The 71,219-nt window shown below is 37.4% G+C and overlaps 5 protein-coding genes across 17 annotated transcripts; 2 read left to right on the top strand and 3 right to left on the bottom strand.

Moving 5' to 3' along the window:
- Positions 1-37,118: 37,118 nt before the first annotated feature.
- Positions 37,119-37,700, top strand: LOC122027107 (glycine-rich protein 5-like). The gene has a single exon (XM_042585991.1). It carries the CDS (start codon positions 37,119-37,121, stop codon positions 37,698-37,700), a length of 582 nt encoding a protein of 193 aa, XP_042441925.1.
- Positions 37,701-38,739: 1,039 nt separating this feature from the next.
- LOC122050590 (glucosidase 2 subunit beta-like) lies at positions 38,740-49,380 on the bottom strand. The gene is made up of 17 exons (XM_042611487.1): positions 49,144-49,380; positions 48,914-49,027; positions 48,617-48,712; positions 47,829-48,068; positions 47,226-47,398; positions 44,650-44,742; positions 44,504-44,575; positions 44,314-44,409; positions 42,735-43,080; positions 42,530-42,631; positions 42,345-42,446; positions 41,940-41,997; positions 41,779-41,847; positions 39,463-39,550; positions 39,320-39,381; positions 39,147-39,198; positions 38,740-39,055 (listed from the first exon to the last, which is right to left on the bottom strand). The coding sequence occupies exons 1-17, from the start codon at positions 49,253-49,255 to the stop codon at positions 38,993-38,995; spliced, it is 1,938 nt and encodes a 645-aa protein (XP_042467421.1). The 5' UTR covers positions 49,256-49,380; the 3' UTR covers positions 38,740-38,992.
- Positions 49,381-51,804: 2,424 nt separating this feature from the next.
- LOC122050575 (myb-related protein 1-like) lies at positions 51,805-53,827 on the top strand. Of its 2 annotated transcripts, none has more exons than XM_042611474.1 (7): positions 51,805-52,159; positions 52,247-52,457; positions 52,532-52,608; positions 52,687-52,744; positions 52,824-52,875; positions 52,938-53,007; positions 53,127-53,827. In XM_042611474.1, exons 2-7 carry the CDS (start codon positions 52,247-52,249, stop codon positions 53,706-53,708), a joined length of 1,050 nt encoding a protein of 349 aa, XP_042467408.1. In that variant the 5' UTR covers positions 51,805-52,159; the 3' UTR covers positions 53,709-53,827. The 2 variants fall into 2 exon arrangements, with proteins under 2 accessions (XP_042467408.1, XP_042467414.1); XM_042611480.1 differs by having other exon boundaries at positions 51,807-52,159; positions 52,297-52,457.
- A 2,229-nt stretch (positions 53,828-56,056) lies between these two features.
- Positions 56,057-61,557, bottom strand: LOC122050510. Of its 12 annotated transcripts, none has more exons than XM_042611459.1 (5): positions 61,465-61,514; positions 61,284-61,393; positions 60,042-60,447; positions 57,364-57,404; positions 56,057-57,240 (listed from the first exon to the last, which is right to left on the bottom strand). In XM_042611459.1, the coding sequence occupies exons 3-5, from the start codon at positions 60,343-60,345 to the stop codon at positions 56,326-56,328; spliced, it is 1,260 nt and encodes a 419-aa protein (XP_042467393.1). In that variant the 5' UTR covers positions 60,346-60,447; positions 61,284-61,393; positions 61,465-61,514; the 3' UTR covers positions 56,057-56,325. The 12 variants fall into 12 exon arrangements, with proteins under 12 accessions (XP_042467393.1, XP_042467370.1, XP_042467381.1 ...); XM_042611436.1 differs by having other exon boundaries at positions 60,042-60,569; positions 61,465-61,513; XM_042611447.1 differs by having other exon boundaries at positions 60,042-60,569; positions 61,295-61,393; positions 61,465-61,499.
- Positions 61,558-62,501: 944 nt separating this feature from the next.
- Positions 62,502-69,282, bottom strand: LOC122050501 (rhamnogalacturonan I rhamnosyltransferase 4-like). The gene is made up of 9 exons (XM_042611399.1): positions 69,095-69,282; positions 68,605-68,977; positions 64,865-64,932; positions 64,637-64,725; positions 64,380-64,542; positions 64,007-64,296; positions 63,691-63,895; positions 63,461-63,618; positions 62,502-63,307 (listed from the first exon to the last, which is right to left on the bottom strand). Exons 2-9 carry the CDS (start codon positions 68,930-68,932, stop codon positions 63,046-63,048), a joined length of 1,563 nt encoding a protein of 520 aa, XP_042467333.1. The 5' UTR covers positions 68,933-68,977; positions 69,095-69,282; the 3' UTR covers positions 62,502-63,045.
- Positions 69,283-71,219: the final 1,937 nt, after the last annotated feature.

Here is a 71,219-nt window from a genome sequence, read left to right as displayed (position 1 = left end):
TTGCAAAAAAAAAATAAATTTTTAAAAAGTGAGTGTTCAAAAATTTTTAATATTAAAAATTAGTATTTTGATAAATAATTCAATGAAAATTAAATATTGGTCGAAAAATTTCAAAAATAGTTTGTTGGACAGAGAATATTATAAGTTTTTATCAAAAAATAAATTTTATAAAAATAACTCTGTGAAATATTTTTAAATTAAAAAAATATAATATTTGTTAAAAAAATCATAAAAATAATACAATAGTAAAAAAATTTTGAAAATTTTTCTACAGATAGGAAATGAAATCCCCTTTTTTGAAACAAATAATACCTAATTAATTTTGAATAGAAATTATATGAAGAAATTTATTTTATCACATTAGGCAATTAAAAGGTAAATATTGAATTAAATTAAAATTTGAAATATGCACAATTTATACTCAGTATGATTTTGGAATCCAATATAGGTTTCTTACTATTGAATTGATCAAGTATTTTCTAGGAATGTATATTTTTATTACTTTTTTTATTTGACTCTTATGAAATCTATAATACCAATTTAGTCCTTGATAATATCTAAAATTTAAGAATGTAGAATTTTTTATTTGTTCTTTTAAATTAGTATTTTTCATTTTTCAATTTTTCAGGATCCTCTATTAAGCAAGATTTTACCAAGATTCTTTTAATTTCTAAATTCTCCTTTTTAAAATTTTTATTTATAGTTTTTAATTTACACATTGATTTAAAACTATAATACAGTTGATCTGGAGGTAAGAGGCAATTCTTACTTACTATGTCAGATCTGAAGTTTGATTCTCCCCCTTCTTCGCAGCATGCATTTGATGTTCCTCCCCCTTCATCGATGCTAGCTTCTGAGGTGCTTTATTCTTTGTGACTAGCCATTAGAAGTAGTCTGGCGTATGTTTCTATTTCTGACTCGGATGATGAGTTTTCGTCCCAAGTGGCCTTGAGATCCTTGTGTTTGTTTTGCTTGGGTCCTTTATCTTTTTTCTTTTTGAGGTATGGACAGTCCTCCTTTATGTGTCCTTCTTTTTAGCACTGGTAGCATCAAACTTTTTTTCTATTTTTTGGATTTTTTTCTATTCTACATTTCTTTAAATTTATTATATATTTTTTTTAAAAAAAAACTTCCTTGTCATATAAGCTTCTTGATCTACTTCGAGATCTGAGTCTGACTCGGGTTCGTTCTTCTTGGTGACTTTTAATACCAAGTTCTGGCTCGACTCTTTTGTTGTACTTGCACATCTAGTTGTTAGGATGTATACTAAAAGCCTAGCTTTTGGTATAAACATTTATCTAGAAATAAGAATCACATTGGTCAAATGTCTACATTTATGATAAATGTAATTATTCAATTAATTTATATTGTAAATAACATGGTGTGTGGTGTCACACACAGAAGATCATGTTATCGGTTCCTTATAAATTATAAACAGTAGCTCACGACCAAGATGGAAAGGAATAAACCATTGGAAGGTCGTAGTGTAATTAGGTATTAGTTTATCTTAACTATATAATTACACTAGTACACTTAGAGTGTATTGAGTAGGACCATTTGAGGTCGTTTCTTTTATACTGACTTTATAAAGGAACAAAGACCTCAGTTATTATGGAAGTGTGTGCTCTTAATCCTAATATAATAACAAGCACATATATTTGATATTTATTTCTTTAATTTATCCATGGGTGAGATTTAGTTCGATAAATCAATAAGCCCGATAAGTTGGGAAATGATATCAATTATACTGTGTGTTGTTGATTATAGAAGGAAACTTTGTCCTAGTGATCTAGGTTGAGAATGTCCCCAAGAGGAGCTCATAAGGATTGTCATGTTAAACCCTGCAGGTGGACTTAGTCCGACATGACGATGAAGATGAGTGGTACTACTCTTGAAGCTAGATATTAATTAAGTGAGTTGTCAGTAACTTAATTAGTGGACATTCGACATCTTAAACACGGGGAGACTAACACACTCATAATAAGAAGGAGCCCAAAATGTAATTTGAGATTGGTGCGGTAGTTCAATAATAGTTCTCTAGTGGAATGAATTATTATTGATAAAATTAAGTTGTGTGTTTGTGGTATTTTATCGAGAGACCAAAACCAATTTCTCCTCTCGGTCCCTATCGTAGCCTCTTAATTATAGAGTACTATACCCACCTATACCCACCTTCTTACCCATCTCATAGGGGTCGGCCAAGCTAGCTTGGAGACCAAGCTAGGGCCGGCCAAAGTTTGGTTCATGGGTGCTTCAAGATGGCCGGCCCTAGCTTGGGTTCAAGCTTGGTGTGGCCGGCCCAAATTTAAATAAAAGGATTTTTATTTTTTAAATTTTTCTTATGTGGGTAACATGATTTAAAAGAGAGTTTAAAAATTTAAATCTTTCCTTTTATAAGATTCTACAAAAGATTAAGAGAAGAGCTAAATCTCTTTCCTTATTTGTAGATTAAAAGGTTGATTTTAATTTTGGTAAAAACTTTTCTTTTTAATAATGTTCATGATTTAAAAGAAAGTTTAAAAATTAAAAATTCTCTTTTATTAGTTTCTACAAAAGATTAAGAAAAGATTTGATATCTTTCCTTACTTGTAGATCGAAAAGAGATTTTAATTTTTAGAGATAACTTTCTTTTTTGGAAAATTATCCACATGTTTAAAAGAAAGATCTTAATTTATAAAATTTCCTTTTTATTAACCAATCATGAAGGGATAAAAATTATTGAAAAATTTTATAAATTTCCGGAAGCAAATAAGGAAGTTTTAATTTGTGTTTAAAATTTTATTTGCTTGGAGATTTGTATATGGCCGGCCATTGTAAATTGAGAAGAGAAAAATTATTTTTAATTAAATAAATATTTCCTTTTCATGACAAAAGAATTAAGGAAGTTTTTATTTAAATTTCCTTATTTTCCAAGACCAAGGATTATAAAAGAGGGGGTAGAGGTGCCTTCATGGGTGAACGACTCTATTATTTTTCTCCCTCTTTTCTTCCTTGGTGTGGCCGGCCCTTCCCCTTCTCTTCTCTCCATCCTTGTGGCCGAACCTCTCTTCCTCCTTGGAGATCAAGTGGTGGCCGGATTTTATCTTGGAGAAGAAGGAGAGAAAGCTTACATCCTTGGAGCTTGGTTGGTGGAAAAAGATCTTCATCTTTTGGAAGCATTGTGCTTGGCCGAAACTTGAAGAAAGGAGAAGAAGGTGCTTTGGTGGTTTCTCATCTCGGAAGATCGTTACCCACACAACGTCCGAGGTTAGAAGAGGAATACGGTAGAAGATCAAGAGGTCTTTCTAAAATGTATAACTAGTATTTTTCCTTTCCACATCATGCTAGTTATTTTAGGAAATAATACCAAATACAAGAGGCATACGATTCTAGTATTTCGAATTTGTTTTTGATGTTGTGTTCTTTTTATTTTTTTTCTTTTCCTTGTGATTTGATTGTTCTTTTCGGTTGACCTAAAGTTATTTAAGGAAATTAAATATTAACTTTCCTTAAAAGGCTTTGTCTAGTCGGTGGTGGTTGTTCCCATATCCAAGAAGGTCATGTGCCTCGCCACGTCAGTACTAGGAGCCAATTTTGGAAACTAATATTTAATGAAATTAATAATCTAGGTGATTTGGATCAAACGTGTTAAGTTCCGCAGGAGATCCAAGTCAAAACCTAAAAGAACAAATAAATTAAACTTTGGATCAAACGTGTTAAGTTTAATTTAAAAGAACACATGGTAGCTAGGAAAAGGTTCAGACCTTTGTACAAAATTTTTGTACAGTGGAACCATTAGGTTTTCCGAGTAGCAACCAACAATTGGTATCAGAGCTAGGGTTTTGCCTCTGTGTATTTGGTATTAGTTTAATTATGCACATGTCATACATAATTTAGGCAGGATAATAGTAGGATGTGCTAACTTTGTGGATGCAGGATCCAACTATTATGGCTTATAGATATTGTGTGTGTGATTGGACCCTTGGACATGTCAAGGGCATTTTATTCTGTGTGCATGATTGTATTATAAAATACAGCAGAAGCTGTATTTAGTTTTATTAGGATTTTATTTTTTGATCTAGTTACATGTACATTCCTTTTATGGAATATAGGATCGATGGATGTAAATTATATTTTATGTTCGATCTAGTTTACATGTACATTCCTTCGAGGAATATAGGATCGAAAAATGTAAAATTCTATTTATGTCACGGATCGAATCTTGCAAAGCGTGGAACCTTTTGAGGACCAGAGGCGCAGCGGAACAAGGAGCAAGATGGATGCGACAATTAGACCCGGTGGCGGTGGCCAAAGATGGCAGCAGCTAGGGTTGGCGACACACGAAGATAAAAAGCCATAATAGTTGAAAATTAGTTTTTCTATTTATTGCTTTTTATGTTGTGTTGTGTGTGCTTGTTAGTATGCATGCTAAGTAGGCTAGCATAGTCAAAATTCCTCACTTTAAATAACTAAGTGGGAGAGGGATTTATTTTTAAATAAATTCCACGGTCTCCATTACTGGTTTATAAGTGATGCAACAAGCTTGGCTCTGAGTGCCTTCCTCCATATCAGATGAGCTTGTTTGCGGATCACTAGCTTAAACTTCCATTTTGGATGACTATAGGAAGTTAATTAAGAGCGTGTGATCTTCCCCATCGGAAGGGGCACAATCTTATTAATGGACTTAGTGTCAAGTAATGGTAAACATTTAGGCACGTCTAATAGTATCCTCCCCATCGGAGTCACTGCTATTATTTGTGTGACCAAAGAAAACCAACTATTAATTTGTCAAATAAATAGGTTGACAAGAGAATAAAATTAAAAACCCCTCTTACAAATGTTTGATTTTGTATACGTCCACACTATCGTGGCATACAAAATTCACGGTGTTTGAGGTAATTTTATTTGTCATAAAGATTTATTGACAAGATAATTAATGGGTAAACCCCTCCTCTTACAAATGTTTAAATTTTGTATACGTCCACACTATCGTGGCATGCAAAATTCACGGTGTTTGAGGTGTTGGTGAATTTAAATAATATTATTTGAGGAATCAATGTTATTTTAAATTCAAAAATTTTGACCAAATATTTGATCAAAGAAAGATCAACTATTAATTTTATTCGTCATAAAGTAAAGTTGACGAGATAATAAAATTAATGGATAAAATCTCTTCTTTGATTTTGTATACGTCCACACTATCGTGGCATACAAAATTCATGGGGATTTTAAGGAATTGATCTTGACCAAATATTTTTGTGATTCTTAGGATTTAAAATATTTGTCAATTCCCTAGTAGTTATACTATAGAAAAGACTTAGTAGTCCCGATTGTAATAATTGGAAATAGGACTTGGACATTAAGGTAGTCTGTCTTTTTAGAACTAAAGAACAATATAAGTGTATTTAATTCATTAGTTGAAACATGTTTAGTGGTGTTATCTACCAGAACCTGGAGTGTAGATACAGATGCCATTAATCATGTCCACAATTCATTGCAAGGTTCCAGGAAACCTAACAACTAAATGAAAATAAAAACACCGTCCATATGGGCACTGCTGTAAAAGTGGCAGCTGTTGCAGTGGGAGATGTTTATCCTTTAATAGGAATAAAATATGGATTATTAGAAGTTGTCTTTACATACTAAGTTTAGAAAGAACCTGATTTCAGTTTCTAAACTATTATAGAATAGATATTGTGTCTATTTTGATAACAAAGCTGTTATCAAGAAAAATAGAGAAGTTATCTATTCTGGTATGTTGGTTGACAATTTATAATCCAATAACTCCCACGATGCAATAAATGGAAATTATAACACATCTTCTAACTTTAAGAGAAAGCAACCTTCGGAAATGAACCAATTATATCTTTGGCATCTAAGGCTAGGTTATATTAACTTGAGTAGGATTCATTGGTAGCTGATGAACTTTTGGGTTCATTAGTAGTGGAAATCTTTCCAACCTGCGAGTCTTCCTTGGAAGGAAAAATAACCAAGAAGCTTTTAGGTCTAAGGGGTATAGAGCCAAAGATATGTTGGAATTGGTTCGTTCTAATTTGTGTGATCCTATGACTATCCAGACAAGAGGTAGTATCGAATATTTTGTCTATTTTATAGACAACTATTCAAGATACAAATACATTTACTTGATGTGCCGCAAGACTAAGTGTTTTTGATTAGTTCAAAAAGTACAAGGCTGTTGCGAAGAAAAGTCAAAGTAAAAGTATCAAGACACTACGGTGAGATCGTAGTGGCAAGTACCTCTTTGGGAGAATTTAGGAGTCACTTATCAGAAGTAGGGATTCAATCCCAACTAACTACACCTGGTACACCCCAACAGAATGGTGTAGAAAAAGGAAGGTATATGACTCTTATAGAAATAAGTAAATTGATGATGAGTTATTTGGAAAATTACCAAATTTATTTTAAGGATATACTCTGGAAACGGAAGTGAACATAGTACCTTCCAAAGTCAGAACTCTCTACTCATATAGAATTGTTGAATAAGCGTAAGCCTATTTTGAAGCATATTCGGATTCGGGTAGTTCAGCACATATGCTGAAGAGAGATAATGATAAGTTGGACAGGAATTCACTTGTTTATGGGTTATCCTAGAGAAATGAAAGTAGGATTATAGTCTTAAAAATCAGAAGGTCATTGTTAGCATCAATGACCGATTTTTAGAAAAGGACTATGTAATAAATCACGTGCCCATAAGTAAATTTGTTCTTAAGGAAATAATAAAGGACATGTCTAACCTAGTACCAACTGTACAAGATGAAATATCACAAGAAACTGCAACATGTATCACAAATGATACACAATTGCAGAAAGTGTCTCGTCGTAGTGGGAGTGTTGTTAGGCAACCTAAAAAGATTCATGTTTTGGGAGAGTTTTTGGACTCGATCCCTGGAGGGCATGAACCTGATCTCCGGACATATGACGAAGCACTCCAAGATAAAGATGCGGCATCTTGGCAAAGAGTAATGAATAACAGAATTAGAATATATGTATTCTAATAAAATCTGGAAGCTTGTAGAACCACCAAATGGTGTAAAAGCCTTTGGGTATAAAAAGGTCTATAATAGGAAAAGAGGGAGGTAGAAACTTTCAAAGCAAGGCTTGATGAAAAAGGAAACTTTTTCATTGGTAGCCATGCTTAAATCTATCTGGATTCTTTTATCTATTTGGCAAGTGGATGTCAAGACAGCATTCCTTAATGGAAGTCTTGAAGAAAGCATCCATATAAAGCAACCAGAAGGGTTCATTGCAAAGGGCTAAGAGCATCTTGTGTGCAAGCTCAATCAGTCTATGGACTGAGACAAAGCTTCAAAGGTCTTGGAACATCCGGTTTATCAAAGTTATCCAGACCTATGGATTTATTTAGTAACCGGATAAGTCTTGTGTATACAAAAGGTGTGATGGAAACGTGGTGGTATTTCTTGTACTATACGTAGATTACATTTTTGATAGTTGGAAACAATATCAAGGTGTTATTGGAAGTAAGGGTATGGTTGTCCAAGCAATTCGTTATAAAGGACTTAGGAAAATAAGCACATATTCTTGGGAACAAGGTTCGCAAGAAAAGAATGTTGTGCTTATCTCAAGCTTTATATAACAAGCTCGTTTTAGCATGCAAAACTCCAAGAAAGGTTTTCTACCTTTTAAGCATGGAGTGTCTTTATCTAAAGAGATGTCTCCGATGACATCAAAGGAGATTGAGAACATGTAGGCAGTTCTTTATGCTTCAAAAGTTAGACAGCCTAATGTATGCTATACACGAGATCAGAAATCTGTTTTGCCAAGGGCATAGTTAACAGATATCAAAGTAACCCTAGACAAGGACATTGGACTGCAGTAAAGCATATATTAAAGTACCTTAGAGGCACTGGAGATTATATGCTAGCTTACAAGACAGTTAATTTGGTCCTTGTGGGTTGCACGAATTTTAACTTCCAATCAGATAGGGACAATAATAAGTCAACCTCGGGGTTTTGTGTTTACTTTAGGAGGAAAAGTCATAACTATGGAAGAGTGATAAGCATAGGTGTTTTTCTGGACTCCACCATAGAAGCTGAGTATATGTCAAGCCTTTGAGGTAGACATAAAAGCTAAATGACTCAATAACCTCAAGATGGACTTAGATATGATTTCTGGTTTGTCCAAAGATTATTACAATTCATTGTAATAATAGTGGTGCAGTAGCAAACTCGAAGAAACCATAAGTCTATAAGGCAAGTAAACACAATAGAGCGCAAGTACCACCCAATACGAGAAATCGTATAAACGAGGAGAAGTTGTTGCTACCTAGATTACATTAGATGATGACCTATAGATCTTTTCACTAAGGCCTTTAAGGCAAGAGCTTTTGATGAGCATGTTGAAGAGTTGGGAATCAGATGTATGGCAGCAGATATAGCAGCTTAGTCTTTTAGTATAAGTGGGAGATTGTTAGGATGTATACTAAAAGCCTAGCTTTTGGTATAAACATTTATCTAGAAATAAGAATCACATTGGTCAAATGTCTACATTTATGATAAATGTAATTGTTCAATTAATTTATATTGTAGATAACATGGTGTGTGGTGTCACACACAGAAGATCATGTTATCGGTTCCTTATAAATTATAAACAGTAGCTCACGACCAAGATGGAAAGGAATAAACCATTGGAAGGTCGTAGTGTAATTAGGTATTATTTTATCTTAACTATATAATTACACTAGTACACTTAGAGTGTATTAAGTAGGACCATTTGAGGTTGTTTCTTTTATACTGACTTTATAAAGGAACAAAGACCTCAGTTATTATGGAAGTGTGTGCTCTTAATCCTAATATAATAACAAGCACATATATTTGATATTTATTTCTTTAATTTATCCATGGGTGAGATTTAGTTCGATAAATCAATAAGCCCGATAAGTTGGGAAATGATATCACTTATAGTGTGTGTTGTTGATTATAGAAGGAAACTGTGTCCTAGTGATCTAGGTTGAGAATGTCCCCAAGAGGAGCTCATAAGGATTGTCATGTTAAACCCTGCAGGTGGACTTAGTCCGACATGACGATGAAGATGAGTGGTACTACTCTTGGAGCTAGATATTAATTAAGTGAGTTATCAGTAACTTACTTAATTAGTGGACATTCGACATTTTAAACACAGGGAGACTAACACACTCATAATAAGAAGGAGCCCAAAATGTAATTTGAGATTGGTGCGGTAGTTCAATAATAGTTCTCTAGTGGAATGAATTATTATTGATAAAATTAAGTTGTGTGTTCGGGGCGAACACGGGATGCTTAATTTTATCGAGAGACCAAAATCAATTTCTCCTCTCGGTCCCTATCGTAGCCTCTTAATTATAGAGTACTATACCCACCTTCTTACCCATCCCATAGGGGCCGGCCAAGCTAGCTTGGAGACCAAGCTAGGGCCGGCCAAAGTTTGGTTCATGGGTGCTTCAAGGTGGCCGGCCCTAGCTTGGGTTCAAGCTTGGTGTGGTCGGCCCAAATTAAATAAAAGGATTTTTATTTTTTAAATTTTTCTTATGTGGATAACATGATTTAAAAGAGAGTTTAAAAATTTAAATCTTTCCTTTTATAAGATTCTACAAAAGATTAAGAGAAGAGCTAAATCTCTTTCCTTATTTGTAGATTAAAAGGTTGATTTTAATTTTGGTAAAAACTTTTCTTTTTAATCATGTTCATGATTTAAAAGAAAGTTTAAAAATTAAAAATTCTCTTTTATTAGTTTCTACAAAAGATTAAGAAAAGATTTGATATCTTTCCTTATTTGTAGATTGAAAAGAGATTTTAATTTTTAGAGATAATTTTCTTTTTTGGAAAATTATCCACATGTTTAAAAGAAAGATTTTAATTTATAAAATTTCCTTTTTATTAACCAATCATGAAGGGATAAAAATTATTGAAAAATTTTATAAATTTCCGGAAGCAAATAAGGAAGTTTTAATTTGTGTTTAAAATTTTATTTGCTTGGAGATTTGTATATGGCCGGCCATTGTAAATTGAGAAGAGAAAAATTATTTTTAATTAAATAAATATTTCCTTTTCATGGTAAAAGAATTAAGGAAGTTTTTATTTAAATTTCCTTATTTGCCAAGACCAAGGATTATAAAAGAGGGGGTAGAGGTGCCTTCATGGGTGAACGACTCTATTATTTTTCTCCCTCTTTTCTTCCTTGGTGTGGCCGGCCCTTCCCCTTCTCTTCTCTCCATCCTTGTGGCCGAACCTCTCTTCCTCCTTGGAGATCAAGTGGTGGCCGAATTTTATCTTGGAGAAGAAGGAGAGAAAGCTTACATCCTTGGAGCTTGGTTGGTGGAAAAAGATCTTCATCTTTTGGAAGCATTGTGCTTGGCCGAAACTTGAAGAAAGGAGAAGAAGGTGCTTTGGTGGTTTCTCATCTCGGAAGATCGTTGCCCACACAACGTCCGAGGTTAGAAGAGGAATACGGTAGAAGATCAAGAGGTCTTTCTAAAATGTATAACTAGTATTTTTCCTTTCCGCATCATGCTAGTTATTTTAGGAAATAATACCAAATACAAGAGGCATACGATTCTAGTATTTCGAATTTGTTTTCGATGTTGTGTTCTTTTTATTTTTTTTCTTTTCCTTGTGATTTGATTGTTCTTTTCGGTTGACCTAAAGTTATTTAAGGAAATTAAATATTAACTTTCCTTAAAAGGCTTTGTCTAGTCGGTGGTGGTTGTTCCCATATCCAAGAAGGCCATGTGCCTCGCCACGTCAGTACTAGGAGCCAATTTTGGAAACTAATATTTAATGAAATTAATAATCTAGGTGATTTGGATCAAACGTGTTAAGTTCCGCAGGAGATCCAAGTCAAAACCTAAAAGAACAAATAAATTAAACTTTGGATCAAACGTGTTAAGTTCCGCAGACGATCCGAGTTTAATTTAAAAGAACACATGGTAGCTAGGAAAAGGTTCAGACCTTTGTACAAAATTTTTGTACAGTGGAACCATTAGGTTTTCCGAGTAGCAACCAACACTAGTTTCATGTAATTTTAAAGTCAAAAAAAATTCCTCTAGGTTACTTAACTCCAGGTCTTTCGAGATGTAGTAGACGTCTATTATCGAAGTCCATTTTAGAGTTCTAGGAAAAGCGTTGAGTGTGTAGCGTATTGTGTTCTGGTTGGTTACTGTTTCTCCAAGGTTGACCAGTCCGGTGATCAGCTCCTTGATCTTCGCGTGTAATTGGGATACCTTGACACCTTTTTCCAGTCGAATATTCGTTAGCTTGTTTCGAAGGATGTCCCATCGTGCAAGCTTCGCTTTGGATGTGCCTTCATAGAGTTCCAGGAATTTCTCCCAGAGATTATTAGCTGATGTGTAGCTTCCAATGCGATTGACTTCTTGAGGTGGTAATACACTTAGTAAGTGATATTCTGCTCTGCAGCTGGCTACGAAGTCACTTTGCTCCTTCTTCATCCAAAGGTACTCTTCTTTCTCCACTCCTTGTTGATCCTTAGGAACTATAAAACTATACTTAATTATTAATAGTATTTCAAAATTAATTTTTAGGAATACCTCCATTCGACGTTTTTAGTGTGCAAACTCCCCCTCGAACTTTGGCGGGATGAGGCTTGGTTCGGCCATCGATTTCTTTGATTCGGTTAGTCCTTTTGAAGCACCATTGCTCTGATACCAATTGTTGGTCCCCTGGCGGCCGGCTAGAGGAAGGTGAATAGTCCTGAAAATAAACGAATAGTCTTTCTCGATCTTCAGACTAAGTTAGGCAAACACTTGTATAATAACAAAAAATAAATTAATAAAATAAAGATAGAGACAAGAAAGATTTACTTGGTTTGCAATCAAAGGATTACTAATCCAAGACAAGTGAAACTCACTATGAAGATCTCCTTTGGGTGGAGTAGCCTCTTACAACGTTGGCAGCTCACACAGTAGTAAAACAAAAAGAGAACTCATTTACAAGTGTTGTGTCTAATTACTGAAATCAGGATTGTATTTATAGACCTGATCCGGGCACCTAGAAGGGTTCCAGACGTCTAGGTGTTGATAAAATTTTATCCAAGATGCAACGGATCGTGGTAGCGCGGTGCAGATAGAGTTTTCTGGTCCGGGTGCCTAGACCAGGTCCGGGCGCCCAGACCGGGCTGAACCCGCCCTCGACTAGGGTGTGAGCCCGAGGCGCCTTGGCTGCCCCGGGGGTCCGGGCGCCTGAACTGGGATGGACAATCAACCGCCTGTTGACTGTCCGTCGCTTGGGTGATTTCTGACATCCAGAATTGGGCTCACCCGAACCCATCTTCCGACCTTCTCCTCGAGCAATCTTCCGGTCCGACTTCTCATCCCTTGGAAATGTCGTGCGCTCCATTCTCATCCGCCAGCGTACTCTTCTACAACACCTCGTCCCTTAGATATACCGAGCCCGTCGACTCTCTCCCATGTCATTCTTCTCGCTAGCTGCTTTCACTTAACCCCTATGTTCCTAAGTTCCTGCACACTTAGACACAATGTATCAAAAGATAACAAGACCTAACTTGGCTTGGTTGATCACATTAAAGCCTCCATGGGGTATTTACATTAGGATCATGGGCAAGCATGCTTATAACTCGGCCGAGCGGCCTAACATGGCTGGTCGACACGAGAGTCTATGACTTAGGCGTATGGGCAAGAACGCTTATAACTCGGCCGAACGACCTAACTTAATCGGGAGATGTGAGAGTCTGGGTCTTAGGCACGTGAACAAGCACACTTATAACTCGGCCGAGTAGCCTAACTTGGTCGGGCGACGTGAGAGTTTGAGAGTTAGGGGTGTGGGCAAGCACGCTTATAATTCGGTCGATCGACCTAACATGGTCGGGCAACGCGAGAGTCTGCGAGTTAGGTGCGTGGGTAAGCATGCTTATAACTTGGCTGAAGAGCCTAATGTGGCTGGGTGGTGTGAGAGTCTAGGGCTTAGGCACATGAGCAAATACGCTTATAACTCGGTCGAGCGATGCGAGAGTCTGGGACTTGTGTGTAAGCACGCTTTTAACTCGGCCAGATGATCTAACTCAGTCGAGTGACGTGAGAGTTTGGGACTTAGGTGCGTGGGCAAGCATGTTTATAACTCGGTCGAGCGGCGTAACTTGGCCGAGCAGCGCAAGAGTAGGCACGTGGGCAAGCACGCTTATAACTTTGCCAAGCAGCCTGAGTTTGGGATTTGAACTTGGAGATTGGAGGCATAGTGGGGGAGGCACGGTGTATGACCCAAATAAGTTGGATAGTGGAGGCAAGGTGTATGACCCAAATGCCTTGGAGGGATAGTGGAGGCACGGTGTATGACCCAATGCCTTGGAGCTTAGAATAACCATGGTGGAGGCATGATGTAGGACCCAAATGCCTTGAATAGTGGAGGCACGGTGTATGACCCGAATGCCTTGGAGCTTGGAAGAACAATGATGGAGGCGCAATGTAGGACCCAAATGTTGATGCAATATTCCCTAGGTCAAGGTTGACCTGGTTAACCAAGCCTGAGTCTTGGTTTGAGTTTCGATGTTTGACAATATATTGGGTTTAGATGATATGGACAATGCAGGTGCAGTTGTTCATTTAGGGAGATTGTTGATACAATTCCCGTTTGGTCAAAGTTGACCAGTTAAGATTGTGAAGGAAAGTCAAGTAGGTCAAAATTGACTGGATACTTGACTGAAAGTCCTGGTGAGTGAAGCCAGGCAGAAGGAAGTCCTGATGAGTGAAGCCAGGCAGAAGGAAGTCCTAGTGAGTGAAGCTAGGCAGGAGGAAAATCTTAATGAGTGAAGCCAGGTGAAAGACCTAGTGAGTGAAGCTAGGAAATTGGGAAAGTCATGGTGAGTGAAGCTAGGCAGGAGAAATCCAGATGGGTCAAGGTTGATCAGACATCTGGTGAGAGTCTAAGTAGGTCAAAGGGATTGACCGGATACTTGGCACGAGGAAGAAAAGTCCAAGTAGGTCAGAGGGATTGACCAGATACTTGGCAAGAAGAGAAAAGTCCAAGAGGGTCAAAGGGATTGACCAGACACTTGGTGAGAAAGTCCTAGCTGGTCAAGGGTCACCGGATGCTAGGTCTTATGTATCAACAAGTCATGGTTGACTAGATGTTGGTTTAGGGGGCTTTGGACTTGGTTTTGGGCAAAAACCAAGATCTGGATTGATCAGCCGATTGATCCAGCAGATTTGGATTGATCAGCCGATTGATCCAGCAGATCTGGATCGATCAGTGGATCGATCCGGTGAGTCCCTGCGAACAGAACCCCTCTGGATCGATCGGTGGATCGATCCAGAGGTCCCAATCGATCAGTGGATCGATTGGGAGCTGCTGTTTATGCACGATAAGCCCTGGATCGATCCACCGATCGATCCAGGCTATTCCAGAGAGCACAGAGGCGCTCTGGATCGATCCGTGGATCGATCCAAAGCCTCCCCGATCGATTGGGAGCAATCCAATCGATCGGGATCCGACCGTTGGCGTCGATTTAAGCCGCATGTGTTCATTTCCTTCGGTAGAACTTCACCGATTCACTCCAGATACTCTCCAGCACCTCCATAGCTCTCTCCAAGCTCCAGATCGCCAGTTCTTGAAGATTCTTGGTGGCTTTTCCAAGTCAAGATGCGGATCAAAAACAAGAAGAAGAAGTTAGGGTTAGGGTTTTTATTGTACATCTTGTAAGCTTTTGCTTATCTTGTATTTCCCTTTCTTCTTCTTGTATTGAGAGTGTTGTAGGGCTTCTCCGCCTTTGGTAGTTACCATAAAGGAGTGTTATTCATAGTGGAGGGTGCGTGAGTAGGTGTGGATCCTTGGACTAGTCACCTCTTGTGAGGTGGATACCAAGTAAATCATCCTTGTTAGCGTTGTATGCTTTTGTTTCTTATATTTCCGCTGCATACCATCAAAGAAACGAGCAACGCCAACGACGAGCACGTGAAGAGCTATTCACCCCCCCCCCTCTAGCTACTTTTCGGTCCCAACAAGTGGTATCAGAGCGAGGCCGCTCTTCACCGGAATCATCGCCGGAAGGGTCAAGCATAACAAGAAGAGCTAGAGGGTGAAGAAGTTGAAGCAAAATTGTCAAAGTCAAAGAAATTCAAAAGCTCAACTTCTACAATGGAATTCCGAGATGGGCTCGGATTCGACACGAGGGTGGCTCCACCATACACTTCCACGAGCTTTGATTCTTGGAAATCAAGAATCGAAAATTTTCTTATGATGGAGATAGAGCAATGGTTTGCTCTTATGGAAGGCTTCAAGACTCCAACAAACTCAAAGGGCAAAGTTCTCAAGAGGAGCAAGTGGAGCCAAGAGCAAGTCCAAAGGTGCGAGGCCAATGACAAAGTGACTAAGCTTTTGGTCAATTTATTGCCAAGCACCATCCTTTCCAAAATTAGAGAATTTGAAGATGCAAAGGAATTATGGAGTAAATTGGCCAAGCTTCATGAAGAGATCCCCTCCACTGTACAAGAGCAAGAAAAATCCAGAGAGGGTGACTCTTTGGAGCAAGACCAAGAGGAGGACTCCAAGGTTGAGAGATGCTCAACCTCCGAAGAAGAAGTCCAAGAAGAAGCTTCATCTTCAAGGGAGTGCAATGAAGAGAACAAGGAGGGAGCATACTCCTTGTTCCATGTACAAGATGATGAAGCCTCCACCTCTAGGATTGAGGGGGAGTGTAGATCAATGAACCCGGAGCAAGAAGAGGCCTCCACATCCGGGTCAAGTGAAGAAGAAGAAGATGGTGCCACCTCCAAAATTCAAGAAATATCAAATGGAGGAGCAAGTGCCATCCCTACACAAGAAGGTATAAATGTTTCAATTAAAAATAAAAATCATATAATATGTTTTGAGTGTAGGGAAAGTGGGCACTACAAGAGCAAGTGTCTCAACTTGGCCAAGAAGAAGGGTCAAGTGACACAAAATGGCAAGGAAAAGCCCAAGGAGACCACCCCCGGGACAAAGAAGAGCAAGGAGCACATTGTGTGCTTCTTGTGTCAACAAAAATGGCATTACCGAAGTCAATGCCCCAAGGGGAAGAAGATGGTCAAGGCTCAAGGAGGCACTAGTCAAGGGGGAGCCTCCAAGGTAAAGAAGAAGGTAACATTTATTGAGCCTACCCCTTTACGTTATGGTGAAAAGCATGATAGTTCTAATTTTTATCATTTTAATGCAATTTACCATAAGAATAGAAAGCATGAGGGCATTAAGGAAAAGCATGTGGCCCTACATGCCAAGACTACCCAACCTAAGGTTAGGAAGGTAGATAGACATTTGGGCAAGAACACTAAGGATAATAGATACAAGCCCAAGAATAAAAATGCTCATAGATCAAATGAAAAATCAAATACTAAGGACTTAGTGAGGGAAAATCAAGTCTTGAGGTCAAGACTTGATAAATTGGAAAAGACCCTAAAAAGATTGGAAAATATCCTATTAGGGCAAAATGAGCATAACCCAGGTTTAGGGGTACAAAAGCCATCAAATGGCCATAGAGGTTTGGGATACAAAACCAAAGCAAAAAATGATGTGCCTAGTTATCATAGGGTTCCATATAGTTATGGAACAAACCCTAAGTCTAGAGGTCAAGTTAAGGATACAAGGGAAGATATCCCTAGAAGTATCTTTGCAACCAAAGTGACTAAGACTTCGAAGAAGTCTAAGAAAGTCACTAACAAGGTCACAAGGGAGGCTATCCCTAGAGTTGACCTAGAAAATGTGACCAAGGCTTCTAAGAAACCCAACAAGGTCACTAGGAAGGTATCTAGGGAAGTTATCCCTAGTGAGTACCTAAAGCATCCAAGGAGCACCAATAGGTGTTGGGTTCCTAGGAGCATCTTCTCTACCCCATAAATGGGTTAGAGAGTGTCAACTCCGATTAGAAGGGTAGTTAACCCAACTTAGAGGAAATTGACACTCAAGGAGCATTTTCAAGGTTTTTGTTAACCTTTGAAAATGAAATGGAATTATTATTTACTCCTTGAAAGAGTAAAATGTGCCTAATGATGGAAAATTTGTTTTTATCTTAAAATGGCATAAATTGGGAAAACCTAGAGAAATACCAAGTTGGGATTTTGGTATTATCTTAGAAATTTAAGGCAATCCGGACCTTGATTTATGTGATTACTCTTGAGGAACAATGGAATATGCCAACATTTGAGGATATGCTTAATTTTTAAGTGTCATAAACAAATCAAGAGAAATAGAAATGTCAATTTAGGTTTTGGCATTTCTTTGAAGCATTTAGGGCAATGTAGGGTTAACGTTTTAAGTTAAAACAAGTGGTATATTTTGAGTTAGCTAAGTGGTTAAGGATACTTAAAAAGGAAATCTAGGTATATTTTATTTATGCTAAACCTTGCCATGATTGTTTGCCCATCATATGCCATGACATCATGTCTATTTTTGCATTCATGTTTTATTATGAAAAATTCAAAAATACCATATCATGACATTCATACATCATGTAGTTATAGGATATTTTCTTTTGAAAATTATTTTCTTTTGATGTATGTCATAACATAATCATGCATTAAGTTTAATTCCTTGTAATTAAGGACAAATGTCATTTAACAACACTTATTAACAAGTGACATCCTAGGTGGATGTCTAATATCTCTAAAATGCCTAGATAGATATGCATGATCCCTAGAATAGGGCAAAACCAAAATCTCACATCTCACAAGGACTATAAGGTGACTTGTATGTGTTTTATTGCACATTAGATATAAGTGAGATGTTAGAAAGATGAATAAAACTCAAGATGCTGATTTAGTGCATTCTTTTGAGTTTTAGGGCCATCAAAACACATAGTTATGTGTTTTCCCATCATTGGGAAAGCTAATGTACAAGTTATGTGCATTAAAGCCCAAGGAATGTGATGGGATATTGGTTTTGAAAATTATTTTAAAAGGTTTTTGGAAAACCTTGGTGAAGGCTATCTTTTGATAGTAATCACCATTGAATAGTTAAACACAAACTTGAAGAAAATGCTAAAGTTTTAGCAAGTTTTCAAACTTGTGTCAATCTTTGAAAATATGATGTATTTTCATAGAAAATTATTTTTCCATGATAAAGTATGCCCTAAATAATGTCTACACGAAATTTCATGATTTTTGGATTTTTGTAGAATTTTCTAGGGGTTTCTGAAGTTGGCTGAATTTGAAATTCAGCAACTATCAGAGCTCCGATCGATCCATGGATCGATTGGAGTGTCTGAATTGATCAGTGGATCGATTCAGAAGGCAATTCTCGCCAGTAGAAGCTCATTGGATCGATCAGCCGATCAATCTACACATCTTGAATCGATCAGTGGATCGATTCAGCTAGGTTCAATCGATTGGAACCCAACTCCAATCGATCCAGGATTCTGATTTTGGCTGAGAAAGCTTGATTTCAGCATTTTGAACCTTGTTTAGTCAATGTAATCATTCCAAACCCCTCAAAATACATTTGTATATATAAAAGGGGTGTTTTCATGTTGAAAACAAGGATGGATTGGTTAAGGAAGACTAATTTGAAGTTTAAGTTGAGGTTTGTTTCAAATTTTGAACATTTGAACCTCAAAACTTCTAAATTTGGGTTTCCTTAAGGTTTAGGGATTCCAAGTCATTGTTGGTGCAATGACAGAAGTTACCACCATGTCTTTAGGGGGAGTGACTCTTTAAAGACATGAAAAATTATTTTTTTTGAACCTTGGAGGGTGGTTAACCTTCTTTAGAGAAAATGCTCATGAATGAGCATTTGAACTTGAAATGGGGAGTGGATATCCTCATTATTTCAAGTGGTAATTCAAGTGGTTATTGCTCATGGATGAGCAAATTGATGATAATGAAGGGTATGGGACCTTCATTATTGTGTTATGAGCAACGAGTGAAGTTGTAAACAACATTGGGTAACTCTTCAGGGGGAGAGTTTGTTCTTGATGTGTGCCCAAAGATGAGGGCATGTTGTTGATGTGTGTCAATAGGGGGAGAATGCATGATTAAGTTAGGCCTTCAGTACCTAAAGGGGGAGTTTACCCTCTAGGAAAGGAGGAGAATGAAGGGAACCATCATTCATATATTGGCATGAAGGGAGTTGAGGCTATGGGAGTAACCTAATTTCCTAACTTAACAAGAGGTATTGTCAAACATCAAAAATGGGAAGATTGTTGGTGCAATATTCCCTAGGTCAAGGTTGACCTGGTTAACCAAGCCTGAGTCTTTGTTTGAGTTTCGATGTTTGACAATATATTGGGTTTAGATGATATGGACAATGCAGGTGCAGTTGTTCATTTGGGGAGATTGTTGATACAATTCTCGTTTGGTCAAAGTTGACCAGTTAAGATTGTGAAGGAAAGTCAAATAGGTCAAGATTGACTGGATACTTGACTGAAAGTCCTGGTGAGTGAAGCCAGGCAGAAGGAATTCCTGATGAGTGAAGCCAGGCAGAAGGAAGTCCTAGTGAGTGAAGCTAGGCAGGAGGAAAATCCTGGTGAGTGAAGCCAGGTGAAAGACCTAGTGAGTGAAGCTAGGCAATTGGGAAAGTCCTGGTGAGTGAAGTCAGGCAGGAGAAATCCAGATGGGTCAAGGTTGATCAGACATCTGGTGAGAGTCCAAGTAGGTCAAAGGGATTGACCGGATACTTGGCACGAGGAAGAAAAGTCCAAGTAGGTCAGAGGGATTGACCGGATACTTGGCAAGAAGAGAAAAGTCTAAGAGGGTTAAAGGGATTGACCAGACACTTGGTGAGAAAGTCCTAGCTGGTCAAGGGTGATCGGATGCTAGGTCTTATGTACCAACAAGTCATGGTTGACTAGATGTTGGTTTAGGGGGCTTTGGACTTGGTTTTGGGCAAAAACCAAGATCTGGATTGATCGCCGATTGATCCAATGATTTGGATTGATCGACGATTGATCCGGCGAGATCTGGATCGATCGGTGGATCGATCGATCGATCGATCGGTCGATCGATCCGGTGAGTCCCCGTGAAGAACCCCTCCGGATCGATCGGTGGATCGATCCAGAGGTCCCAATCGATCGATGGATCGATTGGGAGTCTGCTTTTGCGCGATAAGCCTGGATCGATCCACCGATCGATCCAGGCTATTCCAGAGAGCACAGAGGCACTCTGGATCGATCCGTGGATCGATCCAAAGCCTCCCCGATCGATTGGGAGCAATCCAATCGATCGGGATCCGACCGTTGGCGTCGATTTAAGCCGCAGGTGTTCATTTCCTTCGGTAGAACTTCACCGATTCACTCCAGATACTCTCCAGCACCTCCATAGCTCTCTCCAAGCTCCAGATCGCCAGTTCTTGAAGATTCTTGGTGGCTTTTCCAAGTCAAGAGGCGGATCAAAAACAAGAAGAAGAAGTTAGGGTTAGGGTTTTTATTGTACATCTTGTAAGCTTTTGCTTATCTTGTATTTCCCTTTCTTCTTCTTGTATTGAGAGTGTTGTAGGGCTTCTCTGCATTTGGTAGTTACCATAAAGGAGTGTTATTCATAGTGGAGGGTGCGTGAGTAGGTGTGGATCCTTGGACTAGTCACCTCTTGTGAGGTGGATACCAAGTAAATCATCCTTGTTAGCGTTATATGCTTTTGTTTCTTATATTTCCGCTGCTTACCATCAAAGAAACGAGCAACGCCAACGACGAGCATGCGAAGAGCTATTCACCCCCCCCCCCTCTAGCTACTTTTCGGTCCCAACACCAAAGGCCTTGGATAGTGGAGGCACGGTATATGACCCGAATGCCTTGGAGCTTGGAACAACAATGGTGGAGGCACGATGTATAACTCGAATGCACCGGACAGTGGAGGTATGATGTATAACCTGAATGCCTTTAAGCTTGGAAGAACAATGGTGGAGGCATGATGTAGGACTCAAATGCCCTGGATAGTGGAGGCACGGTGTATGACCTGAATGTCTTGGAGCTTGGAAGAACAATGGAGGAGACATGATGTATGACCTAAATGCCCTGGATAGTGGAGGCACGATGTATGACCGAATGTCGTGGAGCTTGGAAGAACAATGGTGGAGGCACGGTGTAGGACCCGAATGTCCTGAATAGTTGGAGCATGGTGTATGACCCGAATGCCTTAGCTTTTCAAGTCTTTGCTTTGTTAAAATTAAGGATATATTTGAATTTTAAAATATAAAATTCACATTTTAGACTTATCTGTTGAGTGGACCTGAGTGAATAACCTCAACCTGTTAAATAAGGATGAATGGGCTGCTCAGTGTGGCTAAGCTGCTGGTCGAGGCTACCGAGTGGATGATAATTTAAAATTTATCTTGAGTAGAGATAACAAAAGGATTTGCCAAATGAAATTGCCACAATTTAAAAAATAGGAGGAACAGACGGCAAGATAATCGATCACGTAGGCGCTTACATGAAGCCGATAAGAGGAGGAGGAATTGGTTGGAAACCAGTCGACCCTTCCACTTGGGTGTTGGGGATCTTATATGGTCAGCTAGAAGGGGGGTTGAATAGATGGTGCCCCTAAATCGATTGCTCCCTATGTATTCATTAGTGCACAGCAAAAATCTAATACTAATATGAATACAAAAACTAAATACAATAAGAAAAAGAATAAGCAAACCGCTATACGCCGATTTACATGGTTCGGAGATAAAACTCCTACTCCACTGCTGTCCATAAGGTGGGAGATCCCTATCCGTCGGTGAATTACTCCCCGGAATACCTCCGACTAGCTCACGTAGCTCATTGTGGGTGGAGAAACCTCACCACAACTCTCACAAGTACTCTTGAGAAGTTAGGGCACTGGTAGACTACTAATAGAGGTTAACCACTTCTATTTCGTCAACCTTAACTAAGCTTCAAAGCCTTGGTTATATAGGCCATGGGTTAGAAAACCCTGTCTACCAGTCGACTGGTGTAAGTGTCAGTCGACTGCCCTCTGTGGAGATTCGACCGTTACATCCCAACGGTTCAATACCAATCAATTGGTGAAAGTACCAGTCGACTGCTCCACACTGGCTGAGAGAACAGAGACATTCTGTTCACTCCCCAGTCGACTGGCAAAAGTACTAGTTGATTGGTACCCCGAGTATAATCTCACACACTCGGACCCTCATCCTTACGACTCACTTGACTCTTCATTGTAGCCTTGACCTCTTGTCTTCAAGCCTACTTCCTTTGGCTCTCGTCCCTCGGATACACCCAAGCCCACGGCTCATCCCAATGTCATCCTTTGCGTATGCTTCGAAGTCGCTTCCCTCGGCCCTTGTCCTTGCTGCCTTGTCCATGGTTTCTTGGATGCTCTATCCTTCACCGGACCTAAAGCTATCAAGCTGAATCATATGTGTATCCTGCAAACCTGTACAACTCAAATACACATATCAAATATAAGGGTGAACCTAACTTAAACCCTTTGCCCAAATATCAAAACACATGGTCGTACGAACTATTGAGATTACTCCAACAATCTTTCCTTTTTTGATGATTAGCAATACATTTAAGCTAGGGAAAACAAATAGCAATAACACATGCTAAAAACAATGGACTTACATTGCCAAGGTTACACACATGGACTTACACCGCCGAATGAACTTACGTTGCCAAGGCTATACACTTGGACTTACATTGCCGAATGGACTTATGTTGTCAAGGCTACACACTTAGACTTATACCGCGGAATGGACTTACGTTGCCAAGGCTACACACTTGGACTTACACAGCCGAATGGAAAATGCAAACATGTATTGGAACCTATCCCAAGGCTCCCCCTATACCTAAGCTCTCCATTGAGCTAGGAATTTTACCACAGGGCTATTTAAGAACTTATCACAAGGCTCTCCATACATCTAAGCTCCTCATTGAGTTAGGATTTTCACCACCGCAAAAGTATTTCAAGTTTTCTCACTTAAATCTTACTTCTCCCCCTTTGCCTAATATCAAAAAGCTCCAACAATATCCCAATTGTCAAAACTTATCATCCAAAATGACTATAAACTCGTGTATTTATCTCTCTAAGGATCTTATACACCAATGTGAGTTGACCCGGTCACAAACTAATGTTGAAAACAGTTTCAGACTTGTATCAGTCGACTGCCAAAAGTAACAGTCGACTGCCCTTATCGAAACAAATCCACAGAACCATTCTATATCCGATAAACACTGTTACCAGTTGACTAGTAACTGTATCAGTCGACTGACACACTATTTTCAGTCCAAGCAACATTCTGAACCCAACTTCAAAAATGCGCCAAATATTCTACAGACATCCAAAAATCTTCAAATTTTGTGGAAATGTCTGTTTTACCCGTGTCTACCTAAAAAAATATATTCAAAAATATATCTATCACTGATCCCAAGATTGACACAAAATCTAAAACTATCTAGATGGTTCAATTGAACCTTGACCTAAAGTCATTGTTTTGACTTCCTCTTGATGTATTTGCCTATACTAAATCATAATGCATCCCTACGATTGGTTTATATGACATCTATACATCCAAACTAATTGTCATGCCATATGACCCCAATGTCATATTTCCAAGTATGAAACACAACCCAATTGTGCCAAATCTCTAGGTTTGAGACTCAAGTCCATTTCCAAAATCCCTTGGCGCATTCCATAACCCATCTAGAATCCCAAGTAATACCCATTTGAGATTCATTGGCCATGAGCCCCAAATTGACTCTTTGAGCTTCCCCTAGAGCTCTTAACCTTAGCCACCACCCTAGGTGACTCATCTATTGTGGCTAAACGACAATGATGCTCCTTAGAAGATTCCCTATCTTCTTGACCTTAGACATAACATCCTTGTCATAGTTATACAACCCTAGCATATTTCTTTTCCTTGGCCTTGGATGACTCTCCTTTGCCATTATCATTTGTCATCCTAGCATATGATTTCTCCTTGGCCTTGGAGGAACTAGATCGATATCCCAAACTCGATCTATCATTATTCAATTTTTGGCTATCCAACACCATACCTAACCCTCTAGATCCAACATTAAATCTTTCTAGGGGTTTCTCCAACTTATCAAGCTTTGTCTTCAAAGCTTGATTCTCCCTTTCTAGGTTCCTAAACCTAGAGTCAACATGTCCACCTTGGACATTCGTAGACCTACTCTTCCTAGGCATATGTCTCCACTTCTTGGGATTAATGCCTTGGTTCTCTATTACCTTCTTCCCCTTATGTAATGAGAATTTAACATGTCTAGAGTTATCATGAATTGGTCTCCTAGGGTTATGATCTACATTGACCCTATTTCTATTATGATATTTAAATCCAAAATTTTGCATGGATAAATAATAAAAATTATTTCTAGCATGCATGGGAGCATAAGAATTATAATTGCAATTCAGGTTAAGATATACCTCCCTTACCCTTGAAGCTCCCCCTTGACTTAAGCTTTGTTGGTGCAATCGACCTCCAAGGTTTTAATATCTGATAAATATGTTTAAGTAAGTTTAATGGAGCTTAATCATGAGAAGTCCTAGTCGTGGCTAGGTAAGGGTGGGAAGTCAACCGAGTGACTAGTCCTAACTGCGGTTAGGCAAGGGAAGTCCTAGTTGCAGGTTAGGCAAGGGAAATCTCGGTAGATCGTGGAAGCTAGGTGGATTCGATAGGCCTGGAGGACCTGATCCCTGGGTAGTCGAATACTGAGTCTTGGTGAGTGAAGCCAGGTGGAGAAAACCCTAGGGGGTGGTAACCTTAGATTCTGATGAGTGAAGCCAGATGGAGAAAATCCTAGGTGGAGATAACCTTAGATAACGAGAAGTCTTGGAGGAGTGAACTCTAAGCAAGGTTGATCAGATCGCGCGGTCGACCGGACCAGCGGATCTCGGTAAATCTAAGTTTAGGTTTACCATAGTATTCTATGTTACTATTATTGTTGTTGGCTAATGTAGTATTGCAGGAAAAGTCTTAGTGGATAAGATGATCAGACACTGAGCAGACAAAGTCCAAACAGATCTGGAGGACCAATGTTTGGTAGGTAAGTTGAGGTATACAACTAGAGGAGCGGCAGTGACGTCATGTTTTTGAAAGGAACAACCTAAGGTCGCTGATCCAACTGAAGAAATCGGGAAAGTTTCCAAGTTGAGATCAAGACAGTTAAACTGTCTATTATTTTTACTCATGCATTAGATATATTATTACTGTGCTAATATCCATTTTGTAGGATTATTGTCTAACATTGTTTTGCAGGTTCGGCCTGATCAGTCGACTGAACTCCTTGTTTGGTTGACCGAACAAGTCTGACCCAGAGCAAATACAAGTTTAGACCAAAGCAGAGCGATCAAACCTTGATCGGTCGACCGAACGAAAGGATCATTTGACCGAACCAAAAGATCGGTCGATCAAACATTGATGATTTGACACAGATCAGTTCGGTCAGAAACAGAGAAGGAAATTAAGCTGATCGGTCGACCGAACCAGTAGATCGATCGACCGAATGATCACCTCATTAATGCAGCATTAAGTGTGAATCTCGACGAATAGGGAAATTCTCTGTTCGATCGACCGAAGAATGTGATCGGCCGACCGAACACTTTAATGTCATTAAAAATCGAAGATCGAATCAGCATCATATCTCAACGAAGATGGAAGGGAGCTGGTTTGGTCGGCCCAACCTAATGATCGGTCGATCGAACATTGACGACTCTTATAAAAGTGAGCTTGAGATTCGAGGCTGGGAACAAGGAAATTAGATCTATTCAGAGTTCATCTCTACGCATCCATCAAGCAAGCTGATGTACCATCCAAGAAGTACCGATCGAGCTGTATCTTCTATCTAAGTAATCGGTATATTTATTTAACTTGTTTTGTAGTTAGTAAGATAGTAGATTGTTACTATTTTACTCATTTCATTGTACGATCTGATTCTCTCCGAGGTTTTTGGAGAAAAGAGTTTTAGCGGATTGCCCATCGGTGCGATCAAGGATCGCGGGTCTTGGAGTAGAAGTTGGCCTAGGCTTCGAACCAAGTAACTGAATTGTGTTTTCTATTTTCTGCTGCACAACTTTGATTTTAATAAGTCAAAGAAAAGTTTTTAAAAGTGCGATATTCATCCCCCCTCTATCACACTCTTTTGATCCTACAAGCTTTTCTTCTTCTCCCATTTCTTTAGATGCGCAAGCTTCTTCATCTCCCTCTTTTTAGGAAATTTGGTGTGGTAGTGTCCCTTCTCCCCACACGTGAAGCATACTATTTGTATCCTCCTCCTTTGGGTTTCTTGATTCCTACAACCCTTATTAGTATTTAAATTAACTTGAATGAGTTTAGGAATTATCTTTTTCTTACCCAATGGACACCTACTCTTGTAGTGCCTCTTCTCATTGCACCTGAAGCAAGTGATGTGGTCCTTTGACTTCACTTCGATGGAGATGCTCACTAGGTTGACTTCCAAGACTTCTTCTTCGCTTGTCTTGGAATCTTCTTCAACCTTTGAGGATATTGATGATGCTTCCTCATCCACACTTGCGGATGACATTTCTTTATCCTTCTCCTCTTTGGATGTTGAGAATGGCTCAACTCCCGTTTGCTTCTCCTCAACTTGAGCAATTAAATCCATCTCCTTGGGTTCTTCTTCTTCTTGTGTAGGTTTAGGTTCTTTCCCTAGAACCATTTTTACTTTGCTCCATAAATCATGGACGTTCTCATATTCACCTACACCACTTATCACATTAGACGACAATATATCTATTAAGATTGATATTACCTTTGAGTTTGCCTCTGATCGTGAGGTTTTCTCTTCCGTCCAATGTCATTGCCGGAGTTTCTTCCATTTCTTATCTTTTGGGACTTCGAGCGGCTCCTTGATCACCATCATGGTATCCCAATCCATGTCAAAGAAGACCTCCATCTTCATCATCCAAAATGTGATGTCCCCTAGGCTTTCTCCTTCATACTTCAGTAGTTCTATTAAGCCGGTCATCTTCTTAAGCGTTGCTCTTCTCGGCGGTTAGTCCGGTGAAGTGCGACATTGGCTTTGATGCCACTTGTTGAGGATCTTGTATGGCCGGTTAGAAGGGGGGTTGAATAGACGGTGCCCCCAAATCGATTGCTCCCTACGTATTCGTTAGTGCACAGCGGAAATCTAATACTAATATGAATACAAAAGCAAAAGACAATAAGGAAAAGAATAAGCAAACTGCTACACGCCGATTTACGTGGTTCAAAGATAAAGTTCCTACTCCACGGCTGTTCGTAAGTGGACGATCCCTATCTGTCGATGGATTACTCCCTGGAAGACCTCTGACTAGCTCACGTAGCTCCTTGTGGGTGGAGAAACCTCACCACAACTCTTACAAGAACTCTTGAGAAGTTAAGACACTGGTAGACTATTAATAGGGGTTAACCACCTCTATTTCGTCAACCTTAACCAAGCTCCAAAGCCTTGGTTATATAGGCCACAGGTTGGAAAACTTCACCTACCAATTGATTGGTGAAAGTGCCAGTCGACTGCCCTATGTAGAGATTCGACCGTTACATCCCAACGGCCCGATACCAATCGACTGATGAAAGTACCAGTCGAATTCTCCACACTGGCTGAGTAAACAGAGATATTCTGTTCTCTCCCCAGTCGACTGGTGAAAGTACCAATTGACTGGTACCCCATGTACAATCTCACGTACTCAGACCCTCACCCTTACGACTCACTTGATTTTTCGTTGCAGCCTTGACCTCTTGCCTTCAAGCTTACTTACTTTGGCTCTCGTCCCTCGGATGCACCCAAGCCCGCAGCTCATCCCAATGTCATCCTTCGGTATGCCTCGAAGTCGCTTTCCTCGACCCTTGTCCTTGCTGCCTTTTCCACAGCCCTTCGGATGCTCCATCCTTCACCAAACCCGAAGTCATCAAGCTGAGTCATATATGTATCCTGCAAACCCGCACAACTCAAATACATATCAAATACAAGGGTGAAGCTAACTTAAATCCTTTGCCCCAACATCAAAACACATGGTCGCACGAACCATTGGGATTGCTCCAACATTGGGTTCCTTGCTCAGTTGAGGACTCGTTAGTGATGCAACTAGGTCATTCGACAAAGGACACCCGACTGATACTTGTTGTCATTGCCCTAACCTCTACGCTCGGGTGGCTATTAATAACTCCAAGTCTTTGTTGAACCTACGTGGCCAGCAAAAGGGGGGATGAATTGCCTGTAAAAATAAAACTAAACCTTTCTTGATTTTTCAACTCAGATTAGTAACACAATTAAATTAAACCAATTGAATAGCTAATAAAATAAAAGATGCTAAAGAATTACTTGGTTACAATCTAGGTAGTTGTTAATCCAAGGTAAGAGAAATCACTAAAAAAAGTCTCCTTTGTGTAGCAGAGAAGCCTCTTAATAACTCCAAGTCTTTGTTGAACCTACGTGGCCAGCAAAAGGGGGGATGAATTGCCTGTAAAAATAAAACTAAACCTTTCTTGATTTTTCAACTCAGATTAGTAACACAATTAAATTAAACCAATTGAATAGCTAATAAAATAAAAGATGCTAAAGAATTACTTGGTTACAATCTAGGTAGTTGTTAATCCAAGGTAAAAGAAATCACTAAAAAAAGTCTCCTTTGTGTAGTAGAGAAGCCTCTTACACTCGTTGAACAATCAAAAATATGTTAAAAATTGAATACAAGAGTTTTTATTAATTTCCTAGTTCCAGGGATCTTTTTATAGCCCCTGGAAAATGTTATCCGCGACTTGAAGAGGCCTTCAAAAGGGTCCAAGGCACCTTCCATCGGATAAATTTTATCCCCTCAAGGATAAAATATTATTCTCAAGTAATGGCTAGGGAAGGCGCCTTCTATGGCTGGAAGGCACCTTCTATGGTTGGAAGGCACCTTCGCACTATTCATCAAAGGCGCCTTTCAAGCCATGGAAGATTCCTTCCATAAGGTATATCAGCTCCCATAAGTTGGTCACTTCGCATGGATGATGATCTGGCTAACCGGAGTTGAGCTTATCCGAACTCAACTCTGACCTTCATCTCGAGTAGCCTTCCTACCCGACTTCTCGCCCCTCGGACCATCGCACGCGTCCTTCTCGTCCATCGGTGTACTATTATGCAACACCTCGTCCTTCAAATGCATCGAGCATCTCGACTCCTTTCTCATGCCATCCTTCTCTCTAGCTGCGTTTTTTGTTTGACTTCTTGTGTTCTTAAGCTCCTACACACTTAGACACAAGGATTAAATACAACATAACCTAACTTAGTTGACCACATCAAAACTACTACGGGGTACTTACAATCTCCTCCTTTTTGATGTGCATTAACCCAAGTTAAAGTTAGGGTCAAACAAAATAATAACATGATTATGCAAACAAGTTGAAGTTAGAATAAAATATTACAATGCAATTAATTAACGAAGTTTACAAAATAAGTAAAAACTTTAAATCCAAAAAATATCATAACTTTCCCTTAACTTGTACCTATTTCTCTTCCCTTTATCACATCCAAAAATAAGGAAAAAAATACAACAAACAGTTAAATAAATTTTGAAAAAAAAATCTAGGGATATATTACAAATATTACTAGTAGGTCGACATTTTGTAGAAATAATTTTCAAACATATTCTAGTTTTAATAATTAAGCTTCTATTCTAACAAAAATAAATTAAAAATTACTTTTCAGTTTCAAAAAATCGTGAAACTTTTTATCGAATTTAAGCAGAGAAAGTTAGACTAGCAAAAAAAATTCATAAAATATATTATTCAATCTAACCGAAATAATTTATTTTAGTAAAACAACTAATTTTCAAAAAATAAGTAAAAAAATATCTTTTTTAACTCAAAAAATTCTATTAATTTTTTTGGATCTGGCAAATAGATTGTCTAATACAAGAAAAATCAAAGTTTCTGAATTTTTTATTTTCTTACATTTTTAATATTAAAAATTAATTTTTGAAAAATATTCATAATAAATCAGATAAAATTAAAAAATATATCAAATATTTTTGTTATAATAAAAGACATCATGTTTTATCCAAGAAAAATAAAAGATTTTAAAGATAAGTCTGAAAATTATTTTTAATTTCAAAATACTACTTCATTAATAAATTCATAGAAAATAATTTATCAAAAAATTATAACAATATTTCCTTTGACAGAAAATATTATATTTTATCACATAATAATAAAATTCTCAAAAACTAAGTCTGTGAAATAATTTTAAATTCCAAAATATAATTTTAGTTAATAATTTTATAGAAATTAAATCAATGGTAAAAAAATTTCAAAAAAATCATGTTTGTAAATCATATTTCCATTTCGCACCCAAACAAATTTTAGTAAAAATTAAGACCGAAAGATTAATGAAATAAATGACTTTATAAAAATGACTAAATTAATTAATGCATAGATAAAATTACTCAAGAAATTATTTTAACATAAATTTTTTTTATCCAAAAAATTAATCTAAGAATGATTTTGGAATCTAATATAGGTTCCTTCCTATTGGGTTTACTAAAAATTTCGGTGGCACATAATTTGTATGGATTTTTCTAATTTATCCCTGGTGATTTGTAATGTACCAAATAATTTTATCATGCTTTCTAAATTTTGATTTTTGAAAGTTGTTAGAACATGCATAGTTATTTTTTAATTTTTCTATTTGTACTTTCAATTTTTTGTTTTCTATTTTTAGATTATCAAACATATCTAAGGGGCATGAATTTGCTAAGTTTAATTTTAACCTAGCATTTTCTCTTTCTAATTGTTTTATATTCTTTATAGGCATCTTAATAAATTGAAATGACTTTTCAGGACATAGAGCATGTACTTTAATTACCTCGTATTTTGATGCTCCCCCTTTATTGTGGCTTTCTTCTGAGGTTTCTTCCCCTTCATCAATGTTCATCTCTAAGCTACTTTCATCTTTTCCTAGGTTGTCCACTAATAGGGCTAGTTCAGCGTATTTTTCAACTTTTAACTCCGATAATGACTCGTCCAATGTAGCTTTTAAGTTTTTGTACCTTGATTTGACTGGCTTTTTCTTCTTCTCCTTTGTCTTTAGCTTTGGGCAATCATCCTTGATGTGCCCTTCTTCGTTGTAGTTGTAATATCAGACATTCCTTTTGCTCCGAGAATGTTTCTTACCCTACACTTTATTAAATTTATTAGATTTAATAAATTTACTAAATTTTCTTACCATTAGGGTTGCTTCTTCTTTATCAATTGGCACTTTGGAGTCTGGATTGTCCATTCTTGCCTTCAAAGCAACATTCTGCTCCTTTTTCAATTTTGCACATCCAGATTCATGAAGTTCTAAAGTGGAAAATAAACTCTCTAAGGTTCTTATTGTTGGTGCAATCGACTTAGAATTGATCGATACGATTATGGTTTTGATGTGTGTGCCAAAGAGTTTAAGTTATGCTTTTATATGTATTTGATATGTGTTTGAGTCATGCAGGACTTGGTGAAACATATGAGGAACTTGGTGCGACTAAGTTTGGGAAGCTCATCTTAGGGATCGAATCCTTGAGTTGGTGAAGGATGGTGTGGAAGACATCCGAGGGACCGCCGGACGAGGAATGGAGTGAAGTTGAGTGAAGCGAACTTCAAGGCAACGCGAAAGGTGCATGGAGAGGAGCCATAGGTTAGGGTGCATCTGAGGGATGAAGGCTGAGGAAGAGGGCTTTAAAGGTGATTCCGGAAAGGATGAGTATGAGTGAATGTAAGGTACCAGTCGACTGGTACTAGGACCTAGTACCAGTCGGCTGGTCCAAATTCGCAAAAGCACAGCATGATTCTGTGCTCGACAGTTGTGAAGACCACTCGACTGGTGATGACACCAGTCCGTTAGTAGGATCGTGGATTCTGCGGAGTGTCGTTGGCTATATCCAACCGCTACACCAGTCGACTGGTGCATGGACCAGTCGACTGGTGTTGAGATGAGTTGACCTTGTGTTCAACTCTCTCCTCTTATTTAAGGGGAGTTTTGGGGCATAAAGGAGGTTACTGATCTAATTGCATACTCTTAGTCTTTGCCTTCAAGCTTCCAAGTCTTCTCTTCCTTTCCAAACCTAAGTTTCATCTTGTAAAGAGGAAAAGAGCATTGTGAGATATTTGCTCCACCAAGAAGGAGAAACCTCTAGTCGGAGATTGTCGGGGACTAATCCACTGAAGGATTAAGGGTTCGTCCACCACAAGGACAAACCGTAGAATAGGAGCAAGTAATCTCCGAACCACGTAAAAGGAATCGTGTTAGCAATTTGATATTCTTTCCTTATTATTTTCATTAGTTAGTTATATTTCCACTTGCGCACTAACCTTCTTGTAGAGAAGCAATCGAATTGGGGTGACCTAGTCTATTCAACCCCTTTCTAGCTGGCCACAAGATCCCCAACACTTACCTCTAGATCTTTTGAAATATAATAGGAGTCTACTATAGATGTCCAATCTTGTGTTATAGGAAAATCATTTAACGCATACCTTAAAGAATCTCGGTTTGTTACCTGTTCTCCAAGATTCGTAAGTATGGTGATTAACTCCTTTAGCTTGGCGTGGAGTTGTGCTAATGACTCTCCTTCTTTTAGCTAGAGGTTGGTCAGTTGGTTCCAGATCATATCCCATTTAGCGAGCTTGGCTTCAGACATACCTTCATGTAGCTCCATGAACTTCTTTCAAAGTTCCTTTGCTGATTCGTAGGTGCTAATTCTGTTGACTTCCTTTAGAGGTAGCACGCTCAGCGGATGGAATTTGACTCATTCATTTGCTACAAAGTTTGCTTGCTCCTTCTTGGTCCACTAGTATTCCTCTTTTTCACCTCTTTGTGGATCCTTGGGAGCTATAAAATCATATTTAATTATTAAAAGCAATTCAAAGTTTGTTTTAAAGAATACCTCCATGTGTTTCTTCCATGTCATGAATTTTCCCTCAAACTACAGTGGGTAGATGCTCGATCCGGCCATCGTCTCAGTGCTTCAGTTGGCGGTTATTCCTTCTAAGGCATTCTGGCTCTGATACCACTTGTTGGACCTATGCGACCGACAAGAGGGGGGGTGAATTGCCTGTAAAAAATAAAACTAAACCTTCTCTATCTTTCAACTCAGATTAGTAGCACAATTAAATTAAAATAATTGAACAATTAATACATAAAAGAGGCTAAAGAATTACTTGGTTACAACCTAGGTGATTGTTAATCTAAGATAAGAGAAAATTCTGAAAAAAAAAGTCTCCTTCGTATAGGTGGAGAAGTCTCTTACACTCGTTGAATGCTCAGAAATGTGCTAGAAAATGAATACAAGAGTTGTTATTAATTTCCTATGTCCCGGGGGTTTTTTTGTTATCCGCAACTTGAAGGCACCTTCAAAGGAGGCCTCTTCCATCGGATAAATTTTATCCCCCCGAGGATAAAACATTATCATCGGTTAACGGCTAGGGAAGGTACCTTCTATGGTTGGAAAGCGTCTTAGCACTATTCATTGAAGGCACCTTCCAAGCCATGGAGGGCACCTTCCATAAGGCATATCAGCTCCCATAAGTTGATCTCTTCGCATGGGTGATACTTCGGCTAACCGGAGTTGAGCTCAACCCAACCCAACTCCAACCTTCTCCTCGAGTGGCCTTCTTACCCGACTTCTCATCACTCGGACCGCCGCGTGCATCATTCTCATCTGTCGGTGTACTCTTCTGTAGTACCTCATCATTTAGATGAACCGATCTCGTTGGCTTTTTTTCTCGTGTCATCTTTCTCGCTAGCTGCGTCTTCCACTCGACTTCTTGTGTTTCTAAGCTCATACACACTTGGACACAAAGATCAAATATAACAGGACCTAACTTAACTTCGTTGACCACATCAAAACTGTCATGGGGTACTTACAGTCTTCTTATGATAAAATAATTGTAGTGAATCATCCAGTCTCTTTCATATCTACCTTTCAGATTCAGGCGAAGTTCCCACAGATGACTCCAAATTTACTCCTGTCTGAAATCAGGGGAGATGGCACGCTAGATAGATGGCTCTGCTATTTACCATGAGAAGACTTTGAGTTGGAAGAAGATGACGTTGAGCGGTCCTTTCTGCGCACATCACAGATAAAGCAAATGGAAACGTTAGAGTGAGAACTAGGGAGGGGGTCCCTAGAGAAGACACTTAGATGCTCAAGTCAGAATAGTAGCCAAATGGAGAAGAAGATGAACAGTAGAACTATAAGTGTGGATGTGTGTGTGAGTGCACGTGAGAGCGTACTTGGACAACAGAGAGGATCCCTTTTTATATCACCTTTCATAACCACAGTAATAATGTGATGATAAAGAATATCTGGTGTCAGAATATGTCGAGTAATGGAGAATGTACGGCTACCCTCAGAGAAAGGTTCCATTGCATGTGTATGTAAGAGTAGTAGAATATTTCCTAGTGAGTAGCTGTTATTTCTAACAGGTTGTGGTAATTTTCTGACAATATTGTCTCCTTAAGAGAATCCGGTCGGTACTAGAGCCGATCGGACGCATGTTGAGAACCCTGTATTAACGAAGTGGAGAGCTAGCCAGTAGATCTAACCAACGCTTGGGCCAATCGAATATATGCTAAGAACCTTGTATTGGCGAAGTGGGGTGCTGGACCCAGTAGGTCCAATCGACGCTTGAGGCGATTGAATATATGCTGAAAACTTTGTTTTGGAGAAGTGGGGAGATGAGCCCCATAAGTCCAATCAACGTTGGGGCTGACCAACTGTATGTTGGGAGTTTTACCCTTGAAGAGTGGGGAGTTGAGCCCTGAAGGTCTGACTGACACTAGAGACGATCGGATGTATGCTGAGAACTTTGCATTGGAAAGTTGGAGAGCTGGACCCCGTAAGTCCGACCGGCACTAGGGCCGATCGGATATATGCTGAGAAACTTATATTGGAGAAGTAAGGAGCTAGGCCCTATAAATCTAATCAGTATTAGGGTCGACCGACTATATACTGGGAGCTTTGCCCTTGAAGAATAGAGAGTTGAGCCCTAAAAATCTAACCAATGCAAGGACTGATTGACTGTACACATCTTAAATTTAACTACCACCTTACCTTAACTTTAACTAACAATTATCTTGATTACCAATCCCATTTTATCAACCCCATTACTTTTGGGGCAACTCACAACAAACCGTATCAATTAGAAATAACACTTTCTGGACTAATTTACTCCCTCTTATTTAATGGTTTTAAATGTTCTTAATTTTGCAATTGTTTTCGCACCATATCCAAATCTCGGCTTCAAACTCCCGCTGGAGTTCGCAATAAATGAACTGCACTGGACGGAAGGTTCTGCTGCATGCCCAATGCCTAAAGCCTTAAAGACCACCAGCTACTGCCGCCCCTGCTGCTGCTGGAGCATTGCACATGCCGTAGTCAGGACATCTAATGGCTTGCTAAGATCACTCACATACTGAGCCATTCGAGTTAGAAACAACTCCCGTGGCTTCATTCATTCCTTGGCACTGCACCAGCTCAGCGCCACCATCCATGGAATGTGTATGCATGCAGACCAAGCAGTGTGTTTCCGTAGATTTACATAGTTGATATTTGCCTGGATAATTACTTTCCTAGATTTTTCACTCCTTTTCAAAAAATATGAGACCACTAAGATGACGAGTTCATCTTTTACTCTTGTGCAGCAGATGTATTCTTTTTGTGGCTGCAGCATTTGCCCAAATCTTCCACCTCTTGTTTGCTGCATTTAGAAGAATAGAATTCAATGTTGTTAATTGCTGTTCAATGCCTTCAACGCATTTAAAATAGTGTTTTAAAATACTTGTTTTATTTATTTATTTATTTATTGCTCAAATGGACAAAAGAAGTGACTGACTCTGTTTTTTCCCATCTTCGATCTCAAATAAACATAATAAAAAGTAAATGAATCGGATGATCAAGCTTGAGTATAATAATATACTATACTTGCTCTCTTATGGTTATTTAATTACGTTTAAACACGAACTCCAACTATTATTAATGTTCATAAATAAAATTTATCAAAAAACAATCTATATATTAAAATTTATAGTAACTCAAATCATATAATTTTCTGTTATTTATATGATATTAAAAATGTACTAGTTGATATTAAAATTTTAACTAAACTATAAATATAAAAGTTTTTTTTATCGAGCTCAGTGATTAAAATGCTGCGTCCCAAGTAAAATGTTTAATAGATAAATTTATTAAGATAATCGAATAGCTTAAACATAGCTAAACTCAATTTATAGCTCAGGTCGTTAAAGCGCGAGAGTATTGAGTGGTAATTAATCTCTTGTTCAAAGTATCCATCAGTCAACTGTTTCCATACTGTGCTGAAGGGGTAACTATATAGCAGATTTATAGCATAAGAAAAGGGTTGTATCAAGATGAAGTTGTGGAAAATGCCCTTTCATATGGGGCATGTTCGGTATTTAATTTGTCGTCTTGGGATGGACTAGTGGTTAGTGCATGGGGTGTTGTCATAATGAGGTCTGGGGGTCAAATACTTCCTACCCTCCCTATGCACTAGTCATTATCTGGGCTAGTAGTCCCCGTGATTTACCTCCTCCGTGTTGGCCTAGGGATGGGTTGGAAGCGAGCAAATCATCTTTTATCACAATGTTCCATATTTAATTTATCTATCTGCATATAGTCGTAGGACTAAAGAAGTATCCTCGGAACGATCTATTGGCTAGCATATGAGGTACTGTTAACTTGAGATCTTTGAGATGGATTGACGAGGACGTTAAGGAAGAGTGCAGTCGTCTTTTTGCCAACGCAAAGAGACATGTGAAGCTCCAAGGATATAGTTGAGTTAGTTTTCATATGGTAAATTTGTATAATTAGCCAGAGGATTGATTCGCGGTGAAACCGATAAAAATACTCTCTCATATAATCATATAATGGCCACTCTATTAATTTTTTTTTTTAATTAATCTTTCTAAGTATGATTATGGAGTCGACCGTATGAATGTCTAAGGTTGATCTTGCAGAAAAAACAAATAGAAAAGCGAAGAGAAAAGTGAAAGGAAATCTAACTTCAAGCAAGATAAGCAAATTGTTAGGCGATGCAGAAGACCATGACTTGCAACTTGCGTCGCCATGGATGCGCTGTTTTTGAACAGTTGGGAATCATTAATTGTTCCTTCTTTCTTTCCTATAAATATTTGAGCTCTTCCTCTTCCTTTTTCCAACACAATTGCAAGCGTATAGTCTTCTGCACCAGCACGTATTAACAATGGGGAGCAGAAGCACGCTTGCGATGCTGCTCTGCTTCAGCTCTGTCGCCGCCTCTGCCTTCGGTAGGCAACTGGCCGACAAGAAGCTCGGCGAGGAATTCTTGTGGCCCATCAAAGGTGGCAGCTTTGGCAAGGGCCTCGGTGGCGGTGTTGGACTTGGTGGAGGAGGGCTTGGCGGTGGTTTTGGCAAGGGAAGTGGACTTGGTGCCGGCATTGGAAAGGGTGGAGGGCTCGGCGGCGGGCTCGGTGGAGGCGTGGGACTTGGCGGTGGTTATGGAAAGGGAAGTGGACTTGGCACTGGCATTGGAAAGGGTGGAGGGCTCGGCGGCGGGCTTGGTGGAGGCGTGGGACTTGGCGGTGGCATTGGGAAAGGGGGTGGGCTCGGCGGTGGCATTGGTAAGGGTGGCGGGCTTGGTGACGGCAGAGAGAAAGGAGCTGGGTTTGGTGGCGGCGCCGGCGGCGGTTTTGGCAAGGGAGGCGGACTGGGAGGTGGCTTGGGAAGTGGTTTCGGCAAGGGTGGCGGCGTCGGTGGAGGATTCGGTGGTGGTGGGTTCGACGGTGGAATTGGCGGCCGTCATTGAATGGGGTCTGCTGATATATTTAAGTACGCTGCATGCATGCCGGAATTGTTACAGTCCATGCAAAGTCTATGATCATTAGTTAAAAAATAAATTTAGGTTTGGCCGTTCGTTGCCAACTTAAATTTTTAGTATGCAATCTTCCTTTATATAAGTCTACTCTCTCATTTGTGGTCCAGTTAGTTTGTCATTTTGATGGTGAATCAATAAAATATTTTACGCAAGTGCAAACATGTTTGTACTTTAGCCCCGGGAAAGATACAATGGTTAGGTTCTTAAATATATAACTAACGATTTAAGGTTCTTAAATATATAACTAACGATTTAAGGTTTAAGTTTTCTGCACACACTGCTTGATATTTTTTCCTCCGGTAAAAAGTGAGTCTAAGAATACTTACTATCTAGATGAGTCTCCATGAACACTTCCTGATTTACTTTGATAGCTGATGGAAAATTTTCGTAGAACTAGACCGGTTACTTCCAGGATTAGTTAGTTACAAACAAAAAAAACATATTTATACTCTAAATTGTATTCTTCCAAGTCTAGATTACAGAGTGACAAAGAACAAAAAATTACGAGTGACAAAGAACAAAAAGGTGAAACGTTTGCTCGTTCCAGGATCAATATAAAGAAGATAAATCACGATGACTAAATCTTCCAAGTCTAGATTACATAAGAATTGGATGAGGATATGTAGCCACACGAGATTGAAGAATAGAACCAGGTCTCGAGTCTAACTTGTGTGTTTTGAAACTCTAGATTATGTGTTTTCTCAAGGAATCAAATGTCTCGAGTCTATCTACTCCAAATAGAACTCTCAACTTATGGAAAAAGGTGATGCAATCACCCTAGACGTCCTTCCAATCTACCCTAAGACATTTGAAAGGTTTCTCTTTAAGTGAGAGGGATTTTACTCTCTAAGTAACTGTTACCTAAGAAATTTTGATTTCTTACTCTCTTGTTATAATCTACCATCCGAGTACCAATTCGGCTATGCTCATAAGGGCCAAATAGAGCTTTCAGCTAACAATAGGTAACTGGTTTACCTCAGATCAGATCTTATATGAAATAAACCCATAACAAAAGTACACACTAATCCATGGTTGCCTTACCAAAATTTAAAGAAAAGATTAATCGTAGCTTGCCTGGAATGCATAAAAAGAATAACAACATCAAAAGAAGCGAGCCTGGAAATAATCGGGAGGTGCCTCATGATGTTTTCTCAATAAATAACGCTTGGTTCTCAATCTACTGTGAAGTGTGTTGCTCTTCAGAGCTAACTCGAGAGTGAAAACTATAGCTCGTCGTGAGTCGAGGGTTGATTTTTGTTCAGATCCTCTAGTTTTTGTTGTAGTTCCTATCACAATTTCCATCATTCGTACTGTAAGCTTTAAATTGATTTAAGGAAAGTTTTAAATTTGTCCCGAGTAAAAAATGAATTTGGGTACCTTCAACTTCTCTTCTTGACACAAGATAGGCGTTGTGAGAATTGCAGCATACCTGAAATAAGAAAAGAAATGGAATATACCTCACTGAACAAATATTTTGTGATAAAATAGCATTAAAAAATAACATACGAAACAGCTGTGAGGCAAGTGGTTTGAGGTAAGAAGTTACATACTCGCATCGGCTTGGTTCGTCAACATCCATAAGTTCATCTTTCAAGCCACATCTGAGCCTTATCTGTTTGTTGTATGGAAGTCAACAATTGGGAAGCAACATTGCTAAGGATCACAAAAGTGACCATTTAATGATGAGTGGTACCTTTAAACTTCTATCTGGACCATTCCAGCATCTGTCTCCATTTAAAAATTGCATCACACTGTAAGACTCTTCGAATCTTTCCCATCGCCTGATAATGAATCATGCAACAGAATTACATGAACCTCGGCCTTTTGGCATAAAACCTTTAAATAATGACAAATTCAAATTTTTAAGCGAACGTCACTAATTTCTTTCATTTGTCACATTAGTTGGCGTAACGATAAAGTTGTTGTCATGTGACCAAAAGATCACGAGTTCGAATCCTGGAAACAACCTCTTGCAAAAAGCAGGATAAGACTGCGTACAATGGATCCTTCCCCGGGACCCCGCATGGCGGAAGCTTCGTGCATCGGACTGCCTTTTTTTTTTATCACATTAGTTGGATAGCCCAGTCATTTTCCAGGTGAATGCCTCTCTTGATGAAGATAAATAACATGTATATAACTCGTCAAATCCTCCAAAGTTATTGTACCAATTTCAGTTCGTCAATATGGTTTGAGAACAAATGAAGAGACCTAATAATGCTTTGCAATTAAATAATTCCTTCAAATTATGACACGGTTTACAAGTGTTCCATGACGATACATGCCTAATCAGTTAACCAACTTTTTCCAAGGTCAGTTGTAGGGGTATACATGAGCTGAGCCAAGTTTCACAGTGTTCAAGCTTGTCATTTTCTTTACTGAGCTCAAGCAACAACGTTGTCTTCCTTATAATTTAAGAAAAATAGCTGATCTAATACAAGCAACTTTTATATATATATAACTGATATCCTGCGTGTTGCACATTGTGTGACTGTGCACGGCAGGATATCAGCGCAGTTTTTTTAAATTATTTTTTTTATTTTTAAAAATTAACATGTCCTCGAATATAAATCCCAAATATACCCTGTAAACATCCCAAATATACCCTGTAAACGCATTATTATAGTCATAAACCTCTAAATTGTTTTCATTTTTAATTTTTTTTTTAACTAAATATTATAATTCAATTGGAAAGCCTGAACCCTAGGGATAAAATCTTTAAAAAAATTTAACTTGAACACTATAACCCAATTGGGAAGCCTAAACCCTAGGGTTGCGTTTGGTTGGAGGTTATCCTTGATAACCTTGGTTATCCATCCAAGGTTATCAACGAAAATCCTGTTTAGTTTAAGTAACGATGATTCCCGAGTAATATTCCATGCCCGACACATTAGCAAAAGAGGCATGCAACCCGGAATCGGAAAATCTCGGAAAATTGAGATTTTTCTTGATTCTGGGTTAACGAATTTTTTTTACCAAAAATATCCTCTGATAAGAGAAACACGTGAAAAAAACACGTTTAAAAAAAAAAGGAAAAACTTTAAAAAATAAAAAAGACGTAAAAAATTTTTAAAAAAAAAGAAACCTAAAAAAATATATAAAAAAATTTTTTAAAAAAAAAAGAAACCTAAAAAAAGATATAAAAAATTTTAAAAAAAACCTAAAAAATAATTAAAAAACGTTAAAAAGAAAAAAAGGTAAAAAAACACATAAAAACATTTTTTAAAAAAAAAAAAGTAAGTAAAAAAACGTAAAAAAATAATAGAAAAACGTGAAAAAAGAAAAAAAAAAATTATATATATATAAATATATATATATATATATATATAAATATGGTTGGTTTTGTGAGGGTAATACAGTAAAATATTAAACTAGGTTATTCATTAAAATATTCAAACAAACAAGTTTTTGTTACATTGCCTAGGTTGAACCAAACAACATTCATTTATGTTTTATTCCCCATAACCTTAGTTATGTGATTACCTGGTAATCACATAACCAAGGTTATACATAATAACTTGAACCAAACACACCCTAGGATAAAGAGTTAAAAAAAAAAAACTATACTAAAAAATTTTAAGAATTTACCTCTAAGGTTCAGACTTCCCAACTGGGATATAGTGTTCAGTTAAAAGAAAAATTAAAAACGAAAAGATGTTTACGGGTATAGAAATGTATTTATGGGGTATAGTAATATATTTGGGATTTATATTCGAGAAAATGTTGATTTAAAAAAATAATAAATAAATGCGGAGATATCCTGCACGCACACTGTGCGACGCGCAGGATATCAGTGTGTGTGTGTGTGTATATAAGCTCAAGCTGAGCACTAAGCTTGTTCACGAACGTCCTAATGTCCTAATTATTTGATTAACATTTGATAACTCTTTCAATTTTCAAAAACATTATGCAGCCACCAAAAAACACAAATCTCTCATTGTCAAGAAACCAAAGATTCCTTGTCCTAGACAAACAAATAGTAACTTTACAAACAAGGTGAATCAGAGCTTACCCTAACTGTGTAGTGCTATGTCCTTCAACTTGGGATGCTTTTTTAAATGGGCAGACCTTGTAGACATACCTGGCAAAAACAAACGCAAAAGTCAAATTAAAGATTTGGAATGCATATGTAGACAAACAGAAAAAGGGACACATGAAAGTGTAAGTGCATACTTGTTCTGTTTTCTCTCAAAGCAATGATCATAAAACGAATAAAACTCTTTCTCCTTCCCTGGCAAAAGTAGTCAAGCTGAGATTAGATTTTTTTTTTTTCATTTATCAAATGGTAAGGATAACAAGATTGTGCACATAAAAATCAACAAAATGTAACAAACATGAATCTAGTAAACAATTTACTATCATACTACAAAAAAGAATCCAATGGCATCTCCAGTTTTGTAATGTTCCTCACCAGATAACATCATATGAAGTGAACTTAATTTTATATTATGAATGGTATCTTATAAAATATTTGGCCTACAACAATGGACGGCTTCCCAGACACATGTGAGACACCTAACAGAGCTACATTGACATATGATTTTATCAGAAAACTATGTTATTTGTCTTGATACTCACCAAAATCATGCTGTAGCTTCTCGGATAGACTGGAAATCCTTGATTGTAACTTGGACAGTTTTGAGCTTGCATCATCATACTCCTTATTCACTTGAGAAGACTCTGCAAATGTGTGAAAAAAATCAAGGAGCTGGAGATTCTCATGCCTCATGGATCATAGTTTAGGATTGAGAAACATGACTTACCTGATATATTTACAGGAGCCTTGAAAAAGTTGAATGTTTGAATGACATTTTGAACAGTGTGTTGTATCTTCTCAAGCCATGATAGGCTACCAGGAGTTGTATCTACATGCATTAGAAACAGATACTTAAAATATCATTACATATAGCATATTCTTACAGAATCAGGTAGTGTATGGTTAAAGCTAAATCATCAAACTTCTAAAACCTGGAAACTCTGATTTAAAATCTTTGTCAGAGTAACTGGAATCATCATGTTCAATATTATCTTTGCCATACTGCTCATCTGCATCATCTTCAAAATCATTATCATCATCCTCGCCCTCATCATTCTGGTGTCCATGGTCATCAATGTCAGAATGATAACTATCATAATTTTCTTCTTCTACCCTCTCAGCAAAATTATGATTTTCTTCCTCTTCCTCTTCCTCTTCCTCTATTCTATCATTGTGTTCTTTTGTCTCTTTGTCAGAGACTTCACCAGTCCATCTAGAGGCTACAAGGCGACCCAACTCTTCTCTTGATAAGCCCTCAGCTGTCTCAGGACTCTGCTCCTGTAAGAATCCATGATGAAACATGAAAGACAACTTTTATCCACGGATCTACGAATTTGATTGCTTTATAAGAAAGGATTCAAGTATCAAAGAATTCATGTAGTCAATAAGAAACATAAAATAGGATACAACAGAAGTCAATACACAAACCCTACCCTTAAATTGGCCACTAATGTGCCGTCACATCAATACATGCCCTGAGACCATGAAACAGTAGCTTATGAAGGCAACTAAAAATGAAAACTCATTAAAAAGTACAGTACAGTATTTCTCTCTGTAAACCTTCACCAATAACAATCATCCTTCAACATCATTGTCCTGATAGGTAAATCACTCATACTTAAGTTTCTAGTTTTGGATCAACCAAGAATATAACTGTTAGCATATTTGATGATTTAAACTTTGAACGTGCAATTGCATACTTAGGATCCATTTGTTTCGTGTAAAATGTTTTCAAGAAAAACATTTACTAAATTTCCAGGTGCTTGGTGCAATAGAATATCATAGTAAACAAAAAAATTCCTTTTAACAAGGAAACTTTCTTTTGGTCTAATTATTCTTTTGAGGAAAATGACTTTCATTGGAAATGGGTGAAAGTTTTTGGTCAATCAATTCAAGCAGGACAGATAGGTTGGTCATGCTGGGCATGACTAGGCAGACTGATCAAGCCAGGCAGAATCCAGCTGAGCAGATTGATGACCTGATCAACCCAACCTAGAGAGGGAAAATTATTTCCTTTTGTGTGCCCCAAACACAGTAAAATATTTCCAACAATACAACCAAGATCAAACAAGTACAAAATAATCTATTTTTTCCTTAAAAAAAATACCTGTAGTTTTTTTTTTAACTTGGGCTCATTGAAAAGCAATTCAATTAAATCGTAAAAAAATTAGATGCCCTCTCATACTTGGATAATTTTTATAATAGCATTCAGGTGATAAGCCCAAAATTACTAGTAGCACTTTTGCAGGCGATTTTTTCTCGTGAACAATGATTTTGTTTATACATGAGTAGAAGATTGGAATACTAACATTATCAACCACCCATATAAAAAAGATTCAAAGTTCAGAGTCCTCATAGATGAACAACTCTAAATTAGCTTCTTAGCAAATGCAAGTCATCTCAAATTTTGAACCAGCTGAAGAGCTGCAATCACTGGAAGATCCTTTATCTATCTGAAATGCAAACATTCTTTGACAAAATAGAGGCAAAAGATTCAGAAACACCCATTACCTGCTCTGCAGCATAGTCTGGATGGACCTCTTTGGCTCCAGTTTCCTCACTAGCTCTAGCTTTAAATGTAGCAATATCTTTGTCTTCTAGCACATGCTAGTAAAACAAGCCAAGAAATGTTTACCAAAACCAAAAAAAAACACAGAAAATTTCAGACACAATGATCTCCTGACAAGAGATGATCTTTTACCTGATTTGTTGCATGATCTGAAGGTACCACCTCATCACTTGCATGATCAGAACCATGATCATCTCTAATGTACTTTAGTGGAAGGAAATATATATTAATAAGAAAGAGAATAGTACTAATTTTAGCATCCTCAATATAGCAAATACCTGATCCACTGTGCGATCAGCAGGAATCTCATTCCCAGATTTGTACTCATTTCCCGCTTGAACTGTGGATTCATGCTGTACTTCTGTCTTGTCCTGATATAAGCATTAAAAATAGTGTCATTAAGATACTACTTCTGGTTAATCCTAGAAGAACAAGATAGAAATTGCTAGTATAATTGCTTGAAGATCTTGTTTCCACATATTTTCCCAAGGATGGACAAGAATCAAGTTCCAAGTGTTTCCTAACGTGATGTAGACAACTGAGAATAGAATGTTCCCATGTCAATTCATGGATATTTTTGTATATTTTGACATCCACGTTAGTTTCTACAGTACTAAATTTGTTTAAAATAGCACATGATTTGTTCTAAATAACTATTATCATGAAGTTCAGAGAAGAATTAAATATCAGATAACTATATTGATGTGATAAAGCTTCTTGGTGTATATTGTTTTTGAGATAATGAGTGTAGATAGAATAAAATCAAAGTTTGAATTGCATAAAGGAACTTCAGAACTAAAAAATTTAAGTGAAATAAAACTAGAAATTTGTTATAGAAAATATAGTTTCAACAAAAATTAAGATGACAATGAGTATATGCAGGAAGTATACGGTTGAGTCAATATAAGGCATGCTCAGGTGTATATGCAGTCCACCTTTATAAGAAATAACGTTAGCTATAACTAGTGGTGTCAACAGGCTATACTTAGTCCTAGCTAGTGCAAGCTCAATATGCCTGCAATTTTTTTAGGTCAGGCACAATCGGCTAAACACTTGTCATGTCATGGTTGGACAAGGCTGAGACACTGACCTAGCCTATGCACAGGAACAAGTACCATTAGGTTTGAGCTTTTTAATAATTATTTTAAATATTTTTAAGAAATTAAAAATAATTAAAATTTTAAAAGTAAAAAAAATATAAATAAAATTTAAATAATTTAATTTTTTTTTTTTTGATAGATTTGAAGGTGGTTGGGCTCAACACACGAGCACCGCAAGTGATGCCCAGCCCCAACTTGTCTATGGTTCATGGCACGACCCAAGTCGGTCAAGAGAGGTTGGCCTACCCCACTTGATGCTTCCAATTATAGTGATGATAATGTATAGCCACACCAATTAAAAATATATTGATTTGCATCTACTATGTAATACACTAAATTAATCAACCCAAGTAACCAATATAAACAAAATTTACATACATCACTTAATAATTAAACAAATCATCTTAACCAATACATAGTAAATCTTTGTATGTGTCTAACAGAACAAAAAAAAAAGTGCCATAAGCTATAGATGTTAACTTACTGCATGAGAAGCCAAATGGTCCTGATATGGCTATAAGAAAATATTATATGGTCCCTCACTGCATAAGCAATTTTGGTACTCACTAAGAATGAGATATAGATCAAATTTTGATTTGTAATTCCAGCTAGTGTATAGATGGTTCACAGAACCACATCCGATTAACAAATACCGACTTCATTTGAAATATTATGAAGTCAATTAATAGACTACATATACTAATATGTCTACAAGATGCCTCAATAGCCTACCCATCATATACAGCTATAGAACATTTATTCCAAATTTGTTTCTTATGCCAAATAAACAGTGATGCGGGAATGGAAGAGTAATTTTAGTATTTTTATTATTTTGCTGAGTTAGGTTTTTAGGGAATTTTAGTCTTTTGCATATATGTCACTTGCACCCTTGACCATGGAGAATGGAAATTGCTCTCGAAGAAACTTCTTTTGAGGGTATCAAAATGCGTCATTCTGATGAAGAAGGGTACACGCTAATTTATTGTTTTGCTCTGATACCAACTGATACAGCGAAAACTATTGGTTTCATTGATTCATGCAGAAATACCAGAAGCGATATTCTAAACCCTGTTGATTCCGCAAAATGTCAGGAGATAGGCAACCAAACTCATGTTTGGAAACGGCGCGGCCACAAATTCTTATTGATCAAAAACTATCTCAAACCAACTAAACAAGATGAATATATAGACTCCAACCCTAAATATGCAAATGACTAACATACCCTCAAAAACCTAAACTCAACAAAATAATAAAAAATACTAAAATTACTCTTCCGCTCCCGCATCAAACAGTCAACATAAATAGCCTACATCCTTCAGAATCTTTTCAGTCAAATATTCAATTATATGTCTTCCTGTATAGAGTTATAGACAATGAATAAATAGATTGTCTTTCTTTAATCAGTTAACTAGAATAACTTCCTTCCAAAGTTTTACAAATCAGCTTGCTTACTGCCTGATAACCAAACAGAGATCTACAACAGTACAAACCAAGACATCACCCAAATATTGCCAAAAAATGAGATAAAAAACTTGGTAATAAATCTGTACATTTGTATTGTGGATTTACTAGACTACTCTCCATGTCAGTTTTAGCTACTTAATGATTCTATGTTACTTTAAAACTCATTTGAGCTTGTAACACATTAGAATAGGATGTCCTTAGTTACACTCCACGAGATCTATCAATGCATGACCAACTCAGCTATGATAAAGTTATGAAACAAAGCATATTGGTTCAACGATAAAATTAACCTGACTAGTCCTTTCCAGCTTGTCCTGAGTCTCCTCAGTCAGATCTTGCGGATATTCATCAGATAATTTCTTCTGTTCATTTGATTTTGTTTCAGCTACTCTCTGTCTCTCTTCTTCTTTCTCCTTTTTCAAACGTTCTTCTTCCTCTACTTGCTTTATCCTTTCTTTATGCTCTGCGTAGAGGGTTAGAAAAAAAAAGAGTAGGACAAGAAACATTGGATTATGACATCATAAACTCTAATAAATATTGGTTAGAAACTTAATACTGACAAACTTAGAACTCATAGTAAATTCAAAGAATATAAAAGCCTCTTCAACATTCACTTCAACTGAGATAATGTCATTATGAAGATTAAATCGAGATAATTGAGATATTTCATACTAAAAGGATATTTCAATTCTATATTCTATTTGAATCAATGAACCATGTGAGAATAGCAAATAGGCAATTTTTTGTTGTCATGAGACATGTGAATGATGAATCATTATAATCAAAACGCATAGCCAAGTCAAAATTGACAATATTTTAATCATTAAACAAATATTTTTAATTGATGAGACTAGAACTACTGAACTTTAGTGCAGTTGCAAAGAGCACTGCACCTCTCAGTTTCTCAACTAGTCCTTTAAGTATCTTCTCTTCATTTTTCAGTTTTGATAGCTCAGCTTCCTCTTTCAGAAACGCTTGTTTTGCCTTTTCAACTTCTTGTTTACGGATAACTATACCATCCTGATGTCTTTCTATCTTCTTCTTCAATCTCTCTCGTGCTGCTTTCCCAGCTTCCCAACATGTATTTGAGCACTTTATATTGCCATTGTATTCATCACTTCCATCACAACAATCTACACAATATGAGCAAAAGATAGGCATAAACGTTCAAGGTACAATAGAAACCAAAAGGAACGTCATTAGAATCTAATGCAACAACGGAAATGTTATGAATTAATACCACGAGGCAATTGTTGAATAAAGTTACTGGTATATATCAAGGTACTTGCTCTCATTTCATCTTGTTCCAACTTTCTTAAAAACAGAATGATTCAATTTTTGCATGATCCTATCATACAATAAAGGTCTAAACATAGAACAAACAATATATTATTTCTTTGCAATTAATAGCTATAGTAGGTCAACAAAACAATAATTGGAAAATTGATGAGTTGATGAACCAACAACATCATCAAGTGACTGCATATTACAGCATAAAAATATGTGTGATACTTGGCCACAAGCAATCGCATTTATATCATATAAATGATTTTTATGCCGCGTGACTAAATTTTATATCTTTTTCTTAAAAAATCTATGTGCTTACAAAGAAACTTCCGCTCCAGATAAAGTCATTAAAGTGACAACTGAAAAGGAAAGAGAAACAAATATTGAACTTTACCACAAAGACCATCGTTTACTCGGGAGGAGAAGATAATCTGTGGAGTGTGGCCCAAGTTCCGGCAGTAGAATTTGCCTTCTGGACAGGCTGATGTACCTGCAAAACCCCAGCGGCAATTTGGCATTTTAAAAACAAATAGATCAATAATGGGGGAAAAAAATCAACGTTTGCTGGCTTCCTAGAGACATCCTACAATGTTCACGAAACCGACGGAAAAAGGAGAACTTTTTGGAACAATAGCCTCATCAGGCAAAAGAGACACGGACAAAAAGAAAATCCTCCTGCAGTAAGACTCACCCGGCTCGTCAGTTCCATCGACACAGTCGCAGAACTCATCATTCAGCTGTTGCTTGGTGAATTTCTTCGATCCGTCCTTGCATTTGATCACATCCAACTTATAGTAACCCTCATCTACGAATCAAAGAAGTTAAAATCAAAATAATCACAAAAATATCATGGAAAAACTCAGATGAAGCGAGAGATTACAAAAACGCAAAAAAATAAACAAATGCGATCGGGAGGAGGACCTTGGGGAGCGATTCCTAGAAACTCGCGAGCCAAGAGGGAGGCGAATCCACCGATCCACAGCGAGCAAAGACACGTGATCGTCAGAGAAAGCGTGATTCGATGGGTTCCCATCGATCCCTCTGCGAGAAAGCTTCGTCTCCGCGCTACGTAGGAGAAGTGGAGAACGGCGGCCGAAGGGTATCCCCGGTCGTACTCGTACCAGTTGGTAAACTTCCAGAACCACACTCGTAAGTCGGTGACTTCAACTCACGCATTTGAGCCGGTTCACTTTCAATTGGCGAAACCAAACCGGCGCGTTCCACTCCTCTCGAACCGGTTCGCTTTCAAAGCGAGCCGCATGTTAAATCAATTGGTGAACTTCAACTCACGCATTTGAGCCGGTTCACTTTCAATTGGCGAAACCAAACCGGCGCGTTCCACTCCTCTCGAACCGGTTCGCTTTCAAACCGAGCCGCATGTTAAATCAAAATAAAAAATTAAAATAATACTTTTATTTTAGTATTATAACCGTTATTAATTAATTAATTGCTAAAAGATATTAAAATATTTCAATTTAGCTCGATTAAAAATATTATTATAACAATGATTTTAGTGATTGATACGATAATATTTTATTAATTTTGATCTTTCTAAGAAGTTTTTGATAAATTTAAATAATATTGACTAACTTTTTAAAATATTTTTGATATAAAAATACTCTATATATAATATTTTTGATTAAAATTAAAAAATGTTTTACTTTAATGTAGTATATATATATATATATATAGCAATGATATGCAGAGAGAAAAAATCTCAAGAAAAAGTTCAAGGACACATACTTTTGTGGGCTCCATCATTTTATGTGTTTATCCTGAACTTTTCTTTGAGATTTTTTCCCTCTACATATCATTTTTCATATATATATATATATATATATATATATATATAATATGATGTAATTTTATTTTTTAAAAAAAAATTAACCATTGTGTTAATTAGGGATGTCTCATTTTTACAACGCTTGCTATATTAAGATGTAGTGTTTAGTAAGGGTATATATATAAAATATGATGTAATTTTATTTTATTTTTTTAAAAAAAAATTAACCATTGTGTTAATTAGGGATGTCTCATTTTTACCACGCTTGCTATATTAAGATGTAGTGTTTAGTAAGGGCTAGAAGTACTCCATATTAGGTCTATTAGGATGGGCTAAATTTAAAAGTATATCCATCATTTATAAAATTATTAGGCGTCTCATTTTCAATTAAAGTTAAATGAACGCCCTATTTAACATGAACTGTCCAAAATACTTTACTATTATCTGATCATTTAATAGTGTAGAAGATTATAATTAGTTTTTATTGAACATAATTTAATCATGATTGAACAGGTAAAAATTAATATATAATTTTTACAACATATAATAGTTATATGCTAACTTCTATACATTATATTTATAGAAGTTAACCAATAGTTTTTATAGGTGGTAGAAGATACTTGATAACTTCTACAACAACATTAATCTATGAGTATTTTTGAGATAAAATCATAGAAGAGACGTCCATTTGACTTAGTTTTTTTTTTAAAAGTGTGTTAATGTGATATTTTTCTTAATTTGGAATACCGTTTTAATTTTTGCCCTATTAATTGTGTTGGCTCATGCATTAGGGTTGCATGTTAGTCCAACATGCACCCAAATGAGCACTAAATTGAATTGAAGAGAGTCTTACTATAATGGTAAAATTGATATCATATGATTTTGAGGTCGTAGATTTGAGTTGCGAAAACAATCGGCTGCAAAATACAAAATAAAGTTACGTATAATATATCTATACGGTGATTACTAAGTTGAACCAATGACGTTACCCTTCATTTCATGGTTAATCAGCTCCACCACATAGGAGAAAACCATATTACTCTATAAGATGCTCGCCAACAAGCAAATTTCCTTGTCAACATCAACAAAAGAAGATGATAACAAAAAAAGAAGACATATTCATTGCTTTTTCAACTTAAACTTTTATTGATTCCTGGCATTATTTTTGATCAGGAAGGTGCTTGGAGGAGATATGCCACTAAGTGCCACAGAGAATCATCCAACAGTTTCGATGTTCAATTCAAATGTACTTCAAACAATATATTCTTGGATGATCACAAAGTAATAATCTAATGATGATACACTATATGTTATGCCCAACCCTGTCCTCATTCCCAGGGAATAATATCCACTCCTCGAGCTAATGGAGCAAAGTGTTGCTCTATTTAAAGATTAATTATCTCCTTATCAGTTAACTAAGCCTAGAAAATAACATATACGAAAGCATATATTACAAATTTACAAGTTCATAGAAGGATAGTGATGAAGTTGTCCAAGAACTCTAAAAATGAAAATAAATACTTTAAATTCGTGATTGAAAAAAATAATAATAAATCAGTAGTAAACTTTCAAGATTCCTACTCTCTCTCTCTTTTTTTTTCTTTTTTTTTTGTGTGTGTCGAAGGGATAACTGAATAAGTACCAAAACTTAGCGAAGGAGACAACATGGAATACAATACTTGTTCCTTGTTCCATTCCTTGCTTTCAAAGTGCACTCGAGAGCATCATATACAGTAGAGTTTTCTATTATTTACACAGTCAAACAGAGTTTTCAGACTTCTGCCATAACCAATTCATTTCAGGCTTAACTTCATTAACTATTTCTATCAACTGGATTTTTTTTAGCTTTCATAAATTTAAGGAAGTTCTTGACATGAGCATGAAGGTTCTTACTTCTTTATTCCTTTGGACATGTGACAAGCCAAAGGGAGCCTAGCAGAAAGTTTGTTGATGCAGAATATTAACTGAAGCCTTAACTTGTGAGTGCTGTGTTCAGTGATTCTAAACTCCCTTAAGGATTGCCTTATAAGGAGAGCCTTGGAGTCATCTCTCAGCACCAATGTGTCTCTCAGCTTCCTAGGAACAAGTCAGTTTGTCTGAAATGAAGCTCCCAAATGGAGTGTAGATCTACAAAGAAAGGAGAAAGCTGAAAAGGTAATGAAATTTTAGAAAATGAGACGACAAAGCCGATGATGGTCTCCATGATTTAGCTTGTCTCCTAAAATTTTCTTCCTGAATCAGATGTATCAGCATCAATCTTATCAAAGCCGAACTGGCCTCCTTTCTTTTAGGACACCATGTCCTTCAGAGAGACAATTGTTTTTGCAAAGAGGAAGTGCCTCAGGTGAGCCTGGACTAGTTCTTTCAGCCGATGCCAAGCCTAGATTAAAATGGACCCCTGAGCTCCATGAAAGGTTTATCGATGCAGTGAACCAACTAGGTGGAGAAGATGGTGAGCATAGATAGATGCAAGTAATTGTTTTCATGTTCAAGACTAAGAAAACATGTTCTATATGTATCTGGCAGAGGCTACCCCGAAGACGATCATTAGGCTGATGGGCATTCCAGGACTCACTCTGTATCATCTCAAAAGTCATCTTCAGGTCCTAACTACCATGCTCTAGAATCTCTCGTTTCATTTTTCAGAACTAATTAACTTGCTTTTGTCATTTGTCTTTTAGAAATACAGGCTCAGTAAAAATCTGCAGGCTCAAACAAGCACTGGAAGCATGAAGAATTGTAAGTGAACTCCTAGAGTTTATATATGGGCCTTCAAACCAGATACATCAGTTCCAAAGTTTTTACAACTTAATTGTAGTTTTTGGTGAGGACAATGGATCAGCAACAAATATCATGGCACCGGTGAACAAGTACGATAAGATTAGTGAAACTTTATATAACATGTTTCTCTAACAGTAAATATATTTCACAGAACCATGCAGATAAATGAAGCCTTCAGAATGCAAATTGAAGTTCAGCAAAAGCTACATGAACAACTCGGGGCAAGTCCTAATTCTCCAAAACAATTGACAACTAATCATAGTTTGAACCTTTTATTTTGAAGTCAATTTCCTTTTTTTTTTCTAAATGATATTCTGATAAAGGTGCAATGGACGTGAAGGTACAAAGACATTTGCAATTCCAGATAGAGGCACAGGGAAAGTATTTGCAGTCAGTGCTGGAGAAGGCTGAAGAGACACTTAGGCAGCAGAACTTGGGTTCTTCAGGGCTACAACTCTCAAGTGAATACACTGAAGGAAATGACATCCAACACATGCTACAACTAAATCCAACCCAACTTGTTGATTGCCCAGTGGATAGTTGGCTGACCACATCTGAGGGATCCATGGGGTTGAGAGCTGCTGCTGATCATCAAGAAGGGTTTTCCCTGAGCATCAAACAGTTTGGAGGACGATCTAAGTTCGAACATACTCAACACGCGTGGTGTAGTGATCCGATTGAGCTGAAGAAAGCTTTATCCATGTCGAAAGATTCAGCATCAAAGAACAAGTTTCTTGAACATCCAGTAACAAGAGAGAAGAAGTTGTACAGGACAGAAGAAAGCAGCGAGATGGATTTATTCTGCCTTACCACAAATTTAGAACTAAAAATCTATGAAGACAGTGGAGGTGCATCAGGCTGTAAGCAATTTGACCTGAATGGCTTCAGTGGAGTTAATACACGGAAAGGAGGCCCATTCTGAGGCAAAAAGTACGTATGGCTGTATCTAGGTACCACAGAGAATGCTTGAGAACAACTACTTGTCATTTGAATCTCTAGTATAGTAAATAAGAGTTTCAAAGCACTTTTCGTTTGTAGTAATGTTTCATTAAGACTGGTTAAGAAAATTAATCAGGATATGTTTTTAGCTAGATTTAACATAGTGAACATCCACTGATCCACAAGGTTATTCTTTCTGGTCATAAACAAGAGAAAGCCTTGATTAAGCCTCCTTTTCAAAGTTTGATCAATAGTAAGTGATACGGGATGTTACAGGCGGATCCAAATATGACGTGATCAAAGTCAATGTGATATGGCAGTCAAAGTCAAAGAGAGGTGACAATCAGCGTGTCACTCTAAATAGGACTTTGCTCTTCGCCCAACGCTTCAGTACAAGAACGATCGGGTCATGAGCTGGTCGAACCTAGGGGGCCTAGTGCTTCAATTTTGTATTAAGATATCTATTATGTATTCGATCATTAAATAGTCGACCGAGTTTAAGGGTTGTCTGATCTATCGCAGAGTCGGCCGGTCATATACTCGGCCAGAGTAAGGGGATCCAACTCCCCATTCAGCACAAGTCTTTCAAAATATGACCGGTCGACCGCACTGTCAGCCGACCCTATTATCGGCTGACCTTGAGGGTTTTCTCATATGTCAGTCCTCCTTTATATAACCGGTCGGTAATAACTCCGATCAGATTTATACAGCTCGGCATGCCCGTCTCTTATACGTACAAAAGATAAGTATAAAACAACTCTCCTTATAAACTCGATCGGGCTTCTAGATCTCTGTTTCTCACTTCAAAGGCAAGTTTTCGATCATCTGGGTGATCGGCTTAAAGTACCGATCGAATCTCCCAGGCCTCAGTTCCCCATTTCCCAGAGGCAAGTAACCCGGTATATGACCGATCGATCATAGAATTGACCGGACCTAAGGAACTTAGCTTCATATTACTTCTAGAGTAGATCTCCAACACCACCTAGTGCATAACCGAGCAGCTTAAGAGAAGGGTAGCTATACAATCAGCCGGTTTAAAGATCCGGTCGGGATACACTCAGACAACATGGTCAGAGAATCAACAACCTGCAACAACCATTTTGTCAAAGAATATTTCTCTATTGTAATATGAGCATTCACTATAATCTTCTTCGAAAGTGATTACACTTCCCATCAACCGACATCTTATGACAGCATATTCCTTCAACCGCCTCATTCATGGCGTAAGTTACAAAAGAGGTGCACAGATGGATAACGGAAGATTCCTCAGACGGTGGCGGTACATCTCGGCTGTACATCTTCCTATACCCGACAACCTCTAACAAACACTCAACATTCTTTGTCACCTCATGATTGTGGAGGTTATGAGAGCTGGTATATAAAGGGGGTCCTCTCCATTGGCTAGATACACGTCTTACGGTAGTCTTACGCACACATATTTACTATTCATATCTCCCTTTTCTTGCTCGAGCATTGTACTGATTTGAGCGTCGAAGAGCCTACGTCAAGGGCCCTCTCCCTATTTCCTGTCTGCTCTCTTTGGTATGTGCAGAGAGGAAAAGCCCATTTTTCTCTAATTCAAAGTCCTCACGTAGTCAACATCGCAGCCATCTAACCAGCAAACAAGATAAGTAAGCATATTTAAGAAACATATGGGATTTATACTTGGTGTATTGTTGCCAGATACGTGCATATGCAAGAACTCAAAATTTTATCCACAAGAACTCAAAATTTTATTTATTTATTAAATATCAATTATTCCAATTAAATCAATTCAATTTTAATTATAAATTTTGAAAATATATTAAATCGTTTTTATTAAATAATAAAACATATTAAATCACTTAAATTTTTATTTTAAAAAAAAAATAATTCAATTTCCAACCGAATTAATTATTTTCTTTTATCGATTCAGTTTTAATAGTAAAAATCAATCAGTTTAGTTGGTAAATAAACTCTAAATTTTATTTTAACAAATTCAATTCAATGGGTTCAGTTTTAATCAAATGCTCATTAACACATAACAAAAGTTTCTCAATCCTTTCTTCATCTTGGATCCAAAGTTGTTGGGAATAAAAGAGAAGGCAAAAACAATCCTTCATGAATAACAGCAGGGGAAGGTGAGGAGAAGTAGAACATTGTGACCATTAAAAGGAGGTGGGACACCTACTTAAAACCGTTAGGGAAATGAACTGAGGGACTATGGCTGGCAAAGTGATATAAAACTCGTTACAAATTTACAATTCACATCACAACGAATGGAGTTTTCACAAGTTGTAGCTTGGCAATTATAACTATTCTATGAACTTAAATCAACATCCAGCCTTCTCATAATCCAACTAGCTAGTCATGAATTGCTAAAAATGGTATTGATCTTTCTTGACCATGCAATTATTCAGGTAATAAAAAAAATCATGGTCACAAGATATTGTCTAAACACCAGAGATATTGACAAACTGAAAGTACAGCCCTCATAATGAGCAAGCAGAATAAGGTGGAGCATAAAGAGGGAATGGAACACCAACCTGGAATCGATGATCTACACTTGCCTAGAATTTATGTTCACGTAATTTTCTGATTGGTGTTGTCAACTGCTAGTCCTAAACACTTTGGCTCCGCTGGAATTCCTTTCCTATCTTGCTCTTGAAAGAAAATAGCTTTTTGATGTGGTTCCTCATAGACGAACTCGTATGTTGAGGGGCAGCAAGTAAATTGTTTTGCCTCGTTTCCTCCTTGCACTGATGTGAGATCAGGTTGTTACTAGTACCTGCTTCACTGAATGTTCCCATGCCATGACTCTTGATAGAAGATTTTAGAGCCACATGGAGAGGTTCTGAGAATGATATCAGTTTTTCCACTCCAGTGGCTTTCAGGCACACTGGACAGGGTGGCTCATGAATTTGATCCTTTGGAGTTGTCTCTTCCAAACAATCTGCATGGAAAACATGGTGGCATGGTAGTATGCCGGCGACAGGCATATCCCCGTTTTTGATGATCTGATTAGAACTCCACGGAGACTTCTGATGCAACGACCTCTTGCAAAGTTCACATTTCTGGTATGCTGCAGCGTCATTAGGGTATCTCTCATTCTCTACATCAATATTGTCTCTGATTTCTGTGCCATCCCCGTCAAACCTGAAATCGTAGCTGCTTGCGTTACTCCATCTAAATCCTTCCCTTCTCGAACTCATGCTGAGTTCTGAAGAAGCCTCCATCTTCTGGAGTTCAGTTAGGGCTCTATGGAACTTAAGCTCAGGACTCCATGTTCTCTCAGACCACATGGGTGAAGCCCTAATATCTTCCTGGTGCATTCTTGCACCACTAGAACTTGCTTCAGCTGTTCCTGGGACATCAGCATCTGAAACAGGATTCTGGAACACAAGTGGATAAATGGGCTTTGAAATGAATGACCACCTGTTCGAAAGTTGACGGGGTTGCTTGCTAGCAGATGACCATCTACTAGATTCTAATGGTGAAAATGGAGAGCCAATACTATCTGCCACAGAAACATATCCCTACAATAAAAAGAAGAGGGAAAAGGTTACTTTTTAGAATAATCTACATAAAGCCAGCCAGACATGATGGGAATTGATTTTCAGAGAAACAAACACCATGAGAACTCTGAATTAGAATGCTACCTCACTTCCTCTGGAGAATACACAAGCTTCAGGCCTCCCACCTAACAATGTAGAAGTAATTGAAGATTAGTTACATACTTAAACTTTTAAGGTTTTAACAAATCTATCATCAGCTTTCATTTTTAATTAATGCATAAAAGTACTAATTTTGTAAAAAAAATCCAGTCATTCCCAACCAAAAATAAGTATATTTTTTTATAATTTGAATCTTTATAAATCAATTGCCATATTAAGAAATGACATCTCGATCATTAGAGAATGTAATGAGGTGTCAAAATGGCATATGATATCACATGAAACATAATACTTTCGAGAATTAATCAAACATTACTTCAAACTTTTTCCAGGCTAAGTTTGTTACAAAATCACAAGTACATGATGCAATGTTAGAAAAAAAGTGTTTTTAAAACCTAAAAAATTCATGATAGTTATAGTAATTAACCCTAGATATTAAGAATTAAATGTAATTGGGACAGCAGTAAAGCTTCAACAATGAAACAGTATTCACAAACATTTAGAATTGAAGTGAGCCCCTAATTTGTTAGTATTTCTAAGTTTCTATTTTACAGGTGAAGTGAAGAGGAATACGGTAAAAAACCATGCTCCATCTCAGATGGAGCCATGTAGGCTCTTCTAAAACCAATAAAAAAACCAAAACTCACATGAAAAGAAAAAGAGTGATAGATCACTTGCTAATCAACTTGAGTTCAATCAAGTTCAATAACATATATGGATCTGACAATGTATCCGATTTATGAAGACATTTGAAAACAAGGTATAAAGTGATGTTTTTACTAACCAGAAATTAAAAACTGACACACTAGAACTAAACATTGTTGCATGCAAATTATTTAACAACTATGGTGTAGAAACTAATATCAAGTTGATTCTACATTAGCATTGTGTAAAACATAATCTATAGTAGAACAAAAGGCAAAGGAATTCAAGTTCGAAGCCAGAGAAAACATCACATTTCAAATTTCCCAGCTTCATAAAAGGAACATTTATCCATATTGTGGATGACCAAAGTTATGTTTACGGTTCTCAAAATGAATGATTACTTATGGTGATTCACAATAAATTCAACCTCAATATCTGGAAATGATTATAGGTGACTGATAATATCAGAACTAACTGTTACTGCATCTTGCTTTTTTAGCCTACCTGCTGTCTTATTTGACCATGTAAGCCATTCTTGGTTTTTGTAATGTCCTTTAGAAGTCCTATGTGGACAAATTTTGTGTATTTCCTTTTTGATTCACAAAACAACATCCTGCCCATACCCATGTAGTCTTTCTTCCAGAAAAACCTATGCCATTCTAGTCATTTTAAAGACACAGAAGAACAATTTGGTGGCAAACACAGAAACAATGGAGCACCATATCGATGCTGGAATCAATGTACCTTTTTTTCTAAGCCTGTACTTCCATACAAAATGTTTGACTTAATGAAACATATAAAATATGCATATTAATGTAACAATCTAAATTGTATAATCAACTTGAACAGACAGATAAACATGGAAAATTCAATCTGTTACCCATGACACACCTGTTATTCCAAAAAGGATTATTTCCAGTTACTACATTATTTTAAAGGAATATTTTACTAGGTGTTCTATTCATGCAGATTTTCTGAAATATAAATTTTCAAAAAAAAAAAATTCTAAATGAGCACAGCAGAACAATCATAAACTTACTGGCAACATGGTCATCACCATACAACCAACAAATTATTTTATCTATTTCTGATGACTGGATGAGAAACTATCAAATTTAAGGTAACTACTATATATTAACCTAGACAGTTATGAGAGTTTTACTAAGAAAATTACTTGCAAGATCACCAATCCAATTCCTAACCCGAAAACATGTATTCAGTTGTACATGCATAATGTATTCATGATTTTCTATCCATGCCAATCTATAATTGCAACTTATTATGTCTACTCTCCCTTTGCTCTTGATGACATCATATATGAACATATCCAAATCACGTGACTGTAAGTTTGCACAATATTGTATGTTTTAATAGTGAGACCTGCTTGGTTTTGTCCTTTGTCAAAAGGAGCCTATCTTTGAGCTTACATCAAACTGAGACTCTACGCTCCTTACCAATGTGGGACAAAAGCCTTTTCATCAGAGCCACCTAGACAGCTGAATGTCACATTCCCATCAAGGATGCCATGAAGTCATTTTGTGAATGTTGATTTGGGTCTTGTGGGTGTTGGGCCAACTGGATTATTGCTTGCTTTAGGATTGAAGTTCTCATGGTTTTACCCTTTTGATGAAAAGTGCCTTGAAGAGTGGGCATATCTTTAAACTTATAAGGCCTTGAGATTCAACACTCCTTGCTGAAGTGGAACTAAAGATCAGTCAACAAAATCTATGATAATTCCATAATGCATTTCAAACTTGCAACAAACTCCAATAGAATTAAACACTTCTAGACCAGTTTCCCAACTCAGACATGGTAAATTTGGTGACCTCATCTCAAAATAGTGCCTCCTAAATCAGGTACAAATGCCACGCAATGTTAACTAAATACAAAAATACGAGTAGAGAATTTATATAAAAATTAGATTGCCATAACCTCCTGAAAAAAATGGAAATTTTAAACATAGAGAGAGGAAATTTTGTCCTCGTAGTAAGATAGGGAAGCAAAAAACAATCAGATACCTCCAGTGGGTATAGAAAATTCCCCAAGATCATATCTATGCATACATGGTGTCCAGCAGCGTGGTTGGAGATGGTCAGATGGGCTCCCTGTCAAAGATACTGCCCCATCTGACACAGAATGGTGATGATTAAGGTCACAAGTTTGTCTGCCACTTTTACTACTCAGAGAGTATGAACTGCCAGTCAAAGGAACTTCATGGACTCTATTAGATAGTTCAGGTGGCTGAGAACTGCAGTCCCATCTCCTAGATAAATGAGGCGAGTAGCTTGAATTGGTTCGCCAGGGAGGATCATGTGGATCCATGGAGCCTGCTCTTCTGGAGGAATTAGATTTAGGTCCATGTGGCCCAGTGGCCACACAACAAAGAGCACCCGTCTTATCGATTTTATATGGTACGCAACAAATCTGAGGAAAGCAACACAGACCAATAGATTGAGAAGAGAAACTATTTAAAAATCATGGACGTATATCAACAGCCACCAGTGTTAACATTTGAATTTCACTTTATTGATAAGAAAACCTGTAACCTGTTCAAAAAATCAAAATCATTATCCTACAATGAGCTTAGAGGGTTATCCAAAACAACATATGACTAAGTATTTTTACCATAATATTCTTCCTCAGATCCTACAAAACGCACAACATATAAACAATTGCACTAGTATTGAGTTAACAATATACACCGAGAAAAGTCAAAACTTAAAAATCAGCGTGATATAAACAATTTGACAAAACACAAACAAGTTTCTTCATCAAACACATAGGTCCAATTGATTTAACGACTCAGACTGAGTTAGAGCAAAAAAAATAAATAAATAAGGTGGTGAAGATAAAGGACATGAATACGCACTTTGTTATGATCACTTACAACATTGTTCCTCTGCCAGGAAAAAAGTAACATTCTGCTGAATCAAAAACTTTAAAATAATAATAATTGACGGGATTAGGTCAAATATGGCAAATTGTCTATGGACTTCATTTTCACAAAGGGCAAGGTCAGCATACTATATGGCCAGCAGTGATAAATAAAATAACAAAAATAATCCATTTTGAATTGCGTAAAAGCGCCTAAACGAACTACGAAAGGCAAAGTTCCTCGGATTAATGTCATATGAATCAGTCTACAACCTCTCGAAGAAGAAAATAAGGTTAAAAGACCTTTCGACAAGCAATGGATTCAATAAGCACAAAGTTTCATCTTTTTTTGAAAAAAGAAAAGAAAGCTAAGAGATTGGACGAACGAGAATCAAACCGGCGGAATTTAGGGGAATGCTCGAGAAATTTCTCAAATCCACAGACAGGGCCAAACAACCGGGTGATTCAGAGGATGCAGGAAAGGGAATCCAAACACCTGAAAGTAAATCAAGACTCCAAGAGGGTAGTTTGCGTTTGCAAGAGGGAATCGAAAAGACGCGAACGAACAATCGAGGGAAAGTCCCAAATGGTCGTCTCCTTCCTCGGGGAGTCAGCGGAAGCGAACAAAAGTAGCATAGTTTAAATAAATTAAAGAGAATTGTTTACTTATACTGGTTTTCAATACACTTTTATTCACCTCCATTACTATTGGCAACTGTTGGATTTTGCTCTAGAGTAAAATATCTGGTTAAATATCTAACTACTCTATAAAAAAACTTACTGTGCTAAAATAAAATACGACCGTTGATACCGATATCACCCAGTCAAGTCAGGTCTCTCAACCGCCATCAGTGTCTCGCATAAATGCTGGATCTCTCGGTTTTATGGGGGCGTTTACTTGGACGAAAATAAGAGGGAAGTTTAATTCTTGTTAATTTGAAAAGATGGTGAGAGAAAGAAGGGAGGAATTTAATTCTTTCATTTTAGTTGTGGAGAAATTTAATGATAGTAATTTTCCAACATTAAAAAATTATGATTTTTATGATAATTACATGATAATACTTTTACTTATTTTTGTTTAATATATAATTTGTAATGCTTAATTTAAAACATCTACTATTTAAGGGTCATATTTGACCATACAAGAATAACTAAAACTAAGTATTTATTCTACTAAATATGAGAGCCCGACTTATGCTGTCTGATTCCGTCTGCGACTGAGTGCATTTCCGAACACCCAAACACATTCTGATCTCGGCCGCAGACAAAGTCGGAGAACACATCAAATCCTACTAAATATAATAAAAAATATATATATGATAACGCTCAAATGTAAAGCATGAGAATGTTTCATGAATTGGAAAAACAGAAAGATGGAGTTATTCTTTTAATAATTTAGTAGGATAATTATGGAACCAATGAGTAGGTTATATTGATGTCTTTATTGCATAGTAGGCGAGCATTAAATATCCTCCCATCTAAGAAATACCTCCCTTCATCTTGTTATACGATGAATGATAAGGAGCCGCGGGTGAGCAATATCATCTTTTTCTTCATTTATTGCATAGTGAGAAATTGGTACTAATTGCTCAATACAAAACATGTGTTTAACGTGTACCCATTAATTTGATGTTGGCAGCCAAACTTGTAGATAGTCTGCAAGCTGCTAAAACAAAAGAAGGATAATGTGTGTGCAGTTCCTGATACATTGTAGTTCTATCTTGCATTGGACTGTTGTCTTTTGAAAACATGTCAATCTCTGTGACAAAGAAACCTGATACATGCTAAATTCTTAGTCGACGCACTTGTAGTCTATCAATCTGTAACTAACAACACAGTACAAATCTGGAGGCAGGGGCAGGGTGAGGGGAAATGCCTGTAAGAAATGAAAGAATGGTAAAGGGGGTAATCAGAAATCTATATCTGCGCAAATCTTGACGAGCTTCACTCCCAAATCCTGATCTCTGATGACCAACTCAATGGCACGGCAGTCTGCTGACTCTCTTCCAGAGTATCATTCGCAAGCATCTGGACTTCAGGCTTGCCTAAAAAGAGCAAGAGTTGTCCATAGTTTAGAATTAGAGCTATACAGCGAGCTGCACATCACTCTGAATTTCATCAGCGGAAGCAGCCACAATAGCAGTAGATTTAGATGTCAAATTCTCTCGACTCAGTATGTCTGATCCTTGAAGACCCAGTACACTCATGAGGATTAGAATAGAAATAGTCCTCTTCTTTTGGTCGACCATGTAGGACCATCCTTAATGTTGGTTGGCCCATGCGGCCCTTGTGCAATTCCATAACAGCAGTCGAGAACTGATCCCAGGATACATTCCCATCCTGGAGAAGATCCAAAAGTTTTACAAGTTCTCTCCTATCCAACACGATTGTCTTACGAAAACCATTATACCTATGAACAAGAATTAACTGGCCATGAGATGCACAAGAGCAAAACAGATAATAATGAGATGAAACATATATACAAGAAAGAAGCATCATGTATTATAAAAAATAAACTAAGATTAAGAAATCTGTCAGTAATAAATTTGGATAATGAGCAAACCTGCGGTGCCCCTCTACTACTTTGGCCATATTTCCATCATAGGTAGGGACAAAGACATCACTTGCAACAGAAACCTGATAGTCCAATGCTGCCATTTGAGTTGAGTGGTTTTGGAAAGGGTTCAATTCCTCAGCACTAAGAAGCATTTCTTTCCTCACCTGAATTGATAGATTATGGGTGAGTATATCATATCCGCACCTGATGTAATAGTTGAAAGATAAATGTCTTACTATTCTCGGATATGCAGCCCTCAAAGAAGCCATCCTTCTTTCCCCACCATAGATTTCACCAGAGGCAATGTAAATTAGGGTGTCCCTTGTGAAACCTAGTGCTCGTAAAACTACAGCTGTTTCTTCAGGTGTAAGAGGGCACAAACCTTCTGATCTTTTCTTTTCTGATATTATTTCTTTCTCTTTCCACCATGGATAGGCATATCTTAAGATCCAATGATACAAAAAGGAGCCTTTATTATTGGTTGGTGAAAAAGAAAAAAAAATGGAACGAAAAGCGCAGTATAAAAAGGTATAGAGCACAAGAATGGCAAACCTCATCCTAGTGAGATCTTCAGTCTCTTTTGCAGAGCATCCATGTGTGCAACCAGAGAAAGAGAGCATATCCATCTCATATCGCAGGTGAAGAACAACGAAGAATCCACTTCTCTGGAGAGTTGAGACAAGTTTATTGCCTAGGGCTTCAATTGCAGGCGTAAATCTTAAGGCCTTGTAATTAACACGACAACGGAGTTTTTGGAGGTGTAACGGCAATCCATTATTTGCAAGACGAGCATCTGTTCTGTTAAAATGAACTACCTTGTGCTTCCTCACAAGCGGGAGAATCTGCAATTAACATTTCTTTAAACATTACTTATCTGGAATAGAAAATAATAACAGCAATGAATGAAAAGACTCTCTTAGCTAACCTCCTTCGAGTAGTATTTCAAACTAGACCAGCTAACAGGAGGCATTGAGAATGGTTCAGTGTGGATCTTTTTGCTAAACTTTTTAGGGAGCGCTCTTACTATCTTCACTTCATCTCTCAAAGAATTAATAAAGTGATCTACATTGAATATATCACCAAAATCACTGCAAAGGAAAGAAAGTATTATCCGAAATTTAGCTCCAGATCAAAAGAAAGAAGGCCACATTCACTAGTGAATGCTAACAGGGAAATTTATACCTAGGATCAGCCCAGAAAGATATTTTATCAAGTTCAGGAACTACAAGTGTTAGATTGAGATAGCGTGCTATAGTAACCATATCACATATCTGCAAGAAAACCCAATAACAGTCATAACACATATAAAAAGGTAACTTAAATTAACTAGTATGATCTGGCTACATAAAAAAAATATTTGGAAACATATGAATGATTCAGGAGACTACAAAAGGTAAGGATTTTACAAACCGCAGCACGCATCTGATTCAGGCCTCCATTGCATGACACCTTAAGATAACCATTGCTTTTGTAAAGTCCTGAAAAATGAAAACAGAAGATCATATCGTCAAACATGAAAGCTTCAGTTCAATTCATTGTATATTGTAGTCTCTGGTGATAGTGGGAGACATCCTATCAGATAAATGAGAAAATTAAAAAAAAAAAAAAATAATAGCTTCAAAGTGCTGGAGAAACTTGCAATTTGTTAGCATACTTGTTAGCAGCAAGGTTTCTATTAAGCATCCAATAACAACCAATATCAAATTTGATAGGCCACATGTACATAATTGATCAAATGAGAGTAGTATCATGATTTTATTTCATGATTGTATTTTTATTATAGGGTCAAACAAAAATTGAAAATTGAATCCTATTTAATACCATATTATGAGTAATAGAGCACAACAATCACAATTGATGTAAAAGAAAAAAAAGACTTATCGAACAATTCCATTCTAAAATTATTTTCATTTAGAATTCAAATGACTTGGAGATCAGGATATTTCATCGTTAATTGTTCCTAAAAGTAAACTATTGATCATGAAATCCACTCACATCAGCATCTTGAATCTCAATGCATCAATGCAAGTAACACATAAAGAGCAAGTCAATGGCAAAAATGAAAATAGAAAATGAAGAAGGCTTGGATTTAGAAAGACTTCTCAGCGGGGTGAGCAAAAATTCGGTTAAACCGATCAAACTGATCGAATTTAAAAACTAGGTTCGGTTTATTTGGAAATTCAGTTTTTTTCCCTGAAAAAACGGTTAATTCGGTTCAAGTTTGGTTTTGAAATTTCAAATTCAGTTAAACCGAATAGAATGAATTTTTTACCCGAATCAAATTTTTAGACCCTAAATTTTAGATTGAACCGAATTTTTATTAAGTCATACTGAATTTTTAGAAAAAATCGCTTTGTTCGGTTTTATCGAAAATTCGGTTCATTTTATTTGGTTTTTTATTGAAATCGGTTCGTTCGGTTTGTTTGAAAAAAAATTGGTTCAGTTCGGTTTTAATTGAATACTCACCCCTACTTCTCAGTCACCATCAACTTTACCCCACTAGTTGACTGTTAAGTTTAGATGTGGCAAGACTCCTTTTTAGTGTTCTAAAACTCATAAGTTGACTCACAGACATATAAATTTACAAGAGCCTATCAGCCAAGTTAAAGTGGGTCTTGTACTTGGATTACAAATAAAACTTGTGCTCCGAGTTGTATACTTGTGAACCCAATCTGATTTTACAAGTCTACTGAGCACCAATTGGCTCACTGATGGAGCATGTGATCCAACATAAATCTTATTTTTCTTAGCGTTGTCGTTGAATCTTGGCTATTCCATATGCTTGACGGCCCCAGTCCCATGATCAACATCACACTTTTCACCATCTTCTTCATTTTGCAATGACTTCTTGTAAGATAACCATCTCTTCTTCTTACTATCTATGATTGTTCCATCGTTCTCAAGTGTCAACTGATTATTTCTTGTGGCGTCGCCATCATTGTGTCCCTCATTCCTTCTCTTTTAGCAAAATGGCTTGATGATTCCTTGCCTCTTAGTTTCCTATATTGTTGCCACTTAGAATCCTAGTTACTTGCAAGCCTCTATTCATTAAGCTTACAGTGAGCATTGATTGTTACATTAAGCTTATTTCGACTAGTATCAATTTTCACATCTTTATTTGTGATGAAAAATATTAAATTTTATAAATTATAGATTACATGAGTCCATACACCCAAATCCACACCTATATAGGAACATGAGTTTGACAACCTTGTTCACCTTCTCAACCAGTGTCAGGTGTTTACCTCATCCTTATCATAGACTGACATTCCATACTGCTATAAAGAATTCATTTTTTTCTTTCTTTCCTTTTTTTCCAAAATCATATAGAATACAACTATGTTTTAAATGGTAGTGCATCAAGTCAAATTTATTATCATAAAGTCTGGTTAGGTACATATTATTTTATGTTCAAGACTTATCATATCAAAGGAAACGAATCATGAAGTGTCGAATTCCAACAATTATGAATAACTTAGCATAAGCAACATGAGGAACCACAAGTGAAACTATTCAAGCCATCCATAGCATAGGTAACTTGTTTGGTTAGGTGGGAATCCCACTCAGTAAAATCATCCTAAAGATGAAGTTATCTTACTCTCAAAATTCTGGTAACTAAGACCAATGGTATTGTGACAGTGTTATAATTTACATATAGATTAAAGTACTAGTAGCAAATAAATTGAATTAGCTCAAACATCAAGTAAAGGTTAGTGAAATATCAATGAAAAGATAAGGTTGATTTAGGTTATTAGCAAATGTATGATCATCAAGTTGATTAAATCACTTTTAGTCATCTTAACTAGAGTGTTCTTTGATCACTCCAACTGCTACACCAACTCTAATTGATACAGCTCATCCAATAAAGAATTTATTGATTGTTTCGTAAATAGTTCATAGCATTTAATCTATATTCTCATTTATCATCTAATGAAACTACTCACAGTTATTCTATTCATCTTTACTCATAATCTCACAAATCCATGCTAGCATTGTATTGTAATCTCTGCTAACACAAAGTTCTTATCCATTCCAATCACCCAAAATTTACCCTAGTAATGATCACGTCATCAATATAATTCTTTTAATAACTCTTCCAAGAAAACTGCAACTCATATAAATATCTTACATACTTCCATCTTAACTCTTCCCTCTGTTCTTTTCTTACTATTGAAACTGTTTTTCACATAATTTCATTAGATTAAATTTAAAAATCTTTAGTTTCTAAAGCATCTCTTCAAAAATTCAAGCTTTGAGTTTAATCTTGAAGTGTAGTGAGAAATGTTAGAAACCTATGTTTGCTGATAAACATAAAAAATTGTATCCATATTATTTCATATGTTCTTTAATATTTGTTTTCCATTTTTTTTTTTTGACAAATCCATTTTTCTTTAATAATTGAAAAAAATTTCAATTAGATGATGATATAATAGGAGATAGAGCTCAATGGCGTAAAAGGATTCATACAGCCGACCCCACTTAGTGGGAAAAGGCTTGGTTGTTGTTGTTGTACAAATCCCCAAGCCAAAATATATCAAAGAAGATGGTTCTGAACACCCATCATAGCTCACTCAAGTCCATGAGCCAAAACATATCAAAGAAGATGGTTCTGAACACCTATCATAGCTCAGTCAGGCCCATAAGCCAAAACATATCAATGGTTCTAAAGCAAAAAACAGAAGTTACATGACAGTTTTGTTGGCATGAAATTCTCTCTCACTGCAAACTTCTTACTGTCAATACTCAAGCTCTTTACGTCAATTTCAGCAGGGGCATGTATCCTTCATGTTATTCATATCTAGCACTTTATTTTCAATCAATTCTTATATCTTATGCAACCTCAATCTTCTATCAGGAGAATTACCTATCAATAGCAGTAAAGTTTCAGGGTTAAAGATTGGGAAAAGACAAGATAAACTTTTATATTACCAAATCAAGAAAGTAGAGGCATTTGTTGGAAAAGGGAACCTTAATTTCAGTTCATATCCAACTCCGATTATCAACGTCTAATTAAACCAAAAGATCAATATATCTTAGCGCAATCCACACAAACATAGATGAAAGAATACAGCAACGCAAGAAAAAGGGATCAAGAAAGAAGGTGCTCTTTCAAACAAAACGATGAGTAAAGAAGAAGAACCGAAACTAACTCCGAGGAAGAAGAGCTGGCGGGGAGGAGCGGGAACCGAACAGCGCGTGTTCTTCGCCATCAAGCACGGAAAGATTCGTGGAACCATTGAGATCTCTGTCGCCGTTGCCAGCAGTTGCGGCACCGCGGCCGTCGAAGCAAGCGGCAGGCGACGATTTGGGGGGACGCGGATGCCACACCGAAGTCAGCTGCATCAGCGCCGTCCATATGAGGATACTGGATCCCAACCGCAGGATCCACGTCCTCGTCGCCGTGCGCCGCCACCCGCCCGCACCAAAAGTCCTGCTTCCCGGAGGCAGCGCCTTCCTCGCCCTAGCCTCGTCCGCCATTAGCCCCCAAACAGGGAAAAAAAAACTCTATATCCAAATCGGCGACTGCATCGGAAACACAACGACAAATTAAGACCATCAAGAAGAGAATTTTAACACAAACACAAGACTAAATCACACAAATCGAAAAGAAAAAGGCGTGAAAGAACAAAAAAAGCTCACAGCTTTCCAGAGAATCGAGAAGCGAAGCAAGAAAGGAATCGAAAGGAGAGAAAGAAGAGGAGGAGAGAGGGAGTCGTCAAAGACGAGATCGCCTCGCCTTGCGTTGGATCGCGACGGTGCGCCCTACGACGATGGACTCGTCCTACTGAACAACGCGGAGTTGGTGAAAGATTTGAGTTGAGAAAAAAAAAGAAGAAATATCCGTAATATATATATATATATATAGATATATATATAGGTGTGAAAATTTTCATTTCTTCTTTCTTTTAAGCTATCGAGAAGGTAGAAATTTAGAAAAAGGAACTAGAAATTTATTTATTTTGATCTCACGAACTCGTAATAAATTTTGCACATCCATTTCAGAATAAATCTATATCATTCTGTTCGAAAATGGGAGGATAGAAAATTAGGAATATTACTACTCTATTAATTGGCTATAAAACGTATTCTGCTTTATAAAATAAGTAACATCGGTATTAAATTAGGAAAGGAGTCCCGGTGTTAATCTTTCAATGTTCAAGTCAGTCATAAGAAATATAGAAGAAAGCGAAGCAACAATAATGCAAGCGTAAACAGTAATAACGCGTACCTCCACCAATGATGAATCTCTTTTATATAGAGTTCTAGCGGGCAACATGCATGCTTCTCGAGGCGTGGGCACGTTCTCCAATATGTCTTATGAAGGGACTTGTCAATAGGGATGCTCACGGATCGGCTTTGTTTGATTATTGGGGTAAAAAATTATCCGACTCTACTAAATCAGATAATGATGCAATATCAGGACCTACATTGGGCATTATATCCGGCAGTTCTTATGTATCAGATATCCGACGGATTGTCAGTGATTTGGATATCCGACCCTATATCCAATGAAATATTAAATATAAATACAACAAAAAAATAAAATATTTTAAAATGATAATAGACATTATTCATTATACGTTGTAGCAGCTACAACGTGTAGTAGCTTATCGGCAGTAGCTGCTACAACGTGTAGTAGCTTATCAATAGTAATTGCTACAAGTAGGGGTGATCGCGGATCGGGTTGGTTCGATTATTAGGATAAAAAACTATCTGCCCCTACTAGATCAGATAATGCAATATCAAGACCCTACATCTGGCCCTATATCCGGTAGATTTTTTTTCCGATTCGGTTCAGGTCAGTATAAGCGGGTTTGACGGTTTGGAGGGTTGACTATTCACCCCTACTTGTCAGGAAAATACCTCTGACACTATAGCTTAACAGAGCATGCATATCACTAACAATACAGTAGAAATTTCCGCTGTATGATCCGTCTGTCGACCATGCCTCGTGTTAATGGCACTATCTCCTAAAAGGATATCGAGAGATACGACCATGGTCTTGCTACTTGGCCGAGCAGGATAGTCACTCGGTCGAGACTCCTCAACTCCGTTGATGGCCAGGTCCAGCTACTTGGACGAGCAGAATAGCCACTCGGCTAGGACTCCTCCGCTCTGTCGGCTTCAGAGAGATGATAAGGGTCCCGTTGCTTGGCCAAGCAAGGTAGCCACTCGGTCGGGATTCCTCTGCTCTGTCGACCTCAGCTGCTCTTTCCTGCGGTGACTGTGTAGTAGTTTGCCCCTCCCGTTCGGACAAGCTCTCTAGTCTCCTTAGCGTTTTCCTGCTCAACACTAAGCGTCTGACTATCTTACCATGTTATCCAAGCTAGACACTTGGCTCGTCCGGACACTTATTACCTAACTGACCTTTGTAGTCTCTTGCCAATCGGACCCTGATTGCCCCGACTGGTCATTGTAGTCATCCTCCGCTTGACCACCGTATGCGAGCTTGTTGACACCTTGGCGTTAACCACCTTGACTTTGACCTCCACCTCGACAATTGACCCGTGCCTAGTGGGCCCCCCTCTATCAGATACGCTCCCAAGTTTCTGTTTAGAACAAAAGTTCACGTTGTTCGGCTTTATTTCGCCAGGCTTGATTTATAGGTCACTACAAGAAAAAAGCCTAACAATAATGATTTTTCATCATTGTCGTAGCCCCTTTAGAACTGTTGTTAAATGTCGCATTGTTAAAAGGGGTGCCTAAAGACAACAGTTTTTAACTGTTGTCTTTGAAGGCAAAGACAACATTTTTACAACGGTGA

Source organism: Zingiber officinale, chromosome 1B (genome assembly GCF_018446385.1).
Source record: "Zingiber officinale cultivar Zhangliang chromosome 1B, Zo_v1.1, whole genome shotgun sequence".
In the NCBI taxonomy this organism is placed as follows: domain Eukaryota; kingdom Viridiplantae; phylum Streptophyta; class Magnoliopsida; order Zingiberales; family Zingiberaceae; genus Zingiber; species Zingiber officinale.
This window is presented reverse-complemented; position numbering and strand designations above follow the sequence as displayed.

Coding starts and splice junctions, on each gene's coding strand:
- LOC122027107 (XM_042585991.1), top strand. CDS start 37,119: ATGGGGAGCAGAAGCACGCTTGCGATGCTGCTCTGCTTCAGCTCTGTC.
- LOC122050590 (XM_042611487.1), bottom strand. CDS start 49,255: ATGGGAACCCATCGAATCACGCTTTCTCTGACGATCACGTGTCTTTGC. Junction 48,069..48,616: donor AGTAAACGATGGTCTTTGTG/GTAAAGTTCAAT, acceptor CATATTGTGTAG/ATTGTTGTGATGGAAGTGAT. Junction 44,743..47,225: donor AGCTGGAAAGGACTAGTCAG/GTTAATTTTATC, acceptor TGCTTATATCAG/GACAAGACAGAAGTACAGCA.
- LOC122050575 (XM_042611474.1), top strand. CDS start 52,247: ATGTATCAGCATCAATCTTATCAAAGCCGAACTGGCCTCCTTTCTTTT. Junction 52,609..52,686: donor ATCTCAAAAGTCATCTTCAG/GTCCTAACTACC, acceptor TTTGTCTTTTAG/AAATACAGGCTCAGTAAAAA. Junction 52,876..52,937: donor ATCATGGCACCGGTGAACAA/GTACGATAAGAT, acceptor TATATTTCACAG/AACCATGCAGATAAATGAAG.
- LOC122050510 (XM_042611425.1), bottom strand. CDS start 60,345: ATGGATCCACATGATCCTCCCTGGCGAACCAATTCAAGCTACTCGCCT. Junction 57,405..60,041: donor ATTTTCTATACCCACTGGAG/GTATCTGATTGT, acceptor CTACATTGTTAG/GTGGGAGGCCTGAAGCTTGT. Junction 57,241..57,363: donor TATTCTCCAGAGGAAGTGAG/GTAGCATTCTAA, acceptor TTTTTATTGTAG/GGATATGTTTCTGTGGCAGA.
- LOC122050501 (XM_042611399.1), bottom strand. CDS start 68,932: ATGGCGGACGAGGCTAGGGCGAGGAAGGCGCTGCCTCCGGGAAGCAGG. Junction 64,726..64,864: donor TGAATCAGATGCGTGCTGCG/GTTTGTAAAATC, acceptor GTTTTCTTGCAG/ATATGTGATATGGTTACTAT. Junction 63,619..63,690: donor GGGCTGCATATCCGAGAATA/GTAAGACATTTA, acceptor CTATCAATTCAG/GTGAGGAAAGAAATGCTTCT.